Source organism: Myxocyprinus asiaticus, chromosome 40 (assembly GCF_019703515.2).
Source record: "Myxocyprinus asiaticus isolate MX2 ecotype Aquarium Trade chromosome 40, UBuf_Myxa_2, whole genome shotgun sequence".
Taxonomy (NCBI): Eukaryota; Metazoa; Chordata; class Actinopteri; order Cypriniformes; family Catostomidae; genus Myxocyprinus; species Myxocyprinus asiaticus.
This window is the reverse complement of record NC_059383.1, coordinates 40,326,301-40,378,800: the sequence shown is the minus strand read 5'-3', so window position 1 is coordinate 40,378,800 and position 52,500 is coordinate 40,326,301. Positions and strand designations below refer to the sequence as shown.

At 39.4% G+C, this 52,500-nt stretch overlaps 1 protein-coding gene across 1 annotated transcript; it reads right to left on the bottom strand.

Moving 5' to 3' along the window:
* Nucleotides 1-10,653: 10,653 nt before the first annotated feature.
* Nucleotides 10,654-35,529, bottom strand: LOC127430866 (trimeric intracellular cation channel type B-like). Its single transcript, XM_051680997.1, has 6 exons — nt 35,112-35,529; nt 24,796-24,952; nt 21,510-21,694; nt 16,382-16,469; nt 15,279-15,396; nt 10,654-11,235 (listed from the first exon to the last, which is right to left on the bottom strand). The coding sequence occupies exons 1-6, from the start codon at nt 35,263-35,265 to the stop codon at nt 10,969-10,971; spliced, it is 969 nt and encodes a 322-aa protein (XP_051536957.1). The 5' UTR covers nt 35,266-35,529; the 3' UTR covers nt 10,654-10,968.
* Nucleotides 35,530-52,500: the final 16,971 nt, after the last annotated feature.

Sequence of the window (52,500 nt, the reverse complement as noted above, 5' to 3'; positions counted from 1 at the left end):
ATGCTGTTGTAAAGGGAACAAGCCACTGGTACTGGAGTGTTAGTGCGAAATAAAGGATCACTGGCTGTAATCTTGCAGGGATTAATAGCTTCTTCTTTATCTTTGAGCGACTGCAGGGCTCTGATGTCTCACCAGGGCGGCACACGCATGACAGAATACTAATGATGGGCGGGCGGACCACGTTCAGAGAGAATACTCTTCAGAACAGATCTGAGATCAGCCTCAAAGCCAGACAAACACTGCGATCGGTCTGGGACACCTACCTGTGTGAGAGTACACTTCATAGTGCACTGCATAGGGTAGACACTAAATGCCACATCCCTCTGCCTCATGGAAGACCACACACAACCGCACGTTATTTATACCATGATCAATGGAAACATGCAAATGCTTCACATTGCAACCCCCAATGTTCAAGCCAAATCTACGCCCTTGCATCTGGAAGACATATTTTTTAGGTTGTTTGCTCATCTGCAATATGTCTACAAGACGTTTCCTCTTGGATGTCAATCAGACTTTCAGCAGATGTCTTTGAGACATTTATGATTTAGAATATAGTAAATCTGATCTTTTTAAGATGTTTAGCAGATGTTAATTAGATGTTGATGCTTTACAGATGAAAAGATCTAAAACAGACATCTTGGAGATCATGTACGTGTGCTATCTGGGACATTATGATTTTGACTACAAGGGTTGGCAATTTGGTGTAGTAAAACGTTTTAGGGGCCTGGGTAGCTCAGTGGTAAAAGACGCTGGCTACCACCCCTGGAGTTCACTAGTTTGCTAGATTGAATCCCAGGGTGTGCTGAGTGACTCCAGCCAGGTCTCCTAAGCAACCAAATTGGCCCGGTTGCTAGGGAGGGTAGAGTCACATGGGGTAACCTCCTCGCGGTCGCTATAATGTGGTTCGTTCTCGGTGGGGCGTGTGGTGAGTTGTGCGTGGATGCCGCGGTGGATGGCGTGAAGCCTCCACAGGTGCTATGTCTCCGTGGCAATGTGCTCAACAAGCCACGTGATAAGATGCGCGGATTGACGGTCTCAGACACGGAGGCAACTGAGATTCGTCCTCCGCCACCGGAATTGAAGCGAATCACTACGAGACCATGAGGACTTGGTCATTCCAAATTGGTTGAAAAAGAATAAATTGAGTTTTATTTTTCGACCTAATGTTCTAATGTACTGACTAACCAAATAACGATTCAGTGTTGAAAATTGAAACTGAAACTGATCTTTTCAACTAAACATATCAACGTATTCTAGGTACAGAATGACCAAGCGATTATAGCCATTGAATTAGCCACGCCCCCTCTTTCCAAAACCACGCTCTCCAAAGATACCAAATGAGCTTTATTGAGACCGACATCATGTAGAAACGGTTGTTAAAAACAACAGCAGCAAAATAGCGCCCTCAACTGACAACAGTTATGAACAACATGGCATAAAAATGCAATATGCCTCAATAATCGCTGCAACTACAATACTGTGACAATGTGCAAAATGATTGACAGGTCAAAAGCGTCATATTGTTTGCTGATTACAGACTCTAGAGCTGTCACAGAGAATGGTGAGACATCTAAGGACACTTATTTCTTTAATATCTTTCAGGGAGTAGTAAAATTTTTTGCATACCTTTCCATGACAAAATCGCTTACAGCACCTTTAACGTAATTTACATTTTTCAAATATATTCTACATATATAATACCATTTAAAAAATTTTACCCTAAGTAATTAAAAGTAATTAACTGAATGTCAGTAACTGTAATCTGATTACAATCATTTTAAATGTAATGCACTACACTACTTTTTGTAAAGTAATTCAATTACAGTATTTAATTACTTTGTAATTAGATTACACCCAACACTGATCACCAGCATCATGGAAATGACATCAAATGATGCTTTTCACAGAGGTTGAGCTTGATTGATTGATTGTTCTGACTTAGCATTCCAATATTATTTATAAGTCGGAGGTGGGAAAATTCAGAGTTCCGAGTTGTCTGGAGTGCAGCATCAAGACAGATGGACAGTGGAAGCAGTGTGCATTATGGATGAACAGATGAGCAGAATGAGAGAGAGAGAGAAGTGATGAAATGTACAGAATCCAGTAGAGAGGGAGATATGAGCAGGTGATGATGATGGTGAAGTTCTCAGAGGAACAGAGCGCTGCTGCTACAGTCGATTGAGGTCACTTGTGTTATACTGGCTCCAGTGATTCTGTCTCTCTCTCTCTCTGAGTGTGATCTCACTGACACTTGCTCATCCTCTGTGAGCAAATATATGTCTGTCATCAGTGCTTTATGTTGTGTTTTGGGTGCTGGTCCACCAGCTACACCAGCAACAAACCAGCATTAAACAGCCTAGGCCATCATGGGAATCACATGCTGGTCAAACTGGTCTTTTTAGTTTTGAGAACAATCACATGAGCTGTCATATCTCACACTACACACAATTAACATGATATTTAAATAGCCATGAGGTTGATTTACTGTCATATTGTGACATACACATCAGCTGGAGTCTCACTCTGTGTTCTTAAAGCTGCACTACAGAACTTTGTGCTCTCTAGCGACACCTGTGGTTGGAACATAAAACTGCAAACAGTTTGTGGAGGAACATTTTATGCGAGTTGTGATTCGCTGCTCTTCTAGCGGATGAATCTCGCGGTTTGAGGTTACTATCTTTACCTGTGATCACTCTGAGATGTTCACCAGGAGAGCCGAAGTCATGATGAGCTGTTTTCATGTTGATATTATGTTGTTTGTTTACACATTTATAACCGATATATTACTTACTTTAAAGAAGATAAACAACAATCTTAATTACATATTTTAACATGATTATTCAAGAGTTTTATCCACTACAAATGAATGTTTGTATTTTACTACACAAATCAATTTAAGAGGTGAAACAGCTGATGAGAGTTCAATTGAAATCACTTATTTGTACATAACAAGTGGACGATGCAATTGAACCGTAATACTATAATAGTAGATCTGTGCACTGAACACAATACGACTGTAAATGAGGATCAATAATGATGGGGATGAAATATAGTACTTTATAAAACATGCAATATAATAATTGCAATATAAAAATCGTTTCTTTGAAAGGAAATTGATAATAGAGAGATGGTTACACGCTAAACAAATGAATATTACTGTGCAATGAAATCGGTTCATTATAAACAACTTGAGATGAGTGCATACATTCACGGGGATCTACCTTGTACCTATAGTGGCTTTAGATGCAATTTTAAATGGTCGATTGCCTTTAAACAGACTATCTGTTAACAGGACAATGGAAAGTGATACAACAACTTGTGCATTTCAGTGACTGGGGTAAAAGAGAAAACAGCGGCAAATATACTGTACACTCTGTGACACACACGTACATCTCGAAACTGCAGTAATGTTATAGAATACTCGGAAGTCATGAATATTAGTAAACATGTTACAGTAACTCCAAAAGCATTATAGCAAGTAAACAACTTCGCCAAACAGTTGAGTTGATTTCCTGCTGCTGTCCTGAACAGCGACTGACTGAACCGCTTTAGTAACTGACACTCTCATGACACAGCCGAACCTTCGTTTCAGTGTTTATGGACATGATGTAAACACTCAAGGTCGAATGATGTAAGCCTGCGATTTTGCGCCAAATCTGTCTCGAGAGCTCTACATAAAATCATTATTTGTGGCTTACCGTAGTGAATCATGGTAAGACAAGGACAGGGCTTTGCACATGAACTGTTTATGTACTCACTCAATAATGAACGTTTGTTAATTGTAACCAAACGTAGTGCCGCTTTAAAGATAAACGTTCCATTTAGAACCAGAAAGGATTTGAACAGTCTGTTGTCACAGGAGATCCTTCTAAATTCTACAAAAAACATATTATTCTCTAGATGTGTCGAAAACAATCTGTGTTAGTGCGGCTGAGTTTGAAATGGCATACTACCAGTACTACTCTTACTACTTGTGCAATATCTGTCTATAGCAGAATGAATAAGAGTAGTATGCCATTCCGAACTCTGCCCCGGTGTCCTCCAGGACCTGAATAGAGAACCACTGATCTACACACTAGTACTTTTACATTTAAAGAACTGGGAACTATCCCTTTAAGAACCCTGCACAGACAGAAATGAATTGGAATTAAATGGAATTGTTTTCGAGTTTAACTTGTGTGGTCTGGTCACTGCCATACGGATGATTTGTCATAGTTTTCTGATGCCTTCCGTGTCATCTTTGTCTCCAGCGCAGAAGAACACAAAGCAGGAGGGACTGTGTGGCCGTTTGGAACAGCTGATGAGTGTGTGTGTGTGTGTGTGTGAGAGAGAGAGCTCCCTTTGTGTGCAACTGCCTTTGTTTGGGACGTACCACTCAGTGTCACCAATCCACAGAGAGAGACGGTCCCTTTCCACACAGCAGGGACCCCTAGTGGACATCACATTATGCTACAACAGTCCTACATTCAGAACACACACACGCACACTATAGAACACCTTCGACCGCATTTGTGGCACAATGTTCCAGTGAGACACTTACAATGGAAGTCAATGGGGTAAATTTTTGGAGGGTTTAAAGGCAGAAATGTGAAGATTATAATTTTATAAAAGCACATTAATTCTTCTGTTAAAACTCATGTATTATTTGAGCTGAAAATAGTTGTTTTTGCAGTCATTTCAAGGTTTTATGACATTATGTTGTCATGGCAACAGAGTTGTAAAATGGTCTATAACTTTCCACAGATGCGGTTAGTAAGTGATTTTATGACAGTAAAATCATGTTAACACACATATTGTTTATGTCTTGTGTCTATACTTTTGAAACAGTGAGTATTTTAATGTTTACAGATTATTGACCCCATTGATTTCCATTGTAAGTGTCTCGCTGGAACACACATTTGTGTTTTTTTAAAGAAAAGGAGGGATGAGTCAAAATTAATTTTTGTGGTAATCAACATTATGACAAATGCTGTCGACTGATCTTAACTTGTATTGAACCCGGAATATTCCTTTCATAAAAGCTGCAGAGATTTGCTTATTTATTTTGACACTATTGTTGCATCTGTGAATTTAATTGCAAATGAAATTTGGTCAGTTTGGTCAGTTTCATATGCATCGCAAAACTGGTCAATCTAACCCATGTTTTAAGGTTTTTATAGCTGAAAAGCTGAGTCGCTAAAATGTATTAATAAGAAGAAAATGAAAATGTAATATTGCATTTGCTAGAGTTAGGTTTAGGGTTTTAATAAGAATTATTACTTCTCGCTGAAACCCCTATTCATTTATGTACTATGAATGTCTGGTTTGTATATTTATTGTTCTTCAATAATAATAATAATAATAATAATAATAAATCAATGCAATGCTTGTGTACTGTTACTGCATACTACAGAGTAAACACTGTATACTTCCTACGGTTAAAAAAAAAATAGTATAAAGCATGCCATGCTACACATTTCAAACGGTAGTATACTTCATTGTTGTTGCATAATTAATTCAGTAATTAGCATCCAGTTATCATCTCAGATATAATACAGTTCTTTTGCATTTTTAATCATATTTGGTGTAATAACTCTAACTTTTAGCAGTGACTATGTTAGCAATGGAACACTAGCTTACTAACTGAATACTGTGGAGTATATACTGTATTTGGCCTACTTGAAAATAGAAAGTGGAAAAAGTAGGCATTGTTCTGCAATAAACGTTTCAAACAGCAGTATGTTACACCATTGTCACATGACCTCATTATGTTGCTCATTAAGTTTAATTAAGCAAATGGCATCCAGTTATAGTGTTATTTAGCATTTTTAATCTAGTTTTAGGTTAAATAATGAGAGATGCTAAAATCATGTCTGAAATGACTTCAGTTTCATTTACACACTGGAAATAGAAGGTTAGGTTAAAACAGAAGTTAAATAGAAATAGTATTCATCCTAGTATTCATGCATACAGAAAATTCACATTATATACACAGTATATTGTAGAAGTGTTCTTCTGAACATAATGTGTGTGTGTGTGTGTGTGTGTGTGTGTGTATGAGAGAGAGAGAGAGTGTGTGTCCAGGTATTCCCTATGTTGTAGGGACCAAATGTCCCCATAAGGATAGTAAAACCTGAAAGTTTTGAGGTTGTGGGGACATTTTGTTGATCCCCATGAGGAAAACAGCTTATAAATCACACTAAACAATGTTTTTTGAAAATGTAAAAATGTGTGTAAGTGTGTGTGTGGTTATGTGGCACATGATGACATCACAAGTGCAACAGAAGGAAATTTCCCGCTCTCTCCGTCAGAATGTTGTTGGCACAGCAACAGGTACACTCACACATTCATGGCATGTTAATTCTCTCTGTGTGGCGTTTGGAAATCATTGCTGATATTAGACTGTAATTATTGACACACTGATCGCTCTTTCACACCAGTAAATGAAATTATATTCAAATGATGTCTCATTCACAAACATAAAGCATGATTATGAAAATCACTTTCTGTGGAACACATTTGATAGAATAATTACACTAATTATACAGCTACAATAAAACACCAATCCAATTTCTGCTGAAGACGTCATTTTAATGAATGACTCATAAAATAGTGCAGTATGTGTTTTATTGAGGACCTAATGCAACAAAATTAAAAATAAATAAATGTCACATTAGGTCCTCCATGGTGTTTCCTGTCTAATGTCCATGTGCACTTTTTAACATCTGCTTTAAGGTCGTTTTAAGCTACAACATCTGTCAGAGAAGTTCCTCCACCTTGAAAAGTAGTGTCACTTTAAAAGGACAATTATAATGTTTATTTTCATGAGCTTCACATTTCTGCTTTTAAACCCTCGGAATGTCTTGCCCCATTGTACCACCACTTAAGCTGGTAGCTGTGTTTTGGAACATGGTAGCTGGTTTCTAGCTGTTCCAAGCCGGTCATGAGCTGGTCTTTAGCTGGTCCAAGTTGTTCATGAGCTTGTCCTGAGCTGGTCCAAGCTGGTCACTAGCTGGTCATTAGCTGGTCATTAGCTGGTCTTTAGCTGGTCCTGAGCTGGTCCAAGCTGGTCTTTAGCTGGTCCAAGCTGGTCATAAGCTTGTCCAAGCTGGTCATTAGCTGGTCTTTAGCTGGTCCAAGCTGGTCTTGAGCTGGTCTTGAGCTGGTCCAAGCTGGTCATTAGCTGGTCCAAGCTGGTCATTAGCTGGTCTTTAGCTGGTCTTTAGCTGGTCCAAGCTGGTCATTAGCTGGTCTTTAGCTGGTCCTGAGCTGGTCCAAGCTGGTCTTTAGCTGGTCCAAGCTGGTCATGAGCTTGTCCAAGCTGGTCCTGAGCTGGTCCAAGCTGGTCATTAGCTGGTCTTTAGCTGGTCCAAGCTGGTCATGAGCTGGTCCAAGTTGTTCATGAGCTTGTCCTGAGCTGGTCCAAGCTGGTCACTAGCTGGTCTAAGCTGGTCATTAGCTGGTCTTTAGCTGGTCCTGAGCTGGTCCAAGCTGGTCATAAGCTTGTCCACGCTGGTCATTAGCTGGTCTTTAGCTGGTCCAAGCTGGTCATGAGCTTGTCCAAGCTGGTCCTGAGCTGGTCCAAGCTGGTCATTAGCTGGTCTTTAGCTGGTCCAAGCTGGTCATGAGCTGGTCTTTAGCTGGTCCTGAGCTGGTAAAAGCTGGTCACTAGCTGGTCTAAGCTGGTCATTAGCTGGTCCTGAGCTGGTCCAAGCTGGTCATAAGCTTGTCCAAGCTGGTCATTAGCTGGTCCAAGCTGGTCATTAGCTGGTCTTTAGCTGGTCCAAGCTGGTCATGAGCTGGTCCAAGCTGGTCTTTAGCTGGTCCAAGCTGGTCATGAGCTGGTCCAAGCTGGGAGACCAGTTTAGGCAAGCTACCACCTTGTCATACCAGCTCAAGGTGGTCAAGCTGTGTTTTTGGAACATGGTAGCTGGTCGACCAGCTCATAACCAACTTGGACCAGCTAATGACCAGCTACCATGTTCCAAAAACACAGCTACCAGCAGGGCTGCTTTACTTTAAACATGGTTTGTTTGTTTGTTTGTTTAACTGAGTATTAAAGTCAAATTAATTTCTGTGGTAGTTGACAACATCAGAGGTTTCACATGAAAACAAATCTTTATTCGTCACTGTGACGGATTGAGTTGTAAAACTGATGGTTATTGTAGATAAATTGTGTATTATAAATAATATAAATTATAAATAATATTTTATTTAGTGAGAGCAAGTGAAGCCAAGGATAGTTTGACAATTATCCGGCAATGTTTTAATAAATATACAGTGGTGTGAAAAAGTGTTTGCCCCCTTCCTGATTTCTTATTTTTTTGCATGTTTGTTGCACTTAAATGTTTCAGATCATCAAACAAGTTTAAATATTAGTCAAAGATAACACAAGTAAACACAAAATGCAGTTTTTACATGAAGGTTGTTATTATTAAGGGAAAACAAAATCCAAACCTACATGGCCCTGTGTGAAAAAGTGTTTGCCCCACCTGTTAAAACATAACTTAACTGTGGTTTATCACACCTGAGTTCAATTTCTCTAGCCACACCCAGGCCTGATTACTGCCACACCTGTTCTCAATCAAGAAATCACTTAAATAGGACCTGCCTGACAAAGTGAAGTAGACCAAAAGATCTTCAAAAGCTAGACATCATGCCGAGATCCAAAGAAATTCAGGAACAAATGAGAAAGAAAGAAATTGAGATCTATCAGTCTGGAAAAGGTTATAAAGCCATTTCTAAAGCTTTGGGACTCCAGAGAACCACAGTGAGAGCCATTATCCACAAATGGCGAAAACATGGAACAGTGGTGAACCTTCCCAGGAGTGGCCGGCCGACCAAAATTACCCCAAGAGCGCAGCGACGACTCATCCAAGAGGTCACAAAAGACCCCACAACAACATCCAAAGAACTGCAGGCCTCACTTGCCTCAGTTAAGGTCAGTGTTCATGACTCCACTATATGAAAGAGACTGGTCAAAAATGGCCTGCATGGCAGAGTTCCAAGACGAAAACCACTGCTGAGCAAAAAGAACATTAAGGCTCGTCTCATTTTTGCCAGAAAACATCTTGATGATCCCCAAGACTTTTGGGAAAATACTCTGTGGACTGACGAGACAAAAGTTGAACTTTTTGGAAGGTGCGTGTCCCATTACATCTGGCGTAAAAGTAACACCGCATTTCAGAAAAAGAACATCATACCAACAGTAAAATGTGGTGGTGGTAGTGTGATGGTCTGGGGCTGTTTTGCTGCTTCAGGACCTGGAAGACTTGCTGTGATAAATGGAATCATGAATTCTGCTGTCTACCAAAAAATCCTGAAGGAGAATGTCCGGCCATCTGTTCGTGACCTCAAGCTGAAGCGAACTTGGGTTCTGCAGCAGGACAATGATCCAAAACACACCAGCAAGTCCACCTCTGAATGGCTGAAGAAAAACAAAATGAAGACTTTGGAGTGGCCTAGTCAAAGTCCTGACCTGAATCCTATTGAGATGCTGTGGCATGACCTTAAAAAGGCAGTTCATGCTCGAAAACCCTCCAATGTGGCTGAATTACAACAATTCTGCAAAGATGAGTGGGCCAAAATTCCTCCACAGCGCTGTAAAAGACTCATTGCAAGTTATCGCAAACGCTTGATTGCAGTTGTTGCTGCTAAGGGTGGCCCAACCAGTTATTAGGTTTAGGGGGCAAACACTTTTGCACACAGGGCCATGTAGGTTTGGATTTTGTTTTCCCTTAATAATAACAACCTTCATTTAAAAACTGCATTTTGTGTTTACTTGTGTTATCTTTGACTAATATTTAAACTTGTTTGATGATCTGAAACATTTAAGTGTGACAAACATGCAAAAAAATAAGAAATCAGGAAGGGGGCAAACACTTTTTCACACCACTGTAAATAAATAAATAAATAATAATAATAATCAGTAAACGGCAGGAAATTTTCAATTAACGCATCTCCTGGACATCGTCTCAGATGCTGTATATAGAGTTTAAGTTGTATTAAACCTGGAATATTCCTACAAATTCTTTACTGCACATAATAACACATTACTGTACTTTGTAATAATGTACTTAGTACATTATTAAAATATTGGCTTCATTTTAAGACTACCGTGTTGGTATTTATTGCTAATTGTTGTTAAAAAAAATAAAAACATATTTTAATAATAATAGGCGAATAAATGCAGATAATTTCCTGTAATTGTTTTTTTTTTTTTTTACATTTATAACAAATTTAAAAATATATATTTATTTTATTTAAAACATGTAAGTTCTGATCATATTCTATTCTAAGTTATGCATAGTATCACAAAATATGATTTAATGTTGATTTAATTTAATGGGTAATGTATTCTCAATTTAATTATTTAGATTAAGAATTTATGTTAACAAATAGATTAAATTAATTAAAAGGAGATCACTTTTTTATATACGTTTAGAAATCCAGTGGGTAATTTTTGCCCCTTTATGGAGAGGTTTATTTCTGACACTGATGAAGACTGACCTCTGACCTCTCACCCTGAAACTCATTGAAAGTGCATCTGTGTGGTCACCCATAACCTGATGACTGCTGGATCATGCTCTTCCTAACGGCTTCATATTTCATCAGTCTGTTTGTGAAGGAATCTGACAATCACTCCGACAACAAACTAAAGACGCACACACGTGAAGTGCAAGTGAATTATATTCAGTTATTTCAGCATTCAAAATATCTCACAGTAAAACGTTTCAGCATTCCAGTGATTGCATTCATAAATGCATTTTATAAACAATATAAAATATTCTTGCAATTATAGAATAGAAAATAGATTTTTTTTTGAATGATTTCAGAATAGCAAATATGTACATATCAGAGCTACACACACAGAAAAAAAGAGGATTTGGCATTTTAAAACATTCTCAGCAGGAAAAAGTTTAGAAAAGTGCCACCAGAAATCAGAGTTTGTGCTACAAGATGATCCAGTCTCTCATTGGTCACGACTCATTTGGTCTTTTTAGCATTTGCAGACTCTTGCGGGTCTGTTAGATCCGTGTCGCTTGTGTCATGGTGTTTTCCATCCTGTGTGCTGGTGGATGTCGAGCCATTTGGTTTGCTGTCATTCTGAGAAACGGAGCAGCTCTGACCTGAGCTTTGGGTCGGGTCACCCAGGGGAGAAAATGTCAGAGGTCGTACAAACAGAGTTTTGTAAATGGCAGACTCCAGCACTGAAAACGGATGCGAGGATGAACCCAACAGCATCATCCGCGTCTGACAAAGAGAGAGATAAAAAGATACTATGATTGGACACTTGTGGATATATTAGTCCTGAATCAGATACTCAATGTGAGGACATAAACGCAAATGCTTTTGCTGTACAAGCTCCAATTCTGTGTACACATTTGACTAGACACCAGTTCTGAGTAAACTTCCCGTCGCCTTTGAAGGAATGCAATGTGAATGTTGTACAAAGTAACATTTATCTTTATTAATGTTATCAACGTGAATAGCAGGCACAATAACACCGCTACAACACGGGACGGCATCTTTTTTCACCCCAATTTGGAATGCCCAATTCCCAGTGCGCTCTAAGTCCTCGTGGTGGCGTAGTGACTCGCCTCAATCCGGGTAGTGGAGGACTAATCTCAGTTGCCTCCGCGTCTGAGACTGTCAATCCATGCATCTTATCACGTGGCTTGATGAGCGTGTTACCACGGAGACGTAGCGCGTGTGGAGGCTTCATGCTATTCTCCGCAGCATCCACGCACAACTCACCACACACTCCACCGAGAGCGAGAACCACATTATAGCGATCATGAGGAGGTTACCCCATGTGACTCTACCCTCCCTAGCAACCGGGCCAATTTGGTTGCTTAGGAGACCTGGCTGGAGTCACTCAGCACGCCCTGGATTTGAACTCGCGACTCCAGCATCAATACTCACTGAGCTACCCAGGCCCTCACAGGACGCCATCTTGACTGTTTCGGGTTGGATGGATCACAAGGCTGCGTCACATGACAACAAATGCATCACTGTTTTCCAGTGTCTCGGTTTTCCCATCCACACTACAATGCGAAGACGGCGTTTTCAATTGTATCCACTTGGGAGAGTGTTTTCGAAAAGCTCAGTCTTCGCTGACAAAACGCCATCTCAATGTGGACCGAAGGCCGAAAAAGATGCGTTTTCTAATGAAAACGTATTAGCATGGACGTGGCCTTACATAAATTTGCTCCAATACTAAGAATTCTTCAATTGTTTTGTGATCATGCACTGTAAATCCTCATATTGCCATTACTGGAAAAATCAATTTGTCTTAATTTAACATTACTTGAAATGTCAAGTTTTGGGCTCATGAACATATGTTTATTAAGATTTGAAGTGTTAATAACTCAAACTATTGATTGCAAAATTAAGGCCATGGAAAATACCCATAATCCCTTGCATTTGAAATATTTAATTATGTTTCCTTGTGCAACTCAAATACAGGCATACATGCATTTCTGTGGAGAAATAAGCTTATTTAATGACTGACTGAAAATCAGTTATAATCTTCTTGATTTGAGCTGTGTTCTAGTGTGACCTAAATTTGAGTCCATTCAATTCAAATTAAGTTGGAACAACAACATTTAAAATGGCAAATCTGAGTAAAGTCTACTTGCATCTAGTTACTTAACCTACTGTGACCCGAGCGTGACGGCGGTGTGCATTTCCCATTTCCCTTTTTTGATTTATAACTAGTCGCACCTAATATACATGCAAAAAAATAAAAAATCATTCTAAAGCAAACAGATTTGTCCACATAACATCAGACTATAGAAAATTGTTCATTATGTTTCCAGGAGTCTTGATTATTCATGTTTTTGAGACGTTACAGACATGACATCATAAATTAGCATAATTAATTCTGATTCAAAGTAATGTCCAGCATCATCCAATCACTGTCAGTCATGTTAAAATAAAATGATACATTATAAATTCTGAATCTATGTACTGATTATCATTGTCTCATGTCTGTCAAACATGTTGAGTGATCCAAACATCATCTGCAGCCTGAAACTGAACTTTTGATCAGATTTTAGGAGTGAATGCACTTAACTGCATAGAGAGCTATAGGATGCTCCCTTGCTCCCTATTTAGTGAATGACTTAACCTCCAGTGTGCTGTCTGTCTGCACTGGTCTCAGAACAGTTTGAAATGCACCTTATTTTCATCTTAACTCCATATAAAGCCTCTGAAAGACACATTTATCAGCTTTTGCATGAATTTATTCTCAATGTATAATCTGTATATCAATATCATGTTGTTGTGTCACGTGACGCGGTGCACCAGAAGTTTAACCCTTAAATGACAGTCTAGGATCTTATGAACAGTATTCAGTCAGTTTTAATTCATTTAAATTATGCGTTGCGTATAGCAAAGCCAAAATACAACATCCACACATGTCGACACGGGTCACACGAGGTTCAATTAAATAGTTAAGTTCATTTTATATGAACAACAAGTTAAGTGAACTTAATTACACAAGTTTTAGAGACGGCATTACTCAGTTCAACTGAGGGAACGAGTTTACTCAAACAACTGAGTAGTCAACTTAATAGGGGTTTTTAGCGTGTAAAACCAGAGGAGATTTTTTTTTATTTATTTATTTTTTTTTAGTGCTGGCTGGAAGGTCAAAGGGTAAATGTGTGAGAGGACATTTCTATGGTAACAGTGAGATTTCAGGGAAAAATGAAGATTTGCCATCAACAGACCAGGTCTCTCTGAAGAACTTCACTCTTTAAAAGCAGAATGATGCAATTACATGAAAATGATGCAAAAGATGTGTGAATCGTGCAAGACACTCGATCAGCAGTGAAGGACTAGAGAAAATCCCCCCTGGATTTCTAAACCTATATAAAAAAAAGTGATCTCCTTTTGATCTCCTCTCACTTTCACTTTGATGAGCTTTAGCAGGTCAAACGTCTGACTTCATCTGCCGTCCAATTAAAACACACAATCTGCAGATCAAATCGCCATTGATAAATCACATACACTATATTGCCAAAAGTATTCGCTCATCTGCCTTTAGACGCATATGAACTTAAGTGACATCCCATTCTTAATCCATAGGGTTTAATATGACGTCGGCCCACCCTTTGCAGCTATAACAGCTTCAACTCTTCTGGGAAGGCTTTCCACAAGGTTTAGGAGTGTGTTTATGGGAATTTTTGACCATTCTTCCAGAAGCACATTTGTGAAGTCAGACACTGATGTTGGACGAGAAGGCCTGGCTCGCAGTCTTCGCTCTAATTCATCCCAAAGGTGCTCTATCGGGTTGAGGTCAGGACTCTGTGCAGGCCAGTCAAGTTCTTCCACACCAAACTCGCTCATCCATGTCTTTATGGACCTTGCTTTGTGCACTGGTGCGCAGTCATGTTGGAACAGGAAGGGGCCATCCCCAAACTGTTCCCACAAAGTTGGGAGCATGGAATTGTCCAAAATCTCTTGGTATGCTGAAGCATTCAGAGTTCCTTTCACTGGAACTAAGGGGCCAAGCACAGCTCCTGAAAAACAACCCCACACCATAATCCCCCTCCACCAAACTTCACAGTTGGCACAATGCAGTCAGACAAGTACCGTTCTCCTGGCAACCGCCAAACCCAGACTCGTCCATCAGATTGCCAGATGGAGAAGCGTGATTCGTCACTCCAGAGAACGCGTCTCCACTGCTCTAGAGTCCAGTGGCGGCGTGCTTTACACCACTGCATCCGACGCTTTGCATTGCACTTGGTGATGTATGGCTTGGATGCAGCTGCTCGGCCATGGAAACCCATTCCATGAAGCTCTCTACGCACTGTTCTTGAGCTAATCTGAAGGCCACATGAACTTTGAGGTCTGTAGCGATTGACTCTGCAGAAAGTTGGCGACCTCTGCGCACTATGCGCCTCAGCATCCGCTGACCCCACTCTGTCATTTTACGTGGCCTACCACTTCGTGGTTGAGTTGCTGTCATTCCCAATCGCTTCCACTTTGTTATAATACCACTGACAGTTGACTGTGGAATATTTAGTAGCGAGGAAATTTCACGACTGGATTTGTTGCACAGGTGGCATCCTATCACAGTACCACGCTGGAATTCACTGAGCTCCTGAGAGCGGCCCATTCTTTCACAAATGTTTGTAGAAGCAGTCTGCATGCCTAGGTGCTTCATTTTATACACCTGTGGTCATGGAAGTGATTGGAACACCTGAATCCAATTATTTGGATGGGTGAGCGAATACTTTTGGCAATATAGTGTACTTCATTCATATATGAGTAAATAAATCAGCACAAACCTTATTAGTGACGATGAAGAGTGTGTAGATGAAGATCAGATGATGCGTTTGGATCGGGAGGTACCGGCACTGCTGGAGAGAAAACACAACGGCTCCCAGCAGGGTCACCTTAGTCGGGCTGCAGATGCACAGAGGTCAAAGGTTAACGGTCAGAGTGAATTTAGAAAACTACAACACTTCCTATCTCAGTTTAATGCTCAGAGTCACTATCAGTAATCCACTTCCTGAAGAGTGTAAACACTTTAAACATCCAGCACAACAGTGCAACACTTACCCAACTTGAGTTTGGGACGGGACTATCTGTTTGACCCAACCAATGGCAGAAGGGGAGTGGCTTATCACTTACATATTAAAATGAATGCATAACTACCGATATAGAAGAAGTTCCACATTTACTGTGTATTTAAACATGAGAGGCTGTTGACTAGCTGAACAAAATTAGATTTATCTTTAATTTCTCATCAGACAAACCATAATGTAAATAAAGACATGACACTGAAGAATACAACTGAAACATTGTTGAGCGTTAAATGCAGATGTGTGCCGGTAAATCAGACGTGTGTGATGAGAGACACAAGAGAGTTTGCTCCTTGGCGACTGATGACAGAAAGCAATGGTTATTCTTTTGCATTCATCCACACAAACCTTTTCAAATGCCACCCGCACAAAACCATGACAACAAGTGTCGCCGCAGACAAGAGGAAATCAATACAGAGGCAATTATTCTACCTGCGGCCTTCTGAGGACAAAACGCTATTATTCTGAAAGAAAGAAACTGCAGGACGTGAAATGAACAACAATTTTACAGACGTACATCAGTATTGAAACATCAGAGATCAACAGTTTTATTCTGATCCATTTAAAACACTTCAAACTCATTAAGAGTCATCCTACGGCATCGTTCAGAGAACTTCCTCTATGAGCTTAAAAGGTTCACATGCATCAGTCGTCTTTGTTATTTCATGTTGGTGAAATTAATCCATTAGTTCTGAGAAAAGCTCTAGCAGCATTTGTGATTCATATTTTGTTATTTTGACATTCAGACATATTGAATATTGTATTGTCAGGGCTTTCATGGGGAAAAACAATAATTTGAGACTCACTATGTCATCTTCAGCAGTTCATTAGTTTCAGGCTTCCAGACGCCACGAACCAACTGCTCAAAATTACTGATGAGACCTCCACCTGCACCTACAGACAGACAGACAGACAGACAGACAGACAGACAGACTATATTAATGCTGATAGGTTTTCCTTTGTGACACAAGAAGTTCTTTTATAGAAATCTTTAAATCCACTTCACAAACATCACCTCACGTAAAATGAGCTTTGATCAGGGTTTCTTATTCAGAAAGGGTTCCATTTCTTCAAAAATACCTGACGCAGATGATTTTCATGACTTTAGGTTCTGCTAACGGTTCTTGAATGTGCATTCTTCAGCCGATTCGGACGCAACACTGTGCTGCAATACTCTGACAGTGTTTCCTGCTACCACTCAGTGGCACAAGACCACCGCTACTGAATCAGCAGAGCGAAACGCTGAGTGCGACCAGTGTAGTTTGATTCATGAATAAATGACTCTTATAAACCGGTTCTTTTCAATCTTCAGCGCAAAACATACAGCTTGACAGGTGTAGTCCGATTCCCAAACAAATGACTCTTATGAACTGGTTCTTTTGAATCTACAGCAGAAAACACACAGCGCGACCAGTGTAGTCCGATTCCCGAACAAATGACTCTTATGAACCGGTTCTTTTGAATCTACAGCAGAAAACACACAGCACGACCAGTGTAGTGCGATTCTCGAACAAATGACTCTTATAAACTGGTTCTTTTGAATCTACAGCACAAAACACAACACGACCAATGTAATCCGATTCTCGAACAAATGACTCTTATAAACCGGTTCTTTTGAATCTACATCACAAAACACACAGTGCGACCAGTGTAATCCGATTACCAAACAAATGACTCTTCTAAAATGGTTCTTTTGAATCTACAGCACAAAACACAACACGACCAGTGTAGTGCGATTCCCGAACAAATGACTCTCATGAACTGGTTCTTTTGAATCTACAGCACAAAACATGCAGCTTGACAGGTGTAGTCCGATTCCCGAACAAATGACTCTTATGAACCGGTTCTTTTGAATCTACTGCAGAAAACACACAGCACAACCAGTGTAGTCCGATTCCCGAACAAATGACTCTTATAAACTGGTTCTTTTGGATCTACAGTGCGAAATAGACAATGCGACCAATGTTGTCTGATTCCCAAATGAATGACTCTTATGAACCGGTTCTTTTAAATCTACTTCACAAAAACAAAAAACCCAGTGAATTAAAAGGTATTTGTAAACACATCATTTGCAAGAATCTGTTCTGTTAAAATGTGACATGATCTCATTATTTGGAAAATCCTATAAGAATTGCATTTTCACAAAAAGAATCATTTATGGAGCTGTTAAGGAACTGGAATCGTTCAGAGGAATTGGAATTTGAGCCAGAAGCGCTAAATTCCTAATGATTCCCATCCCTACCTTTGACCCTAACAAAAGAGAATAAATGTGCAGAGAAATCAGTAGAAATGATCAGATGAATGTCTAAATAAAAGTTATTTACAGAACAACATTCATCAGGTTACGTTGCCTTAATAAATGCACAGAGAACACAAAGTTGAATATTTAGAATAATTCAGGACACAACACCACTGACTTTACAATTCAATAAAAGACGCTGATCAACTGAAAAAACACAAACTATAACGTGATAAATGATGTTGATGTCGGTGCTTAGTCCATGAAATCTCACATTAGTAAAGTTTTTGGTGTGCATTAAGAGTAATTCATAATTCATCTTGATCTTTCTACGATCATTCATAAGTCAGTTTTGTCTCTCTCGGTTCTGTTGGGTCGCTGCTTGAAGTGTTTTTTCATTCTTAAACTTTTATCATTTGAGCGCGGATCATAATTACAGTCACCTCGACCTCGTGATATTTCAAAGCGTTTCTTAGTGTCATTGAAGGGCATCGGGGTGAAATGCATCATGGGTTTAATAATGAGTGTGATGTAATTCTGAAAAATAACCTTCAACTTTTAAAAATTAAAATGTCAAGCAAAGAATATCATCACGTCCTGACGGAATAAAGTGTCTGAATGAAAAATAACACTGACGGATGAGTTTAATAAAATTACAAGATATATCACACACAGAACCATTCTGAGTATTATCATGAAGGTGTGTGTGTGTGTGTGTGATGTCGGTGTGTGTGTGTGTGTGTGTGTGATGTCGGTGTGTGTGTGTGTGTGTCTGATGTCTGTCTGTGTGTGTGTGTGTGTGTCTGATGTCTGTCTGTGTGTGATGTCTGTGTGTGTGTGTGTCTGATGTCTGTCTGTGTGCGTGTGAGATGTCTGTGTGTGTGTGTGTGAGATGTCTGTCTGTGTGTGTGTGAGATGTCTGTGTGTGTGTCTGATGTCTGTGTCTGTGTGTGTGTGTGTCTGATGTCTGTCTGTGTGTGTGTGTGTGATGTCTGTCTGTGTGTGTGTGTGTGTGTGTGTGTGTGTGTGTGTCTGATGTCTGTGTGAGTGTGTCTGTGTGTGAGAGTGTGTGATTGTGGCCAAGCTCCATAAGAAAGTGCGTCCCCCTCTGCGGTTGCAAAAGCCCAACAAAAAGAAGCTAAATTAAAACCGCTTGGGAAGCAAAGAAGCCAGAAGTGAGTTCTGACGCCTCTTAGCTGAGAAACTAAGCGAGCTGGAACCTTGTCTGAACCCAGAAAACACCATGGAACAACAGTGGACGTATATCAGCTCTGCGCTCAACAATGCAGCAGCCCAATCCATCGGCCATAAGAGCAGAAACCACCAAGACTGGTTTGATGATAACTCAGACACCATCCATAACTTGCTTAAGGATATGCACAAAGCACATCGGGCAACTTTAGATAACCCTACATCCACCACACCAGGAATCATTGGCAGGCAGCTCAGAGAAAAGTGCAAAAAACAACACGTGACATCCAGAATAAGTGGCGGACTGAAAAGGCACATTAAATCCAGTCCTTTGCTGATAAAAATGACGTGCATCATTTTTATAATGCTGTCAAAACCATCTACGGCCCAAGACATCGCTGCGTCACATCTCTGAAGACAGCATATGGTCTAAAGTTTCTGAAGGATCAGGACAGTATCCTGTTGAGGTGGGCTGAACACTTTGTCACCCTTCTTAATCAGGACTCTGATGCAGACTCCACCATCCTAGATGAACTGCCTGAACATCCTCCCATCCATGACCTCAGTCTAACACCAACCTTCCAGGAGGTTCTGTCAGCTGTCCATTCCCATAAGAACAACAAGTCCTCTGACGCAGATAATATCTCTGCTGAGCTACTAAAGGAGGGAGGGTACATGTGTTTGCGCACCCTCTACCAGTACATTACCAAGGCCTGGACTGATGAGAACATCCCACAACAATGGAGAGATGCAAACATTGTTGTCATTTATAGAACAAGGGTGACAAGGCCATCTGCGGCAATAGTAGGGGCATATCACTTCTTTCTGTTGCTGGTAAGGTCCTGGCTAGGGTGTTGCTTCAGAGACTCATCAGTAACATCACCGAGTCAATGCTGCCTGAATCGCAGTGTGGATTTCGGAGGAACAGGAGTACGGAAAACTCTGAGCCCTTCCTTGTCCGCACAGGGGTGAGGCAGGGGTGTGTGCTAGCGCAAGTGCTCTTTAACATCTTCGTCCTGTGTGTTACCAAGGTTCTCCACAACAAGACTGAGAACAGCAGCGGTGTGACAGTGGACTTCAGACTAGATGGCAATCTCTTTAACATTAGGAGGCTCCACGCAACCACTAAACTCTGTAGAGAGCGAGTCCTGGAGCTGCAGTATGCAGACGACTGTGCTTTTGTGGCCCATACTCCGGAGGATCTCCAGTCCATCCTTGCTGTGGTGGTGAGAGCATACAGCAGGATGGGGCTGACTGTCAACACCACCAAGACAGAAGTGGTTTGCCAATGGAGTACTAGTGTCCCATCCACTCTACCTCCCTTCACTGTTGGTGGTGAACAGCTGTCAGTAGTGCCATCCTTCAAATATCTGGGGAGTATTCTCGCAGAGGATAGCGGCATTGACAACAATATCCAGAGCCGGATTAAACAGGCCTCATTTGCCTTTGGGAGACTTCGGCGGAGTATTTGAGAACAAGAACCTTCATCCCTCCACAAAGGTCGTTGTATACCAAGCGGTCTGTGTCACCACCTTCCTCTATAGCTGTGAAGGTTGGGTAACCTACAGCCGTCACATTAAGTCCTTAGAGCGCTTCCACATCAGATGCCTTCAGCGCATTCTGGGAATTACATGGCGTGAGCATATGCCTCACACTGAAATACTTGTAAAGACCAACTGCAAAAGTATTGAGGCCATAATCACCCAGCGCAAGCTGCAGTGGCTGGGCCACGTGATTAAGGATGCCCCCATGTCGGCTACCCCACAGAGTGCTATATGGCCAGCTACATCATGGTCGATGCTCAGCTGGAGGGCCAAAGAAGCGCTATAAGGATCAAATGAAGATTGCCTTGAGGAAGTGTTAGATCAGACCCGAGGACCTGGAGTATGTTGCTGCTGATCGTACCATCTGGCGACAGCTTTATAGGGATGGGGCTCGTATGCTGGAGATGGAGAGGACAACAGGAGAGAGCCGGGAGACACACAGACATGGTTGCCATCACTACCACTAATACTACCACATATATATGCCCCACCTGCAATAGAGCTTGTGGGTCCAGGATAGGACTGTTCAGCCATCAAAGATACCACAGTTAAATGAGTGGATGTCATCATCGGATTTCGATGGGCAACCGAAGAAGAAGTATGTGTGTGTCTGTGTGTGTGTGTGTCTGTGTGTAATGTTTGTATGTGTGTGTAATGTCTGTGTGTGTTTGTGTGAGTGTGTGTGAGATGTCTGTGTGTATTGTGTGAGTGTGTGTTTGTGTGTGTGATGTCTGTGTGTGTTGTGTGAGTATGTGATGTATGTGTGTGTTGTGTGAGTATGTGATGTCTGCGTGTGTGCGTGTGCATGATGTCTGTGCGTATTGTGTGTGTGTGTGTGTGTGTGTGTGTGTATTGTGTGAGTGTGTGTTGTCTGTGTGTATTGTGTGAGTGTGTATCATGTGTGTGTGTGTGTGTGTGTGTGCACGATGTCTGTGTGTGTGTGTTTGTGTGAGTGTTTACCTTTGGCCCAGCCTACTGCGATCATCACAAACAGCCCATCTTTGTACTTCCTGCCTGCCTGTGTGACTCCGCCCAAAACCTTCCAGGTACGTGTCACTTCCTTCATAATGGTCAAAACCAGACGCACGGGAAAGATGGATGCCAATGAGTAAACGACATCTAGAGGACAATAAAACACCAGATACCTGCAAACAAACAGAGACACAGATGACAAACCTTTATAATCACTACACAATAACTTCATGTTTTAACAGTTCAGGATTAGTGGTCGACTGATACAGGTTTTTACAAAGCAGAGTGTCTAATAAGGAGGATTAGTCTGAGACCACATTAAAAATCTAAGATTTTCTCATTTTAATTCAGCCAAATGATGAAAACCACACACACACACACAAACAAACACACTCACACGCACGCACGCGCACACTCACAAACACACTCACAAACTCACACACTCACACACTCTCTCACACTCTCACACTCTCTCACACTCTCTCACACTCTCTCACACACACTCTCACACTCTCACACACACTCTCACACACAGATACACACACCCACCCACCCACACACACACTCACACCCACACACACACACACACACACGCTCTCTCACACACACACACACGCTCTCTCACTCACACGCTCTCACTCACTCACACACACAGACGCTCTCTCACTCACACACACACACACACACGCTCTCTCACTCACACACACACACACACACACACACACACACACACACGCTCTCTCACTCACACACACACACGCTCTCTCACACACACACACACACGCTCTCTCACACACACACACACACGCTCTCTCACACACACACACACACACACACCCACACTCAGACACACACACTCGCTCAGACACACACTCTCTCTCACGCACGCACGCTCTCTCACGCACACACGCTAACACACAGTGCGGTTCACTGTAATGGCTCGTCTGTCTCTCTAAGCATCTAAAAGTGCTCATTTAAACATCCATTAGGATAATTTGTGATGTGGGCTATTAATTATACTGAGTGCTCAAACTGTGAATTATTTCACTGTGAAATGTCAAAGAGTGACCTTTCAACTTTATAACACTTTTTTTTCCTTATAATAAATGTACTTTTGAAATATTTTCAATAATGTCTGTTAAAAAGATCTTTAAAATAACTTTTCTACATTTGAATGTGTTGAGTGAATCATGATGAATTTAAAATAGAATGTTGGTCACATAAAAGAATAGACAAAAAAAATGATTTTAAATAGAATTGCATACACTAAAAAAATACTTTTCTTAATCAATATTTCTGACAGTTAAAATATCCAAACATCCTTAAAATAAGATGTAAGATAAATTAATTACATGGTATACTGATTAATTAATCTAATTAATCAAATTTATAAATATTTGCTGAGAAAGCCCTTCAAATAACAATAATTAAATAATTATAAATAGTTATATTTAAATAATTACAAATAAAATATATACAGTATATAAAAAAATTATAATAATTCAGATAATTAAAATGCATTACATTATTGTGGCAAATGAATAAAGCATTGATAAGACAAAAAGTGGCTTTATTGTTTATTTCCATATTGTTGAACATACGTCAATCATTGACTACAGTTCACAGCAATCTATTTTAGAACTGAATTCAATATGTCCGAGATAGATTTATTATCCGGGCTTGCCTAAGGACGCATCAATGTACACATGCGTCAGATGGTCGTTTTTAGAGCGTCTCACTTTGGTTGCACTGCGTCATAAAAATATAGTTTTTAGGTCGCAGTCTCAAGTTAACCATAGTTTGAAACTTCTCTAGATCCCTGCGTTTGGATTTGTGCTCCATCAAGCTGTGATTGAACGCATGAATGTGTTCTCATCTTGTGCTGTCTGCTGTCAGTAAGTGTGGTTTGTTCTCTGTATAAGCTGCACGTTGACTATTCAGCTGGAGTTTCACTTACTGCCCCCTGCAGAAAACAGATGGTACTACAAGCTTGAATTGCTCTGATGGAAGGAATATTCCTTAAAACAGTCCGGGGACATGATTAATTGTGATAACTGTTTTAACGCATTATTTTATATATAAATAATTGCACTGAATTAATGCGTTAAATCGACAGCCCTAGTATAAATAATTCATAAGTTAAATACTATATCATTATTTTGTCCCCAATTTACAGTAATGAGAATGAGGAATTTACACTGTCATGAAAGTAATGCAAAACAAATGTAAACATTTTAAAGTTTATTTTTTAATTCCTCCATTTCTCTGTGGTTGGATTCTATAGTGTAACAGCGGCCTCTGGGGTGAAATAAAAACAATCACTGACACCTTGTGGGGATTTGCTGTCTCTAAATCTTTCATCATTTAAAAAAAGTTCCCAATTTGGAATGCCCAATTCCCACTACTTAGTAGGTCCTCGTGGTGGTGCGGTTACTCACCTCAATCCGGGTGGTGGAGGACAAGTCTCAGTTGCCTCCGCTTCTGAGACCATCAATCCGCGCATCTTATCACGTGACTCGTTGTGCATGACACCGCGGAGACTCACAGCATGTGGAGGCTCATGCTACTCTCCACGATCCACACACAACTTACCACACGCCCCATTGAGAGCGAGAACCACTAATCACGACCACGAAGAGGTTACCCCATGTGACTCTACCCTCCCTAGCAACTGGGCCAATTTGGTTGCTTAGGAGACCTGGCTGGAGTCACTCAGCACACCCTGGATTCGAACTCACGACTCCAGGTGTGACAGTCAGCGTCAATACTCGCTGAGCAACGCAGGCCCCAATCTTTCATCACTGATCTGGTGGATACATGCTATAAAAAGCTTAATTTAGTAAATATTTAAACATAGAGCATTATAATGCTGCCAAGTCTCCATCTTTCCAAAATAAGAGTCCCGAAATAAGTAAGTGTATTCCAGGCTTGTTTACAGTTAAAAGTCCCGTGTTATGCAACAAATCTTAATTTTTTTCAGGTTTTTACTGGGATTATGGTTGCACAAACTGCATCTGAAATACTGTTTCTGTGCCCGTCATTGTAAGGAAGACTAAGAATTTTTTTAACATTCCATAAAAACCATCGGCCGATAAATCGGTTATCAGCCTATTGCACCACCTTAGTTATCAGTATTGGCAAAATCCACTACTGGTCGACCTCTATATACTAGAGTTCTGAATGACTGTCAATAATATACCATTGTACTTTCATGGTACATTTTTGTACTTCTATGTAGGGAAGAAAAGTGAGCTCAGTTAAGTGAGTTTCTCACCACATGAGAGAGGCCAGCAGAAGGTTTGTGCTGTTAGATAACGGTGAGACTGGTGCGTCCGCCATCATGATCGCAGAGAGAACCGCACCTCCGAAACAATACAGCATAGAACTGAACCAGCAGGCAAACGGACTGCGCTGAGAAACCTCTAACGCTCCTGTAAAACAAACAACATCATTATCACTCATAAAACAACACTATGTCAACTAATCCACTTTGCACGGTCACTGAATCACACACTGCACTGTAATAGACTCCACAAACTCACAATACTTTGATTGTCGTTTGAAAATCAAATTTAGGCAGAGACTAAAGACATAGAAAGAATAACAGAACAAACCATCATGTAAAGAGAAACAGTGGTTTACAGTAAATATGTATATGTGTTATTGGGCCATATGTGCCCACTGGTGCAAATTAAAAATCAATTCATATATGTAATTCAGAATGATTTATAAATGCATGATTTCAGATGCATTCAGTCTAACAGATGAGCTGTAATGCTCAGGTCACATGATGCTGTGCTGTGATTTATGGGATTATGAGAGATTATGAGATCAGAGGTGGGCGGAGTCTCACTCAAGCAGCATGAACATGTGACTAAAAGACCTCAACTTCCTGTGTGACTTTATAAACTCTGATATGAATATTCAAATACTCATTAATATGCACATGTGAATATTAGTGAGGTTGATTATAGCACATTGCATCTGCAGTTAAGATTCTCTTTCTTGGTTGAATTTATAAAAAGTGTTTTAATTATGTTAATTCTATTTCTATATATAATTCTATCTATAGATACTGTATATCTATATGTAACTGTCATGCAGCCGATAAATGTCCGATTATCTTAAATTTAATCTTGATATTACAAGCCTTTTTGACATTTAATCATGTGCAGGATATGCATTATAGATTTCAATAATAGTACTCACACTCGCGCACTTGCACACTCACACACTCTCACATGCACTCACAAACACACACTCTCACACACTCTCACATGCACTCACAAACACACACTCTCACACACTCTCTCGCGCACTCGCACGCTCGCACACGCACACATGCACTCACAAACACACTCTCACACTCACAAACACACACTCTCACACACTCACACTGTCATTCGCACACGCACTCTCTCATGGTCACACACACACATGCACTCGCACTCACACGCGCACTCATAAACGCGCGCACTCACACGCACTCTAACGCACACTCACAAACACACACTCACACACTAACACACTCACACTGTCATTCGCACACGCACTCTCTCATGCTCACACACACACATGCACTCGCACGCGCACTCACAAACGTGCACTCTCACACGCGCACTCACAAACGTGCACTCTCGCGCGCGCACTCTCACGCGCACTCACACGCACTCTCGCGCACGCACTCTCACGCGCACTCACACGCACTCTCGCGCGCGCACTCTCACGCACGCACTCTCACACAAACACACACACGTTATGCTGTTGATGCGATGCAAGTGAATGTTTATGGTTTAAGCGATCTGGTGTGACATGATGACAACACGTGTTAAAGTCAGGAGTAACATACCTGTCCACCTGCAGACAGAGAAACACCTGAAACATCATCACAGCAGTGTGGACAATAACAACAGTTTATTAATAAAGAGCTGAATACAAACACCTTACAGTCCATGTAAATGCCATATCGAAGTACCATCTTTTTATTTACTGAATATTTTTATTTAATATTATTTGCATTTGTCAACTAATGCAAATCATTTTGAGACAGCAAGATGCCTTTTTGAGTAACAAATTAAGAGGATGCTCACTCAAAATAACAACTTCAGAAAAAGTCAACCATTTCCTGTTCATTTCTAAATACAATTATTATTTAATTCTTTAATTTTTATACACAATTTACAATCATATTGAATCAAACTACACAATGATCACAATAAGACTTTATAGATATTACAGTTTCATTTCCTGTTAATGCATGATCTCCTGTAAAGCTGCTTTGAAACGATGTGTGTTGTGAAAAGCACTATACAAATAAAAATGACTTGACATTGTTACCATCACAGTACTTTTGTGAGCGTATAAAGAAAGTCAAGCGTGCATTTATGTTCCTGCATGAGAGAAAGAGGATTCTGGGAGCTGAAGACGAGACCAGAATGAGTGAACACTGTTACCATAAAACATGCATGAGCCTTAAGACAGGAAGTGACACGCAGCACTTAGAGATAAACACAAACCAAACCCCCAGAGTGGTGGACAAGATGGATTCTTCCAGAACATTCTCTGTGTTTATTGAGCAGAGAGCGGAACGAACTGCCTGCGTAACACATTCTTCATGGAAAAAAGTTTCTGAGGCAACAGAAAAACAAAGTTGTCAGCCACTGAACTGAGCGAGCTAACTAACTAGTGCTAACTAACCAAGTATCCTACACTTGGGGTAAAAGATTTTCATTCAATTTGCAACGTTTTAAATAATAAAAAAACTTAGATCAAAATGCTTCAGAATCATCCTTTAGACACCACACGCGATGATCTCATGGAACAGGAACATTCTCCAGTTTGTTGCCCAATCTCATGAAAAGTCCTCCATAATTTACGAGTTGGCTATTTCGTGTGGTGTCGCACGATGTTGTTCGCATAAACTTGTACGACTTCATCACGTGCAAATTCCCGGATGTCTAATGCGGAAGTAAACGCGAGTTCCTCGCATGAGGCGTTTAGGACATACTTATTAATAATGCCCTTACCCAAACCCCTTATCTAAACTTAATCAATCAGTAGAGTGTGTAAACATGATAGGAAGTGTTGTGTGTGACAGAAGCAAGTCATTGTCACGTATTAGATGGAAACGATGTCCAGCGATGTCATTGGCTGTAGTGAAAGTCGTGGGAATTCAAACAAGTGTAGTCGCACGATATCATACGAATTAGCCAAATTTAGAAAAGTCGTACGAATCCTGTCGATTTCGCTGTGAGAGAGTGTTAGTTTTAGGAGAAAATCAAATCAAAGGAGACTTTTACCCCATTATACCCTAATGCTGCCATTTAATTAATACTTATAATAAATATTTTTAGTTAATTGTGCAGGTTTACACAAACACCACTGGGCTGAACAAAAGATTTTCTTGCACTCAAAAAAATTATAATTTTAAGAATTACGCATTTAAATTTCATAACAAAATTCCCTCAAATTGAAATATGCAATCTTAAAAATAAAAAAATAAATAATAATAATAATAATAATAATAATAATATATATATATATATATATATATATATATACTTAATAATAATAATAATACAAAGTTAATATTTCAAGTTTTATTAATTAAATGTTTTTTTAAATTACACAATTCAATTTGATAAAATTTTGTTATGAAATTGAAATGCGTGAATCTTAAAAATAGGATAAAATATTTTTTTTAGTGTACTGAGTATTTTCTGTCTTATTTTCCAGTTAAAATATCTAAATGTCTTAAAACAAGAAAATAAACTTGAGAAGCAGAATGACACAGTATTGGCCAAATATATTGGCACTCTTGGTAAATATGAGCAAGAAGGCTGTGAAAAATATGTCTTTATTGTTTATCCTTTTGATCTTTCATTCAAAATATTCACAAAAATCTATCCTTTAATTTGAGTAAATTAATTGAAACGGGGGAAAAAATCTCATAATTAAATAAATATTTTTCTCCAAAACACGTTTTCCTCAATTATTGTCACCCCTAGAAATGCTTATGAGTCAAATATATCTGAAGTATATTCCTATTCATATTTTACATTTCTTCATCTGGGTGACTAGGAACATGAAATTGTTCGGCCATGACAGGGGTATAAATATGAGGTAACACATTAGCCAAATTCCCTTAATCATCCATCATAATGGGTAAGACCAAAGAACAGTCCCAACAGAATTTCGCGGCACTTTTTCCTGATTTTTGCGGCCCAAAATTACTTTGAATTTACTGTGGCTTTTCTCAAATTTTGCGATGGTATTTGCTTCATTTTTTTGTGTTGTTTTGCAGTGAAAACTCACAAATCATCATTATATACCTCTGTAATTGTGTTAATTACATTGTAAATGCAATTATATGTAAATATTTTAGTGCACAATAACTTTCTATGCAGTTAGCAAGAAATAAAAAACAGAATTACACACAAAAATACCATACCCTTATAACTGTTTGTGTATTAAAAATTTCTGCCCCAGACAATGCAAGAAAACTTCTTTTTTAAAATAGTTTATTTTTAAGGTTTAAAACAGACGTGCAATAAATCTGTAAAACACAAATGAGGATTCAATAATTGGGCCTGTTTCAATTATTACATCGTCTAATATTGAAATGTGATATGCATATACAAACAAATACAATTAGAGTTCATATATTTGAGCATTTATATATAAATTTAAATTCCACAAATGTTTCGGGAAAAAAATTATGAAAATGGCAATTTGTCATATTTTGAAATATATGTTACATATATGTATATATATATATATATATATGTGATCCTTTTTATTTTAGTAAAAAACATTTATGAACATTTATTATCAGCATATAAGCATATTGCTATTTTCAGATTTGTAGCCTACTGTATTAAGCACTTCAAATTCTAATCACATTTTATAACTAATGGGGATTTTAAGTGAATGTTTGGGATTATTTGTATGAATGTGGGTTTTTGTGTCTCATTCGCAGCACTCGGGGACGATTAAACGCTAGCTGTGATGTATGTGTGCTGTCTGCGATCTTGCAAAAGTTTAGACAAGAATTTTGATAGTGAATGCACAACGTGGAGGAGACGAGACGGAGATGCTTACACTGTTACTATGGAGATGATTCAATAGCAGCTGTGCATTTGGATACGTTGCGACTGTGTTAAGCTTTTCAAACATGTATTTTTGCCGCTGGCAAACATGAAGGAAAGTGATGGGATTCCCTCTGATTTACGTTTTTTGCGGGAAAATTGAGGAAATTATAAAAAATTGCGAGCTGCCACTAATAATGCGGAGATGGGTTGAATTTGCAAGAATTCTTGCGATCGCAAAATCCTGGAGGGACTGAAAGAATATAGTTCTGATGTGCAGCAAAAGGTTGTTGAACTTCACAAAATGTTAAGTGGCTATAAGAAAATAGGTAAAGCATTGAAAATGCCCATTTCCACCATCAGGGCAATAATTAAGAAGTGCCAATCAACTGGAGATGTTACGCATCGGCCTGGAAGAGGACGTGTGTCTATATTGTCTCCACGTACGGTGAGGAAGATGGTTCGAGTGGCCAAAAATTCTCAAGGATCACAGCTGGAGAATTACAGATATTAGTTGGGTCTTGGGGTCAGTAAGTCTCCAAAACTACAATCATATGTCACCGACATCACCACAAGTTTTTTGGGAGGGTTTGAAGAAAAAGCCTCTGCTCTCATCCAACAACAAACTCAAACTTCTTCAGTTTGCCAGACACTACTGGAACTTCAGATGGGACTGGGTCCTATGGTGAGATTTTTGGCAGCAATTAGAAGAGATGTGTTTGGCGCATACATGCCCACGGTTAAATATGGTGGTGGATCTTTAACATTGTGGGGCTGTTTTTATCAGAGAACCTGGACATCTTGTTTGGATACATGGCATCATGGACTCTATCATATACCAACAGATAAAAAAATTCAAACCTGACTGCCTCTGCCAGAAAGCTTAAAATGGGCCGTGGTTGGATCTTCCAGCAGGACAATGATTCAAAACACACATCAAAATCAACACAAAATGCTTCACTGACCACAAAAGGTTCTGCCATGGCCATCCCAGTCCCCTGAACCCCATAGAAAACCTGTGGGGTGAACTGAAGAGGAGAGACCACCAACATGGACCTCTAAATTTGAAGGATCTGGAGAGATTCTGTATGGAGGAATGATCTCAGATCACCAGGTGTTCTGCAACCTCATTATGCATTATAGGAGAAGACTCAGAATGGTAATCTTGGCAAAGGGAGGTTGCACAAAGTATTGAATAAAAGGGTGCCGATAATTATGCCACACATATATTTGACAAAAATGATTGTTTTTTGTTAAAACTTGTGTTGTGTTTGGAATAGAGATGCACCGATCCGATACCTGGATCGGTGTTGGCTCCAATACTGATGTTTTTAAACGGATCGGGTATCGGTCTGACGAGCCTGATCCAAATGCGATACTGTGTGTTAGTCATGTTCGTTACTGTCAAGCTCCAAAAATGACATAAAAGAACCATAAAAACAGCATTAAAGTAGTTCATACGACTCGTGCATTTTATTCAAAGACACTTGAAGACGTGCGATAGCTCTGTGAATCACAAAAGGCTGTTTGATAAGTAAATATATAAAATACACTCGCAGCACCAGCACGTTAGTGAATGACGCTGCTCTGTTGACACACACACACACACACACACACACACACACTTGTGGCTATTTTTATCCTTCACGCGGTGCGCAATATAAGAGCGCTACTCAATAGTTCAGTTCACTTATAATATGCATTTAGAACGGCACCAGAGGAGCATTTTACCAGAATTTGAGTAAGAAGCAAATTAAACTACAGTGAACTTGCCCACAAACAGACACATACAGGACTTCCTGGAGAGTTCAGAATGTCAAAATAAAAGCGTGAGGGTTTAAAAACTGCACGATTTAAATATATTACTGTTGTATTTAAAATTAAAATTAAAAGTCAATAATATTAATAACAATTTATTATTATTATTATTATTGTCATCATTAGTATTTGTTTACAGTTTATAACAATATTTAAGTTGAATGGGTTCCAAAAAATAACTGTGTGAATGTAAAGTGGACTGATGTCTTACGACTAAATTGAACAAAAAAGAGATCTGAATCCAGATGCAAGTTGAAACATTTTTGGGGGGAGAAAAGAAGAAAAAAAGGCAAAAATAAAACACTGGTTTCTTTTCTACTGAAGACTTGAAGACTGGAATTACTGTTAATTTTGCTGCTACATTATCCAGTATACTAGTTAATAATAAAGTAAGCTATACATTTATATTGAAATAATGTGCAGTTAGAGGTTTGTGTTTCTTTACATATTAAACAGTACTCACAATTAGTTCCACACAGTAATGTAAAGATATTCTAAACTGATTATGCAAAAACAACAACACTGGTATCGGCTCGGGATCGGTATCGGCCGATACTGAGATTTCTGATATCGGAATCGGATTGGAAGAGAAAAAATGGTATCGGTGCATCCCTAGTTTGGAATTGTTTGATATCCTTTTGAGAATTTGAGATTTTTGTGAATATTTTGAAAGAAAGATCAAAAGTATAAACAAAGACATATTTTTCACAGCCTTCTTTGCTAATATTTACCAAGGGTGCCAATGTTTTTGGCCACAACTGTATCAAGTCTTGTTTTGCAGAGAAATAAAACAAAATTCAGTGGGGTTTATGCAAACTAGACAAAAACACGACAAAACTATTTGTCAGTGGGGTAAGAAAAATAAACTTGTTTTTCCTCTGAGTTAAGTTTGTTTTTCTTAAACCATTGCCAAATAGTTATTTTCTTGTTTTAGCAAAAACGTTACAACATTTTGTTTTTCGGAAAACAAGACAAAATATCTTATGTTATTTTGCGTCTCAAGTAAATGTTTTAAGAATGTTTGGATTTTTTTTTTTTTACAGGACAACAAGACAAAAATAATAGTAAGAAAAAAAGTTTTTTAGGGAGTAACAGCCTCAGTCACTATTCACTTATAATTTTCATCATGGTAAAAAGCTCAAAGCAATGAAAGTGAATGGTGACTGAAGCTAACATTCTGCTGAAAATCTCCTGTTGAAATTCATACAGGTTTGGAGCAATATGAGGGAGTTAATAATGATGGATTTTCTTTTTTTTTGGGGGGGGGGGGACCATCCTTTTAAATGATACTCATTTGCACTGAGTCCCATATGAATATAAGTCAGCCATTTGTAGGTTCATTTTCTGGAAACCTGTAAGCACTGTGTCTCTATGGCGCTATAATAAATCCTATTTGTTTTGAGTGACCCATCCAGCCTGACACAACAACACTGACTCAACCAATGCCATGGGTTGGGGGCGGGAATATCTGTTTGATCAACAGCAGATGGGGGTGTATTCGGACAGCTGTTTGAAAACAAACATTTATTTTTGCACATTATAAGCTTATGTCATAACCTCTTTAAATATCTGTGAAAGATTTGATGCCATGAGCATCACAAACTTTGTCAAATCCACTGACTAGTTCTTCCTCAGATGTGCTCATTGTAACTTGTAAATAGGTGGAGTCTATTGGTTTGAGTTGAACAATCATTTTCACCCTGAAACTCTTGTGTCAATCCCCTCTGGAGATAAACATGAGGACGGGTTATTCGGGGTCTCATTTCCCCTCCAGGTATTCCACATATTCCAGTGACAGGAGCAAGAGTATCTCCCCTCCAGAGTGGAACAAAAGAAGGGAGCAGGTCAGATGAAACGGGATGCCATCTAGGGCAGCGGCTGTTCACAGTCCAAAAATAGACAGCCATCATCCCACTGCTGCTGAAGCTAATACAATAGAAACATTACTGCATGCATGCATGCATCCACCTGTTGTTTTTAGCGCTCTGATAACAAGAACAGAGCGAGACCCTGAACTCTGGAAAAGACGGACACGCCAAAGAGCAAAGTTCTGATCGTTGAGCTCAGCACACTTTAACCACACTTGTTTGACTAATGCAAAACTTGTGAAAACTGCCAAACTGCATGAGGTGAACATGTTTGCATGTCTAACCATCATAATCACCGCAGTGGAGAGAAGCAGCTTTTATTTGCATGTTTCTTGGAGAGAATATTGACAGAAAGTTGATAATTAAATGCATTTCTCCTTCTCTTTTGTGCTGTTTTAGTTCGATCATATTGACTGTCGACCTGCTTTTTCACTTATAAACAACCGGTCCTGCTCTGTGTACATAAAAGTCCAAATTATCACACACAACCATGTGCACAATGAAGAGAATCCTGCAAACTGCAAAACATTATTTCTTTAATCAGTATTTATTTACAAGTTAAGCTCAACTGACAGCATTTGTGGCATAATGTTCCAGTGACACACTTACAATGGAAGTCAATGGGGTCAATCTGTAAACATTAAAATACTCACTGTTTCAAAAGTATAGACACAAGACATAAACAATATGTGTGTTAACATGATTTTACTGTGAATAAATCACTTACTAACCACATCTGTGGAAAGTTAGTGACAATTTTACATCCTCGTTGCCATGACGATGTAACACAGTAAACTTTTGAACAGAGTTTTAACAGAAGTATTAATGCAAGAGTTTTTATAAGATTATAAGCGTCACATTTCTGCCTTTAAACCCTCCAAAAATTGACCCCATTGACTTCCATTGTAAGTGTCTCACTGGAACCTCCATTTTTGCTTTTTTTTAAAGAAAAGGAGCGACGAGTCGAAGTTAATTCTTGTGGTATTCAACATTATGCCACACATGCTGTCAGTTGAGCTGAACTCGTGTTGAACCCAGAATATTTCTTTAATCAGCATTTTTGTCTTGTTTTCCAGTAATAAAATACTCAAACATACTTAAAACAAGATAATATACAGTTTATTAGAAAGCACAATTGTACTAGATAAGACTTGATTACCAATGCTTATGGAGTGAGAAAAATAAACTTAATTCAAGATATATTCTGATTTATACTGATGAAGAAGAGGATTTAGTTTGAACATACTGCACCATGAATTACAATGTGGCCACTGATCAATGGTCCGTGAACGCGCACAGCACTGTTTATCAACGTGCACGCGCACCTTGATGCTAATCCGCCCTGATGAACTCAAAAACAGTGAAGCCCGTCGAACATTCATAAAACTAATAATAATTCATAAAAATGACCTGAGTATTGATTATCACATCCTTGATGATTTCACAGAAGAAATCGCAAAGTTTGAGTTTGACATGCACTGATGATGATGATGATGATGATGATGATGAAGGTGTGAATGCGGAAGACACAGATGTTTATGTCAAAAAAAGTCTTAAATAACTTTCCAAAACAATGCATAACTAATGCATAGTTAAGAAAGTTAATAATGCATACAAAACAAAGAACAAAATACCCAGATAATGTAACACCTGCTTGAAATGACAGCCATGCAACTTTTGTATCCGTTCAGGTTGCACGAGCAGAAATGTATCCATGTACAGATACATTGTTACAGATTCGGTTCTTTATATGATTCTGACACTGAGGCGTATTGAAGTGGATTAAAGTAACTGATTCGGTGATTCGGTTCTCTTACCTGACTGTTCTCTCAGATTCATCACTGATACGATATAATGCGCCATGTCAAAGTATGGAAACATGGGCAGGTTTGACAGTCCGAGAGCGAGTTCGTTTAGATTGAGAAACCCGAACAGATCCATGGTGATAATATCGCTTTCGATTCCCGTCATGAACGCGCTTTAATCCGCTTTTAGTCTCTGATCCAGACCCGTATCTGCGCACTCGGTTCAGATGATCAGTGTGTTTGGACTCATGAAGGTTCCAGCGGTCAGCAGCTGTTTGGACACACCGAATGAATCCAGCTGATCAGCAGCTGATCGAAGCTGTAACCGGATCCGCCGCCATTACTGCCGCGGATGCTGCGAGCTGGAGCTCCGTGATTGGCAACGAGGAGGAGGAGACACGTTACAAAACACACCTTAACATTTGCATAACCATAATGCTCTAAGTGAAGACTCTTTCACCAGGAAACAGGGGCGTAGCATCCGCGGGGGACGTGGGAGACACCTCCCACACACTTTTTAAAAGGGGATCCCCTGCACTTTTCCAAGCTAAGGTGGATTTGTATACAGTATTCTTTTTATTTATTGATTGATTCCAAATACAAATGTAAACAAACAGCACAAGAATACACGGAATCAACTTTTAACAACTATGTGCCCCCCACACACACCCACCCGCCCGCCACACATCCCAGTGATCAAACATTAAATAACAAGAGACACACATATAAACAAACAGTCCAAAGAAAATGCTCGATGGCATAACAAAAACACATACAATTAACCAACATCAAAGAAAAAAGGTTCCACATATAATTTTTAATAAGACACGTCTCTCTCCACTGCTCCTCCTTGGCAACCTTCTAAGAAGGCCAGATAATTGCCCCACCTCTTCCCAAATGCACCCAAACTGTCCAGCCGTCTATGTTCCATCTCTTCGAATGCCGCCACTCTGGCCAGCTCGGTGCACCACTCATGAAATGGGGGCGCATCAGCCGACTTCCATCCCTTTAGCATTACCTGCTTGCCAATCATCACGCTGGTAAGGACCCAGCTCTTTACATGTTTATTCATTATATTAATACCTGCCCCATCACCCAAAATACAAAGTCTGCCCAAGAACTCACAAACAAAATTCTGAATCTTCGACCAAAACTCTTGAATCTTAGTACAGCACCAAAAAAACATGGGCTATGTGCCAATCCTCCAACTGGCATCGCCAGCAAGTGGGTGTGTCTTTAAGGCCAAGCCTATACAATCTGGAGGGAGTCCAATAAAAACAATGCAGAATCCTAAATTGAATGAGGTGCACCTGTATACGGTATTCTTTGTGTTTTGTTACTTTGGGCTGATTGAGCGACCATCCAGCCAATCACAGGTGAGTTTCATGAGCCGAAATAACCCTTACATAATAGGCCGTCAGTCAGACATTCTAATCAATGCAGCTCCGTTAATTTCTTCAAAGATGCTTTCAACGATGCTCATTTATCCATGTTTTTTATCGGCAGTGATGTTGATCTAAATGAATAATCTAGAGATGAGGAACACACAAATGAGAGTTATTTATCGGCATATCGTTCTAGATTGGCAGTATTACGTGAAATGCACTGCAGAAAAAACAAAGGACAATTCTTCTTTTAAGCGCACATTGTAAGTGGAGTTTATATCAGCACATGAGTCTTCATTAAGTTATGCTTTGACATTATGTTTGTGAGGTCGGTTCTTTTTGCCATTTTAAGCAGATTTCTAGATCTGTGTTAAATATGTAAAGCTATTTTTAATATCAGCTCCTGTTTTTTTTAACTATGTTGTTGTGCAGTCGACAAACTGTAGGATAAAAGATAGATCTGCTATGTTAGAACACTTATGCATTTTACTGAAGTCAATAGATATGAAGACACACTTTTATATACATGAAAACGTACGGACGTTATTGAAACTCATTATAATTATTATAAGACTATTGTTGAATTTTGATAAAAGTCATGCTCAGCAGCTCACAAACTGAAGAGAAATGATAGATTTGCTTTGTTCTTATAATCCTTAAAACCTCTAAAGTCTCTTTGTAGGTCTGTAGACATACACATTTTACTAACTCATTTCACACAAGACACTCATTTGTCACCTTCTGGCATCACCAGAAACGGTCACTGAATTATTAAATGGATCTGAACTAATTTTGGTGAACATAGTCAAAACACTCGAGCCACTTGCGTACATTAAAATCCCACAATGCACAAGCACAGAGTAAAAAATAAAACTGTGCACGTGCACAATTGTCATTATTGTAATTGATTCAATCGTTTATTCGGTACCAGCTTGTGCACAGCCTTTTATTGTCACGTGTGAAACAGAAGCAAGTGCTCCACAAGATGCAGCTAATTTAGCTAAATTTTGCAATACTTTAATCTTTAAAATACTGCAAATACTGGGTGCAACTACAGTAACGCCTTCCAAATCAGTCAGAAATCTAGGGGTAACCATCGACAACAGACTAAATTTCACAGACCATATCTCAAAGACCGCAAGATCATGTAGATTTACACTCTATAATATCAGGAAGGTAAAACCCTTCCTCTCTGAACATGCCACACAACGTCTTGTCCAGTCAGTTGTCATAACTAGACTGGACTACTGTAACGCTCTCATTGCAGGCCTCCCTGCATGTGCAATTAGACCCCTGCAAATGATCCAGAATGCAGCAGCACGTCTGGTCTTTAATGAACCAAAGAGAGCACATGTTACACCACTCCTTGTCTCTCTCCACTGGCTGCCGGTTGATGCATGTATCAAATTCAAGGCTCTGATGCTGGCATACAGAACAGTCACTGGGTTTGCTCCAGCATACCTAAAATCATTTATGCAGAGCTACGTGCCCACTAGAAGCCTGCGGTCGGCTAAGGAACGTCGCCTTGTTGTACCTGCACAAAGAGGCACCAAAACACTTTCCCGGACTTTCAGCCTCATCATACCACGTTGGTGGAACGACCTTCCCAACTCCATCTGTGAAGCTGACTCACTCTCTGAAAACGACTAAAAACACATCTTTTCCATGAGCACTTAACCAGTCATTAATAAAAAAATAAAATAAAAAAATTCCTGTTGCACTTTATTCTGTTTTGAATACTATTATGATGCTAGTGAAACTTTGTAATACAGCACTTTTCATACCACTGTCTCCTTAAGATGATTCGCTTATGTTTTCCTCTCTTGTAAGTCGCTTTGGATAAAAGTGTCTGCCAAATGAATAAATGTAAATGTACATATATACTATATATATATATATATATATATATATATATATATATATATATATATATATATATATATACTGAACAATGGGATTTCAAAGATGTAAACAATAACAAAGGAATTAGAATGCTACTGAGCAAATATTAATAATATGTATATGTTCATATAATACTTATATCATACTTATATATTAATATATATTGTAATATATTAATACTGCACTGTAAGTGTTGGGTCAGTGCGAGCCACCTGACAGTTGTGTCCAACCCCCCTCCCCCCCCACACACACACACACACACACACACACACACACACACACACACTTTTAAAATGACTACAATGCCCCTGCAGCAAAAATAACCATGTTACCATGTTTTGGACCATGTACCATGATTTTGTATTTTTTTAAATGTCTCAGAGAACCATGTAAATACTATTATCCAAGTATTGCCAGTGGAGGAGCTGCCTTTTCAGGGCGTGCATGGGTGCAAGTAAAGTTAGGAGCAAACTCAAGAAATATAGGGTAAAGTCTATATCAAATTTTGTTTTATGGAATATTCTAAAAAATGCAAAATAAATAAATAAATAAATAAATAAGGTGCCTGTAAGTTTTCTCCTGGTTAACTACACAACTTTGTAAGATGCTGTCTGTGACGAATCTGCAATCCGGAATTTCCTAATGCTGCTAACAGCGACACCTGCAGTTCAAACGAGAAATATCAGCGATTTTGGCGGAGCGCAGTGACAATTCTCTGGTTTGTCCACAAGGTGGAGACATTGTCACACGTATCGCCATGAAAAACACCGAACGAGCGGGATTTGTATCAAACTGCAGTACGCTGACAGAACGGTGAGTGTAAACAAGTTTTCGCAGAACACTTTATCTATTTTACGCTCTAACTTTATATGGTTAATGACTGTTAGCATCTTATAAGTTAGAATATGTTTTTCATCAAAAGAGCACTTACAGACAAATATTAGCGTCATCCGTGTGAGCCTCATCAATACTGCTGAGCTGCTTGTCTCGAGTAATAACTGAGAAACACGAGTATTGAAGTGAGGGGGGTAAATTAGGTTAGTTAGAGATTAGTGATTATAAACTGAGGGGCCCTGACACATTAACCCTTAAACCTCAGGTTTTTAGTGACCCAGGAGTTGTGCCCACACCTCTTTAGTATTCCTCAACCTTTCTCTCATACATAGTGTAACACAAAAAAGACAAAACTGCCAAATATAAATAAATAAAAAATATAATTAAGCACCAAAAGTGTATAGGGTCATTAGAGACCCAAGATATATAAGAGTGTTGTTGTTTTTTTATTTGCACTTCCATAAATTATATTTTTATGATTATTTTATATCTATATGAGTTTGCTATCACAGCTTATACATTTCTTTGTTTATTACAAGACAAATGAGTGCTATATCTCATTGATTTTCTGTGTGACAATGGTGAATTATCAGTCTCCCATATGCGTGTACACATACATATTATACATGCTATTTCTTACTCAAGGTGGCGCTGTTGTTTCAGTGATTAACATTTGACATTAATATTTGATGGAAGTAAACTATAGCAAGTTTAACACATGAACAGTATGATATGACTGTTGTCATTTGGCTGTACTACTGAAATAACGTAAGTTGTGCATCTATTTATTTAGACTCAATAAGTGCATGAGAAAATATCTTATGTGTTGTGTAGCTCAATGTGTGTTTGACAGTCAGTTGTGTCTCGTGAAATTTCAGTGTGAAAGTAATTAATCCTGTTCTAGATTTGTCCTGGTTTGTTGCAGTAATTCTTTGATATATGCAAAATAAAACATCAAATCGATTTGTGATAGATATACATGCCCGGTCTCTAAAGACCCAAATATATAAGAGTGACTGGTCAAATTCCCATGCATTTGAGGCTTAAAGAAAGGATAGGGGACATTGACTGACATTGTTTGATATGCGAGGATACTGGTAAATGTTGACAACACAGTTAAATGAATTTAATGGAATATTCTGGGTTCAACACGAGTTAAGCTCATTTGTGGTATAATGTTGATTAGCACAAAAATTAATTTTGACGTGTTCCTCCTTTTCTTTAAAAAAAAGCACAAATGTGTGTTCCAGTGACACACTTACAATGGAAGTCAATGGGGTCAATCTGTAAAGATTAAAATACTCACTGTTTCAAAAGTATAGACACAAGACATAAACAATATGTGTGTTAACATGATTTTACTGTCATAAAATCACTTACTAACCACATCTGTGGAAAGTAGAGGGGTGGATACAGTGACACGGGATGGAGAGGTGCGGCGACCTTGGTGTGCGCACATGTTAAGTCTCCTGTGTTGCGGTTGTTAGGCCAACATGTCAATCAAATTCCTTCAGACGATAAGTAGAAAGTCAGCAATTAGCTACTCAAGGACATACTATATTGGGACCTTGACAACCTGTATTTATGTTAATTTGACTACATTTCTTTATGATTCAGGAGTTGAGCAGTAAACTTGTCGTGCCTTGATACACAACACAAACTATGACAATGTAAGCTGTCATGCAGAATTGTGTTTTTGTGAATAGTGTGTGTCAGTCAGTGTTTAATGGTGTGTGAGTGTTTTGGGGTTTGGGGGGTGGAATGTTCAGGCTGAACAATCCTTGACATGAACATGAATTGTGTATTCATCAATTATAGTGAAGAATGATTTAAACTTGGGTTTATAAGTGGAAGAAGGAGGGTTAGTCAAGTGTGTGTGTACGTGTAGGTCAGAATTTGACTCATACTGAAAGCCCTCAGGAATGTGGGCATTAACACACACACCCACACACATGCACTTTTTGTCAGTATTGAAATCATCTGAAATCCCAGCACACACTCACACGGATGGCTTGAGACCCTTCCACTGGATTGTTTCTGACTGTCACTCCCAACTATCCTTTTTATATATATATATAGCGCTTGTATTAAATTGAGATATGCGTGCTTTATTTGATCAGTGTCATTTAAAAAAAAAAAAAAAAAAAAATTGGTTGCTTTCTTTTAAAAGGTGTTCTTAGCCGACAAATTTTAAAAAACACTTTTTTTGTTGTTAGTATTTTTTTATTTATTTATTTTTTTTTTATTTCATAGAAATTCTTTCCCAATGGGGTAACAAAAAAAACTTTATTTTTTATTTTATTTTTTTTATAGTTTTTTCTTGTTTTAAGCATAAACACCACCAAATCTTGTCATTCTGCTTCTTTTCTTGCTTTAGGGATGTTTATATATTTCTACTGGAAAATAAGTCGTAATTTTTATTTGTATAGTGCTTTTCACAACGCACATCATTTCAAAGCAGCTTTACAGAAAATCATGCATTAACAGAAAATGAAACTGTAATATCTATAAAGTCTTACAGTCATCATTGTGTAGTTTGATTAAATATGATCGTAAATTGTGTTTAAAAATAAGTAATTAAATAATAATTGTATTTAGACCCCCAGTGAGCAAGCTGAAGGCGACAAGGAACACAAAACTCCATAAGATGTTGATTAATGGAGAAAAATAACCTTGAGAGAAACCAGACTCACTGTGGGGGCCAGTTCCCCTCTGACTAACATCATGAATATAATGACAATATTACTTATGTATAGTGCAGGTCATGGTTTAAGATTATTAAACTAAGTAAGTGTTAAGGGTCAGTGTTTAAACAAAGATTTTGTATAAACTGTAAGATTAATGACTAATGTCTTTGAAGTTCATCCTGGATTAACTGCAGAAGTTCACATTGATGCATTGTGCTTTGTTAGTTGTCTGATGAAGGGTTTTGTTGGCAATTAATTGATAGTCTGTGTATTACATTATAAGAGTGTAGTCCATCAATAGACCGAGGTGATGCAGGCAGAGATCAGTGAGGTGCATTGCAGTTCAACCAGCCGGTAATTTCGGTGAGGTTCGGTGAGGTCTATCCTAAATCCAAGGTTCAGGCAGTGGCATATGAAGTATCCGATGTCTTACAGTTGGAGTTGGCATCAGTTCATCCTCTGAAGTCCATCATAATAGACTGAAATGATGTCTGGCTGGCACCGGCTGCATTTAGTCGTCATCACTCAGAGACATGTGGCAGTGGAGTCCAACACTAAGCAGGAACGGAGCTGGATCCGGCCGGTTCTGGTAACCTCTGTATATGAATCTCGAGGTTGAGACAGGGAAACAGATAGAATAATATTATCGTAGATGCCATTCAATTTTATGCAAAGTTATAGTTCATGATAAATGTTTCTGGTTCCGGCAGACCTAACTAAAGCAGCCTAATTGTGAGTTGATGGATAAATTAAGTGTTTGTCTGGATAAATAGATGAGTCTTTAGTCTAGACTTAAACTGAGTGAGTGTGTCTGCGTCCCGAACAGTGTTAGGGAGACTATTCCATAGTTTAGGAGCCAAATATGAAAAGGATCTTCCTCCTTTTGTGGATTTTAATATTCTAGGAACTATTAACAGGTCAGAATTTTGTGATCGTAATGAACGTGATGGAATATAGCGTGTCAGAAGATCACTTAAGTACTGTGGAGCTAGACCATTCAAAGCTTTGTATGTAGTTTACAGAATTTTAAAATTAGTTCGAAATTGAACAGGTAGCCAATGTAACGATGATAAAATCGGGCTAATATGATCATATTTCTTGGTTCTAGTCAGCACTCTGGCTGCTGCATTTTGAACCAATTGAAGTTTATTTATTGATCTTCCTGGACATCCTCCCAGTAATGCATTACAATAATCTAGTCTTGAGGTCATGAACGCATGAATTCGTTTTTCAGCATCAGCAATAGAGAGCAGGTGTCGTAATTTAGTAATATTTCTGAGGTGGAAGAATGGTGTTCTACAAACATTGGTAATTTGATTTTCAAAGTACAGATTGGTATCAAATATAACACCTAAGCTCTTCGCTGTAGAAGACGATGTAACAGTACATTCATCGAGAGTCAAATTATATTTTAGCTGCTTTTTTTTTTTTTTTTTTTTTTGAAGGTTTTTGGTCCAATAATTAGTACCTGGAATTGTTGGAATTGAGTAGAAGGAAATTTCTGGCCATCCAGTCTTTTATTTCATTGACACACTCTGCTAATTTGGAGAATTGTGAAATTTCATCGGGTATAGAAGAAATATAAAGTTGGGTATCGTCGGCATAACTGTGGAAACTTAATCCACGATTCCTGATAATATCTCCCAGGAGAAGCATATATAAGGAGAAAAGCAGAGGCCCTAAAACTGATCCCTGTGGCACTCCATACTTTTGTTTGATTTGACAATACCTCGTTTACACATACAAAGTGGTAGCAGTCTGTTAAATAGGACCTAAACCATACTAATGCAAGTCCACAAATGCCAACATAATTCTCCAGTCTATTCAAGAGAATGTCGTGATCTATCGTGTCAAAGGCAGCACATGGTCATGGGGGTTCCCAGCTCCAACAAACCCCATCTCTCCCCTCTCTTCATCCCAGGTGAGGGAACCCGCCGCCACAGGTGTGGGGGCGGGAAGCTTGGCCGGTCTGCTGGAGTTGTGGGGAGCTGGGTCATGGCTGAGATCAGTACCCGGCAATGGAGGTTGGGGCCTTGATCCGGGTCCACCTCTGTTCAAGCAGGGACTTACCAGATACCGGTGAGTGTTAAGGGGGGTACATACCAAGCTTTGGTGGATTCAGGTTGTAATCAAACCTCTATTCATCAATGCTTGGTTCAAAACAGGGCATTGGATGCAAATAATCGAGTGAGGTGTGTGCACGGGGATATTCATGATTATCCTGTAGTGACTGTCACGATAATGTTCTGGGGACAAAAGCAAAATGTTGAGGCGGTGGTTAGTCCTCACCTCACCCATCCACTGATTTTGGGAACTAATTAGCCGGCTTTTTGATTATTATTGAAGGGGTTGTGTGTGGATGGTTACTGTGAGAAAGTAAGACGATGTGGGATGTGCGAAGCGCTGGCTGGAGTTCCACGTCAGGCTGGCGCCTGGGAGGGGGAGGCGTCATCCCCCACCCTTAGGGAATTCCCGGTAGAGGATTTCCCTCTAGAGCGGTCATGAGACAAAACCTGAAGCAAGCGTTTGACCAAGTGACAGTGATTGATGGTCAATGTCTTCAGCCAGGCATCGCACTCACATATCCATATTTTGCAGTTGTAAAAGATCGGTTGTATAGAGTGACACAGGACGCTCGGACAAATTAAAATACAACACAGTTGTTGATACCAAAGAGCTGTCGGGAAATGTTATTCCAGGCAGCTCATCATAATCCCATGTCAGGTCACTTGGGACAGGGGAAAACACTAAGTCGTCTCATAGATTACATCATTATTTACAGTAATGATTGACAGTGGCACATGCAGCATCTGGGGGCAGTCCTGAGGTCGCAGCGATGGGCGGGACTCACGGCAAACCCGAAAAAGTGTGCAATTGGGCGGGTGGAGGTATGGTATCTGGGGTTCCGCTTGGGTCACGGTCAGGTGCGGCCACAAATTGATAAAACCGCAGTGACCTGCCCGAGACCCAAGACCAAAAAGGAGGTGAGACAGTTCCTGGGGCTGGCTGGCTATTATAGAAAGCTTGTGCCTAATTATTCAGACATCACCAGCCCACTGACTGATCTCAGTAGAAAGGGAGCTCCAGACCCGGTCCAGTGGATGTAGCCGTGCCAACAAGTATTCACGCAGGTAAAAGCTGCACTTTGTGGTGGGCCACTTCTGCATTCCCCTGACTTCTCTCTTCCTTTTGGCCATCAAGTGGGCGGCCCTCACCCTCCGCTACTATATGTTGGGATGGGCATTCACCCTCTGTTCGGACCACGCCCCGCTCCAATGGCTCCACTGCATAAAGGATGCCAACGCCTGGATCATCCATTGGTATCTGGCACTCCAGCCATTTAAGTTCGAGGTGATCCACAGACCAGGGGCGTGGACTTCCTCTCCCCAGAAGAGGGGGGAGTGGGCAGTCTGGATGGTTTCCCGGCCTGAGTCGGGCGGTGGGGGTATGTGGAGGCGAGGGCGTGGTCGAGCGTCCGTCTGGGAAGAGAGTAAGCGGTAAGGGTTTGCACCTGTGATGAATTGCTGGTAATTGCTTGTTTCTGTGTTTGCAGTGAGAGACGGGGGAAATAAAAAGAAGCCAGACCTCAGAGGGTGGAGGGAGAGTGAGACAGACACCCGAAGCTGTTTGTGTGTTACCTGCTGTCGTGGAGGCTACACCGTTGCGCTTAATGCGAACGTGTTTTTGTTTTGTATTGAATAAACAGTGACATTCCTGAGTTGGAAACACCGTCTCCTGCTTCCTCATTTCATTGAAACCGTTACAGTGGAGTTTTGGCATTATTTCGTGATACACACTCTTTTTATCTCATCACATTTAATTCAGACTGCAATCTCTAAACTTAGGTATAATATTATTTATTTAGCCATGGCATTGGCTCTTAAAAGTTCAGTAGCTGCGGACATTCGCTGTTGTCCGGGACTAGCACACATACAGTACATCACCCAGACATCTATTTGATATGTGTGTTTACATCTGGAAGACGTATTTTTAGGTTGTTTGCTCATCTGCAATACATCTATAAGATGTTTCCTCTCGGATGTCAATAAGACTTTCAGCAGATGTCTTTGAGACATTTATGTTTGTAAATCTGATCTTTTTAAGATATTTAGCAGATGTTAATTAGATTTTGATGCTGTCCAGATAAAAAGATCTAAAACAGACATCTCAGAGATGTATGTGTACTATCTTGATAGTATTTTCACCACAAATGTGATGTGGTCACATGCATTTATTTTGTAACTATTTCAGAGTATCACAAAACATTTTGAACACTGTATACGCCTAGTGCAGAACAATTGTGATCAGATCATCCAAGATGAATGTTAAGACCAGTTGTAATCGGGGCCATTGAGAATCAACAATAACAACCAGATGTTCAGAAAGGTATCAGGACCTTTTCCCATACTTACAACTTAAAAAAAAAAAAAAAAAAAGTATAGCTGTTCGAAATGATTGTGAGTTAATCAGATTGTTGACTCAGTCCCAGAGTGAGTCACGGAATTTCCTTTTTTCCGGAAGTGGAACAGTTTACCAAATTGAAGGAGCAAAGACCGGAATCTTGTTATTTTTCCTGTGTGTCACCAGGAACGATGGAGGAGCAATTTTCCCTTTTCCTTCCTCTCTCTATGATATGACAGTAGAGCACTCAGAAGAAACAGAAGACCTTTTAAACCACCCAACATGACCCCACTTACACATAGCACTGGAGCTTCTAAAAGCCTTCCAGTTCTACACAATTTCACAAGATTCTGCTCAGCTGCAATAAAGTCAGTCTAGAACTGAGGTACAAACTCACACACACATACACACTCCTGGTCCACCCGCTCGAATCTTTGTGTTTAGCCAATGAATAAGGAACATGGTAAGGACTTTGGGGAAAAAGTGGGTTGCACCTTTTCAGGTAGTTCCTTAGTAATTCATCAATTGTGTGTGTACGTTTGAAAGTGAAAACATGGTTTTACACAGATGAAAACAGTCCCTCCTCTCAGACAATGATGGGCTGGAGGTTTGTAGCATCAGCGTGTAGCATCTTTATTAATATTAATAAAGTACTGTAGTGCTGCATGCTGTATAATCCACTGCACGCAGATGCCACAAACCATTTAATTTTGCATGCATCATCATTTTTTTTAATGGAGTCAGGTGGTTAAATGTGTCAGGTGTTTTATCAGTGTTTACACTATTCATTTATAAAACATGTCTGGCCATGATAATAAAGTAATCTCATGAATGATAAATGCTGTGTCACTGTCTTGTGTGTAACAGTCAGTTTTGGGGTTAATGCGCATTTCTAGGCGCATTACATAATCAGATTACTTTCATGTATTTCATGTTTTTACTGACAAATGCAGTTGAAAAGCTCTCACTTCCCCTAATGCAGTCACCTATGCAGTATATGTGATGGAGTTCTTTATGACCATAAAACATGCACTTTTCATGCAGAAATAATGTAGAAGTAACCAATGTCGGATAAACACAACCATGACGGAAATGTAACATTTCTAACGTTTATTTAGAATGCAACATCTGATTGGAATGTGCGGCAGTGTAAGTGCATGACCGCAACACAAACAATATGTGAAAATGTGTACGGGTTGACACATTTTTAGCAGTATATTGTTTTAACTGGTAAATCAGTATATGAACTAAACCCTGAAACAGCGTGCAAACATTCTGAACAATGAGGGGACAGTTTGCTTACATGTGACTTTTACACAATTATGGTCCATTTTGAAATGTTGAATAAACACACACCTTTAATTTAGTGGTGCACGTTATGGCATAAATATACAAAGGGAAAAATATAACTGCAAAACTAAAAATGCAAGCTGTTTTGAAATGGTGCCTTGTGAAAGTGAACCAAATCAAAAAAAAAAAGCAACATTGTAACAACCTTAGCCCTTGTTTTGGAACAAATCAAACAAACCACACAGAAAGCAACAATTTTGTTAAAAAAATTAACATTAGCATGTGATACATTGTTACAGTAACATGAAACCTGTTACTTTCAATAAAAACGATGACATGTCATTTGTTACTTTTTATTGGGAATAATGCAGTATTGTAACATGTTACTTTTAAAGTAACGTTCCCAACACGCACAGCACATATAGCATCAGTTCTGACCTGAGTGTTAAAACTCTTACCCGCTAGCTGTGAACACACTGTGCTCTGAGGTCAACACAGATCTGACAGAGGTCACAGATGACTCACATCTGAACATGCCAAGAGCAGCACAGCTGTGACCTTTGGCCAAGAGGTCAGTAAGTTTGTCAGAGGTTAGTGTAGTGAGGGGAGAGCACATGCAACTCACACACGCACTTTTACACAGTGTTTTCATGCAGATAGTTAAGAATGCATCTGCAAATGTTGAGCACTTATTAATGAAAAGCTATATATTTTTTACACTTCAATGCTTTTGCATTTCAAACATAGAGAATTAAGGATTCTAGTCCTCAATAAAGCTGTAACTGCAAACACTGGCAACAAGTTCATCATTTTAGTCAAGAATATTCTGCAAGAACAAGCAAGTGTGGCGGCGTCTTTCGTTCTGATTTGGTCTGTTGTGTTTCAGTGTTTGTTTGGTGAAACAGGATATAGAAGAAAAAAGACTCAACACCATCTCTCTGTCTGAATACCTGCATTTACTGAAGTCCCCAACAGGAGCTTTTTCATTTAGCAATTCCTGCTGAATAAACAGACGGATCAGAAGCGTTCCTGCCCGGCTCAAAGGAGGGTTTTGGGTCTAAATGTGACCGAGTTCCTTTGAAATCTCCAGCTTCAGGCAACAAAGATGGGAGGTCACAACACATTCCACCCCTCCCCCCACTTCCATTCTTTCTTTTCGATGTTGCATGTCCAATTTCCTTCTCTGTTCCTGCTTTCCTCTTATTCGGTGTGGTCACAGTGAAGTTCATTCACTCAGTGATTCAGGGACTGGACTGCTGCTGTTGAGTTTACTTGAATGATGGGAAACAGTGCGTGTTTGTCTATAAAACCCTGTTTTTGGAGTCACCGCGGAGACTCACAGCATGTGGAGGCTCATGCTACTCTCCACGATCCACGCACAACTTACCACACGCCCCATTGAGAGCGAAAACCACTAATCGCGACCACGAGGAGGTTACCCCATGTGACTCTACCCTCCCTAGCAACCGGGCCAATTTGGTTGCTTAGGAGACCTGGCTGGAGTCACTCAGCACACCCGATTCGAACTCGCAACTCCATGGGTGATAGTCAGCGTCAATACTCGCTGAGATACCCAGGCACCTGCGCTTTCATAATCTTGAAATCCACCGCCTTTACAAAATAGATTTCAAGACAGTTCCAACTGTTTTTAATTGCTGATCTGTGTACACATGCAGAAGTACATCTTTGGCATTGCATCATCACTTGTTGATGATTTTCCAAAAAGTGTGTTCACATGCACGATTTTAAACTGGTAAAACTTAATAAGCCAACCCCATGCAAGGTATGCATGTAAACACCTTTGTAACGGTAGCCAGCTGGTGGGTAGCTGTTTTGTGTGTAAACCTCACTCCCCTGGCCTCGAGGAGCACTAGTGACTGCCACTAGCCTTTAGCCTCCACATTAGCGTGCTCGCCTCCTATGCCGGAGACGCTGGTTCGGAGCGGGTCGAGCAGGACCAGTTATACCTTCAGTGCCTTTTCTTTATTGGTGTAAGGTCATAAACGGTTTAAGAATAAACTGATTGACACAGATACATTTTTGCCCATTACTCGGATTTCGTGTTGCATGTAAACACTTTTACAGGCATTCTTACCAGCTGATCCTATGTGCGCGAGTGTTGTGCGCATGACTGTTTATATTTTGACATCAAAAACTGAGGATAACCCGATGATTTTAAATCTCAGGTAATCGCAATTTCCTTGCCTTGTAGGATTTTTGGAATAAGCAGATTTTTGGTGGTTATAAGCGTATTGGTGTGCATGTAAACGCGCTCTCACTATGAGAGTTGCACTTTTAGGATGACGTTTTGAAAAGTTAAACTCATTCTTAATTTGACACAAGTCTTGATCTCTTATGAAATGTGTCTTTGATCTGTGTCTGAAGGAATAGACACTAAACCAGTGTATCAGGGCTTCCTAACCCACCGACCAGTACATTTTGAACGTATTTCGTTTTTGTTACTATCTCAGATAAAGTACAAGCACTGTGTGTATCTCTTCCTTACTTATCCTGTTGCTATCTGTTCGAAAAATCATACCTGCTGAACGGGGCTCCACGCTGCTTGTCTAGAGGCTTTGATTGATGTTTTGAGGATTCTCAGGAGGGTTGTTCCCACGGCGACGGTATGTTGCCTCATATAGCTAACAACAGTGCGATGAAACAGCATCTTGTTTCCCTGGGGCATGTCTGGACACATGATGCCCATTGATATTTATTTTACTAATTAAATTTTCACACTGAAAAATCCACTATAGTGAGTCATCAGCAAACGCTGTGCTTTGATGTTGACAACTCAGTCTTCCTGCTTTAACAGAAAGACCAGCTTAACTAGCCAAGTTTTGCAAAGTTAATGGATTATTTGAATGCTTTTAATGTGTTTTTGCATCTTTTTGGAGCTTGACAGCCCCTGGTCACCAGTCTTTTCATTGTCTGGAAAAATCCAATGAAATGTAATGCATTTTGCAAAACATGTTACTCGTGTTATGTCATTATATATTTGGAACTCTACACAGCTACACATCAACCAAGACAGTGAAGGCAGATTTAAGCCATAAATATCCTAAATGTGGCATGCATTCTTGTTTACCCTCTTATATCAAAGCATGCAGGTAAATTATGGTGTAAATAGAGTCCCTCCACAGGCCTGATCTGGGACCAGGGGCGTGGAATAGAGACCAAACCCACACAACTGATACTCCGACTGGGATGTTTACAGGACGTTCACCCCTCATTTATGTTCTGCAGGTGCCTGTGAAAGACTGAGCAGCTTTAAACAAACAAGCCTTTCAGTCGTGTTTTACAACTCTGATACCTCGTAAAGTTCCTAAGAGAGTGAGATGAATGTTGAATGCTGTGAGAGAGGAAGTGTGTTGGTTTGTTTATAGATTGGGTACTTATTTGCAGTCTCTCTGAGGAACATTCAAGAGCTTCACTTCTCTTTCTCTCAAGAGATTCACTGATTAGGCATCAATGTAAAATGACATTTTATAAAACGGATAGTTTTAAATCTTAATTGTGATTGGATGAGTCACGTTTAAAGCCTTTAAATACACCTGCTGAATTCTATAATGGGTGTTTCTTCAACTTCGGGCAATTTCATGTTTCAACACTTTCGCCTCTAATAAAGTTTGTTCAATAGTTAGTGTACTTGTTAACCAAGTGTGCAAAAGTGTGAGTGAAGAGAATACTTGAGATGAAATATGAGACAAAACGAAGACAAATCAAGGGAAATATCCCTTTTTATTGGCCGTCATTTCCAATCAAGCTGTAATTTTGAAAAATTATGCAAAAAGCGAAAATATTATTTAATTGTGTGTATTTATGATGCATAAAATGTAAGCAATGAAATTAGTCTTCAGTCATTTTATTTGAAAAGCATTAAAAATGTCATTTCCATCAGCGTCATTTCCAACACAGAATTCTAATAAACACAAAACAGAATTTGAGATGTGCTGGAAATGAATTTTCATGACTTGAATGACATAAATCTCCTGTGATGCATGAACACACACTGATGGACATTGATAGTAGACTAATTAAATCAACTAGTTATAGTGTGTAAAATGTTTTAAAGGGACAGTTCAACCAAAAATGAAAGTTCTCTCATCATTTACTCACCCTCATGCCATCCCAGATGTGTATGACTTTCTTTCTTCTGCAGAACACAAATGAAGATTTTTAGAAGAATATGTCCGCTCTGTAGGTCCATATAATGCAAGTGAATGGTGACCAGAACTCCAAAAAGCACATGAAGGCAGCATAAAAGTAATCCATAAGATTCCAGTGGTTTAATCCATGTCTTCAGAAGTGATATGATAGGTGTGGGTGAGAAACAGATCAATATTTAAATCCTTTTTACTATAAATCTCCACTTTCACTTTCACTTTTACATTGTATTTTTGTTTTTTTGGCAGTTAGCATTCTTCGTACATATCGCCACCATCTGGTCATGGCTGGTCAAAGGTGGTGATTTATAGTAATAAAGTAAAATACATTTCTGGGTTAATTATTGTTTAATAATTCAATAATTTGAATATAATTTATATAGCAAATTCTTGTATATTACTGGGTGAATTATTGGTTCCTAATAGAATGAAGCCATTAATATTACATTTTACATGATAAACAATTTTTGGTCACCACTGGTTACTAGAGCAAAATCAGTTGAGAACCGCTGGTCAAGATTAATAAGAGCTGGTGTAGCTCGAACACTTTAAACTGTTATGAGCTGTTTATCCGTTAGGTAAGAAGTTTAACAGAGCAGTCATATCCTCTTTCCAGTTACTTCCTGTTCCATAATCAAACTGTTTCCTTGGCAACATCTGATTGAACACCTTTAAACATATCAGAATCCCTCACACACGTCTTTTCATGTGCAGCTAATTGTGCACTGGAAGGAAG

What these genes read in the sequence shown, in the direction of transcription:
- LOC127430866 (XM_051680997.1), bottom strand. Translation starts at nt 35,265, where the DNA reads ATGACGGGAATCGAAAGCGATATTATCACCATGGATCTGTTCGGGTTT. An exon ending in GAATCTGAGAGAACAGTCAG is followed by an intron (nt 24,953 to 35,111) that starts GTAAGAGAACCG and finishes TTTGTTTTACAG; the next exon opens with GAGCGTTAGAGGTTTCTCAG. An exon ending in CGCAGTAGGCTGGGCCAAAG is followed by an intron (nt 16,470 to 21,509) that starts GTAAACACTCAC and finishes GTCTGTCTGTAG; the next exon opens with GTGCAGGTGGAGGTCTCATC.